The sequence below is a fragment of the Magallana gigas genome, chromosome 4 (genome assembly GCF_963853765.1).
Source record: "Magallana gigas chromosome 4, xbMagGiga1.1, whole genome shotgun sequence".
Taxonomy (NCBI): Eukaryota; Metazoa; Mollusca; class Bivalvia; order Ostreida; family Ostreidae; genus Magallana; species Magallana gigas.
Window position 1 is genome coordinate 40,681,315 of NC_088856.1, and position 72,089 is coordinate 40,753,403.

At 32.9% G+C, this 72,089-nt stretch overlaps 6 protein-coding genes across 7 annotated transcripts; all 6 read left to right on the top strand.

Annotated features, from left to right (window-relative positions):
* The first annotated feature begins 15,757 nt into the window (after nucleotides 1-15,757).
* Nucleotides 15,758-18,713, top strand: LOC117683295 (uncharacterized). Of its 2 annotated transcripts, none has more exons than XM_066082454.1 (9): nucleotides 15,758-15,850; nucleotides 16,046-16,105; nucleotides 16,485-16,858; nucleotides 16,984-17,043; nucleotides 17,254-17,340; nucleotides 17,529-17,579; nucleotides 17,700-17,762; nucleotides 18,032-18,109; nucleotides 18,597-18,713. In XM_066082454.1, the coding sequence occupies exons 3-9, from the start codon at nucleotides 16,490-16,492 to the stop codon at nucleotides 18,654-18,656; spliced, it is 768 nt and encodes a 255-aa protein (XP_065938526.1). In that variant the 5' UTR covers nucleotides 15,758-15,850; nucleotides 16,046-16,105; nucleotides 16,485-16,489; the 3' UTR covers nucleotides 18,657-18,713. The 2 variants fall into 2 exon arrangements, with proteins under 2 accessions (XP_065938526.1, XP_065938527.1); XM_066082455.1 differs by having other exon boundaries at nucleotides 15,796-15,850; nucleotides 16,051-16,105.
* A 2,721-nt stretch (nucleotides 18,714-21,434) lies between these two features.
* LOC117683287 (E3 ubiquitin-protein ligase TRIM71) lies at nucleotides 21,435-23,899 on the top strand. Its single transcript, XM_066083357.1, has 2 exons — nucleotides 21,435-21,574; nucleotides 22,178-23,899. The coding sequence occupies exon 2, from the start codon at nucleotides 22,178-22,180 to the stop codon at nucleotides 23,897-23,899; it is 1,722 nt and encodes a 573-aa protein (XP_065939429.1). The 5' UTR covers nucleotides 21,435-21,574.
* Nucleotides 23,900-30,428: 6,529 nt separating this feature from the next.
* Nucleotides 30,429-38,666, top strand: LOC136274294 (MAM domain-containing glycosylphosphatidylinositol anchor protein 1-like). The gene is made up of 6 exons (XM_066080733.1): nucleotides 30,429-30,775; nucleotides 30,898-30,955; nucleotides 31,207-31,292; nucleotides 36,723-36,866; nucleotides 38,169-38,348; nucleotides 38,441-38,666. Exons 1-6 carry the CDS (start codon nucleotides 30,479-30,481, stop codon nucleotides 38,525-38,527), a joined length of 852 nt encoding a protein of 283 aa, XP_065936805.1. The 5' UTR covers nucleotides 30,429-30,478; the 3' UTR covers nucleotides 38,528-38,666.
* A 2,324-nt stretch (nucleotides 38,667-40,990) lies between these two features.
* Nucleotides 40,991-44,617, top strand: LOC136274295 (MAM domain-containing glycosylphosphatidylinositol anchor protein 1-like). The gene is made up of 6 exons (XM_066080734.1): nucleotides 40,991-41,521; nucleotides 41,719-41,773; nucleotides 42,128-42,213; nucleotides 42,472-42,595; nucleotides 42,754-42,932; nucleotides 43,412-44,617. Exons 1-6 carry the CDS (start codon nucleotides 41,219-41,221, stop codon nucleotides 43,505-43,507), a joined length of 843 nt encoding a protein of 280 aa, XP_065936806.1. The 5' UTR covers nucleotides 40,991-41,218; the 3' UTR covers nucleotides 43,508-44,617.
* Nucleotides 44,618-48,552: 3,935 nt separating this feature from the next.
* On the top strand, nucleotides 48,553-55,168 carry LOC117682975 (MAM domain-containing glycosylphosphatidylinositol anchor protein 1-like). The gene is made up of 6 exons (XM_066082451.1): nucleotides 48,553-49,062; nucleotides 50,962-51,016; nucleotides 51,236-51,321; nucleotides 51,600-51,726; nucleotides 53,090-53,268; nucleotides 54,738-55,168. Exons 1-6 carry the CDS (start codon nucleotides 48,766-48,768, stop codon nucleotides 54,822-54,824), a joined length of 831 nt encoding a protein of 276 aa, XP_065938523.1. The 5' UTR covers nucleotides 48,553-48,765; the 3' UTR covers nucleotides 54,825-55,168.
* Nucleotides 55,169-57,807: 2,639 nt separating this feature from the next.
* On the top strand, nucleotides 57,808-61,663 carry LOC136274296 (thyroid hormone-induced protein B-like). Its single transcript, XM_066080735.1, has 6 exons — nucleotides 57,808-58,143; nucleotides 59,013-59,066; nucleotides 60,257-60,345; nucleotides 60,484-60,610; nucleotides 61,211-61,389; nucleotides 61,540-61,663. Exons 1-6 carry the CDS (start codon nucleotides 58,056-58,058, stop codon nucleotides 61,618-61,620), a joined length of 618 nt encoding a protein of 205 aa, XP_065936807.1. The 5' UTR covers nucleotides 57,808-58,055; the 3' UTR covers nucleotides 61,621-61,663.
* Nucleotides 61,664-72,089: the final 10,426 nt, after the last annotated feature.

A 72,089-nucleotide genomic window follows, 5' to 3' on the forward strand; every position in this document is an offset into this window, starting at 1 on the left:
TGGAATCACCAATTAAGGTTTCATTAAAACGGAAATGTTTGATAACATGTGTTGCTATCATTGCTCTGTTGGTGGGTTCACCAAATCTTTGAATGAAATACAAAACTGTATGCAGACAAATTCACAATTGAATTTTGGTGGAACCACCAGGGCCCTTTGTGAATGAGATATTTAATGCTGTTTACAAAATAGAATCGCCAATATTTTATCATTGGTGGACCCACCAAGTTTATTTGTAAGTGAGATATTCGATGAAATAAGTTGGTGGAGTCACCAATGTTTTGACTGTTATTGTGGAATATGAAGGTTTAAAGGTACTGTAAAATGTGCTTTTGTGTGAAAAAGATGGCGGGTTCACGAATTTATGTTGTGTTCAACAACAAAAATGAATAAAATTCATGTTCATTTCTGTTATTGCATTGCGTTCATTTTTCATTTTGCACTGAAAAAAAGAGGACACGAATAGAAAATCCTCTTTCTTAATAGAAACAGTTTTATGCAAGTCAAATACCATCTGTAAATATAACTAAAGGTGCACGTACATGTAAAATGTATACTAATACCATAGACATGTATAATAGCTGCATATACACACATTAGAGCAAAGACGTCTGAAAATACATTACTTATATATAAATATATTTATGATAATTATAACTAATGTCATTAAGAAAATTGGCCGGAGAAAAAAATATCATATAATATTTTAAACATAATGCAGATATGTGAAATTATAGTGTATTATTAGATATGAACTACTGCTCTGTATGACCAATATGTTTATACAAGAAGATCATGGCTACTTTGAACATTCCCCATAATGTATAATGTATAAGCACTTATGTAATAATTTTGAAGTACAAGAATATTTAACAAAACCAATGCCAACTGTATATGTATAATTTATAAGTAGATACCGTTTATCTTCTCATCAACTTGAGATTGAGCGTGATGTATTGTGAACTCCAGACCTGCATGCGGAACCAAATTTCTTAGTGTGAGCGCTAACCAATCGGTCATTTCGACATCCGGGACAAAAAACAGCAACCTAGCGCGCTTGTCGCTCACCTTACTTTGAGATGGACGTAAAATACAAGTAAGCAAATGAACATTTTCACTACATAATTCAATAAACAAATAATAAATTGTTGTTTACCAAATGGATATACAGTTTCTATGGAATTTTGTAAACAATCCCATCACACGGCTTTTCCGAACGCGGAGGGCGTTGCCGCACGCAGAGCAGACGTAGGTTAGGTCCTTAACTTTCTTTCAAATTCTCTATAGATAGCTAATGAAATTCTAATGTTTTCATAAACATCTTCCAAAGGCGAGGGTTTCTGATCCTCTTTGCTCTACAGAAATCCTTGACGTGGGAAGATGTATTCTAAAGGGATTACACGTATTAGATCTACGAGTTTTTTTTATAATGGTACATTGTTTTAACAAAATTCTGTTAAGTCAAGAATTTTTCCGTTGTTGGTGTTTAAACATAACTGAATTCCCCTCAAGCCTTTTTAATTCAATAAGACTAGAATAAAGGAGAAATTAAAGATTTTTGATTTTGACAGATTTGTGTATTTTTTTTTTTAAATTGCGATGAACGCTCATCACGTGCACACTTATTTCTACATGTAAAATTATTTGTTTACAAAAAAACAACAACCCAAAAACGCACGCACAGGATGAATGACCATCTTTAAGTTCTCCTTAAAGATAGCTTAAAGATGCTTAAAGGTAGCTTAAAGACGATCTTTAAGCCACCTTTAAGCTATATGTTTTGCTTAAAGATGACTTAAAGAAAGCGTAAAGATGGCTTAAAGGCAGCTTAAAGACTATCTTTAAGCCACCTTTAAGCCACCTTTAAGGACAACTTATGGGTCCTTAATGTCCAAACTTCTTTAAGCCACCTTTAAGCTACCATTAAGCCACCTTTTAGCCACCTTTAAGCCATTAAAAATCTTTTAATTCAATATTGTGCTTAATTTACCAACAAAATATATTATCTTTACGATAATGATAGAAAAGGTATTGAAAACGGTTTTTGTTCTAGAAAATAAAATGAAAAAAAAAATAATCAAAACGCCCAAGACGAGGATCAAACCCGGGACCTTTCGCTTACCAGCATCAACTCACTCCCTCTGCGCCACGGCAACTTACAGGTTTTAAATCATATATCTCAGTGGATATTGAATCAATGTATTCAATGTGCATTTTTTACTTGAAAAGATTTTGACTTCCAAATTGTAACAATCAATCATATCTAATTTATAAATTACATGCATGCATATATTTAGAATGAAATACGGAACTTGGTCTTCAGTAAACAAAAAAATGTTTTACCTTAATGGAAACCGTAAGGCTTTTCATTAAATAAATAATTCATAGCTAAATAAAATGCAAGGAAGAAGATGACATAATTTCTTTTATTAAATGCATTGAAACTATTGGGGTATTGGTTCTACGCTATTTTCCCGGTTTTCATGATCACGGCGCCGTTCCAGTATGTTTAAACATTTAATTGTATACATGATTTTTAGACTATCAATTCTATAGTATAACAAACAATATTACCAATTACGGGTGACGTATTGACTGCATGTGGCAATTGCAAATGATGTATACTAATAGTTATACATATAATTGTATGATGTACCAGGCCGGGTATGTGACATATTTACTCTTATACATATATTTAAAAAAATAACCACTATTTATGATCATTGGTACAGGAATTAATTAGCCTCTAGATTTACTCTTACATACATGTATCTTTAATTTGTAGACGTAACATTTTAAAACCCAGAGTTAGGAAACAATAATTTGAAAATGAATTACAAATGTAAATTATAAACTTTTATTCAATAGACTTATCGTATACACGTATATACTAAGATTTCAACGCCTTTAGAAACCCTGACTTGCACCTTGGCACACGACACACCTGTTGTGTATATCTTGTGTATTCTGTGTTAGTTCCAGGGGTTTTCTTTAGTTGGACAAACAATAGACTCTAATTAGATATACACAAACGTGCACCTGGGCACACGACACAACTGTTGTGTATATCTTGTATATTCTGTGTTAGTTCCAGGGGTTTTCTTAAGTTGGACAAACAATAGACTCTAATTAGATATACACAAACGAACAAAACCATGTCTAGACAAACAAAGCAGTAATATCCTGCCCGATATAACAAAGGCAGTTGAGAGTCTTTTCATCTTTAACATGTATCTAGCAGATATAGAATTAGACATAGAAATAAATAAAATTGAAAACAAAATACATACCTTCAACCGATTATTAAATTAAATCATGCAGTTTTGGTTCATTATCTTTATTTTGTTTAATAACCGGATGAACTGAGAGAGAGAGAGAGAGAGAGAGAGAGATTTCATCGATTAATTTATAATAGGAAACAAACATACTTAGATATAATTTCATACCCCTACAATAATTTTGATACAAAATTTTTTTTATAAAGAATTTTATAACGGCAATCTGTGTCCATCGGATCGTTGTTGATGATAGCGACATGTGTTTAATGGAGCGACAATTAAAACCGCCTGGAACACCCCCCCCCTTCCTTGGAAATTATATTCCCCTCCCTATAAAAGAGCTTTTGCATTTAATATATGTTTTAATTGTTCAGTTTGATCAAACTTGACTTAAGGGAACTTAAAGATGGTTTAAAGACAACTTAAAGGGAGCGTAAATGCCACTTAAAGATGCTTAAAGGTAGCTTAAAGATGGCTTAAAGGTGACTTACAGAAGTTTGGACATTAAGGACCTATAAGCTAGGCTTAAAGGCGACTTAAAGGTGGCTTAAAGGTTGTATATCCTTTAAGCTACCTTTACGCCACCTTTAAGCCACCTTTAAGGACTTGCTTAAAGGTTGTTTTTCACCCTGTGACGGGGATCGTGACTAAAATGGATTCTTACAACATGATCCACGCATTTTCCTTACCAGGTCTGTCTTGGTCAGTGTTATACTCGGGGTGGCACAGCTACAATAACTACGCCAAGGCTTACTCCATGTATGAAGTTTGGTATTTTATTGACTAAGTATAACAAGACTAAGTATAACAATTTCAGTTTCAATTTCCTCTCTCAAGTTACTAACAGAATATTACTCAAAATGTATTCCTATCTCATCTTGGTTATTGTCGAATGATGAGAGTTTAGTTTTGTATTTTATTGACATATTCTAGGTATAACAATTTCAATTTACTAATATAAGTTATAGAATATTACTCAAAATGTATTCATATCTCATCTTGGTTATCGTTGTATGATTACAGGTGTCTCGCTTCTCTTTCTCCCAGTGGGTCACTTGGCCAAAAATAGCACTGTCTTAACATTTAGATATGCATAACTTTACTGAAATACAAAACAAGAGGCCCAGGGGCCACATCGCTCACCTGAGCAACAATTGCCTTAATTCTGATCAAATTAGCATTACAGTATCAAAATATCTTGACAACTGAGTACAGTAGATCTTCCTAAAAAAAATTGAAAATCTGCCAATTTTTATCCACCTCTTATTTTTTGGTAAATACCAAGCCCTTTTTGTTGTTGTACCTCTAAGATTTTTCTCTATTCCTATATACCCCCCCCCCTCCCCCCATTTCGTGGCCCCACAATTCTCTAGGGAATCATGGTATCATCAAACTTAAATCTACCTTTAATTCAATAACCTGTGCTTCACACTAAGTACTGAGTTTAAGACCAAAAACTTTCCCAGAATATTTTTAAAGATTTTCTCTATATATATTCCTATGTAAAAATTCAAACCGCCATCACGGTCCCGCCCTACCACTAGGGACTGTGATTTTGCAAACTTGAATTTACACTACCCGAGGATGCCTCTACACAAGTTTAAGCTTTTCTGGCCAAATAATCTTTAAAAAGAAGATTTTGAAAGATTTTCTCTATATATTCCTAAATAAAATTTCATCCCCCATTGTGGCCTCACCCTACCCCTGGACTATTATTTAAACAAACTTGAATCTATATGATCTGGGGATGCCTCCACTCAAATTTGGGCTTTCCTGGCCTAATACTTTTGAGAAGAAGACTTTTAAAGATTTTCTCTATATATAAAAATGTATCCCCCATTGTGGCCCCGCCCTACCCCAAGGGACCATGATTTGAACAAACTTGATTCTACATTATCTGAGGATGGTTACACGCCAATTTGAGATTTCTTGGCCAAATAGATATTAAAATAAAATTTTTTAAAAGATTTTCTCTATATACTCTTATGTAAAAATTGATCCCCCAAGTGTGGCCCCACCCTACCCCCGGGGACTATGATTTGAAGAAATGTGAATCTAAACTACCTGAGGATGCTTCCATTTTAATTTGAGCTGATCTGGCCTAATAGATTTTAAGAATAAGATTTTTAAAAATTTTCTCTATATATATTCCTATGTAAAACTTGATCCCCCAATTGTGGCCCCACCCTACCCCCGGGGATCATGATTTGAACAAACGTAAATTTACACTACCTGAGGATGCTTCCATTTTAATTTGAGCTTTTCTGGCCAAATAGTTTTTGAGAAGAGGATTTTTAAAGATTTTCTCTGTATATTCCTATTTAAAACATGATCCCCCTATTGTGGCCCCACCCTACCCCCGGGGACCATGATTTAAAGAAACTTGAATCTACACTACCTGAGGATGCTTCCACGCAAAGTTGAGCTTTCCTGGCCTAATAGTTTTTGAGAAGAAGATTTTTAAAGATTTTCTCATATATTCCTATGTAAAAATTGATCCCCCAATAGTGGCCCCACCCTACCCCCGGGGACCATGATTTGAACAAACTTAAATCTACACTTCCTGAGCATGCTTCCAATTTAAATTTGAGCTTTTCTGGCCTAATAGTTTTTGAGAAGAAGATTCTTTAAGATTTTCTCTTTATATTCCTATGTAAAACTTGATCCCTCAATTGTGGCCCCACCACACCCCCGGGGACCATGATTTGAACAAACTTGAATCTACACTTCCTGAGGATGCTTCCATTTAAATTTGAGCTTTTCTGGCCTAATAGTTTTTGAGAAGAAGATTTTTAAAGATTGTCTCTATATATTCCTATGTACAACTTGATCCCCCAATTGTGGCCCCACCCTACCCCCGGGAACCATGATTTGAACAAACTTGAATTAACACTACCTGAGGATGCTCCCATTTTAATTTGAGCTTTTCTGGCCTGATAGTTTTTGAGAAGAAGATTTTCAAAGATTTTCTCTAAATATTCCTATGTCAAACTTGATCCCCCTCTTGTGGCCCCTCCCTACCCCCGGGAACCATGATTTGAACAATTTTGAATCTACACTTCTTGAGGATGCTTCTATTTAAATTTGAGCTTTTCTGACCTAATAGTTTTTGAGAAGAAGACTTTAAAAGATTTTCTCTATATATTCCTATGTACAACTTGATCCCCCAATTGTGGCCCCATCCTACCCCCGGGAACCATGATTTGAACAAACTTGAATCTACAGTACCTGAGCATGCTCCCATTTTAATTTGAGCTTTTCTGGCTTGATAGTTTTTGAGAAGATGATTTTCAAAAATGTTCTCTATATATTCCTATGTAAAACTTGATCCCCCTCTTGTGGCCCCTCCCTACCCCCGGGGACCATGATTTGAACAAACGTGAATCTACACTACCTGAGGATGCCTCCACACAAGTTCCGGCTGAATAGTTTTTGAGAAGAAGATTTTTGAAAAATACCAACAAATTTTTAATAATTCTCAACTATCTCCCCTTTAAAAAGGGCGTGGCACCTTATTTGAACAAACTTGAATCCCCTTCATTTAGTGGTGCTTTGTGCCAAATTTGGTTGAAATCTCTCCAGTGGTTCTTAAGAAGAAGATGAAAATGTGAAAAGTTAACAACGACGACAACAACAACGACGACGACAACGACAGACAACGGACAAATTGTGATCAGAAAAGCTCACTTGAGCCTTTGGCTCAGGTGAGCTAAAAAGATATTTGCTAACATATTTAATACATCAACAAGAAACTTGTTGATAAACTGAACATGCTGCAAAACAAAAATCAGTACAAGCAGTCTTTTGATGATTTACTCAACAACCCACACGCTGACGCTGCCTGACTGATGGCTTTAAGAATCAGTGCAGTGAAGAGAGACGCGCGGTATTCCTCATCACACTATGAACTGTCCTCACTCTCAAATTTATGATTCAATTCTGCAATAAAATCAACAACAACCAAAATGTTTTCATACTTGGGGTTTTAGTCAGATTTAGAATATGACAAAAGATAGGTTTAAAGTGAACTGAAGCTAAAAAGCGTTTATTGTTTAATATAACATTGTCTTCAAATTTGAACACATTACCATTAATTAGGTTGATTATAGAGTCCACTGGTATCCTTTTAGTGAGCGAGGTCCCCTCTCTGAGAGGTAACACCACAATAGGCTCCTCAGCTGATCATGAGGTTACTGGATAGGACCTCACTGGCTCCTCCAGAGAAACAGAATCCTTGAGGTCTTAGTTTTGAAACATGAAGCATAGTAATTTGATGTAGGTGAAGGTATGTTCCTAATCGCACCTCAGTGACTCAAAAAACCTTTAAAATGCAATACTGTGGTTTCATTAATATTCAAGGGTATCAATTTTCGTGGATAAAGTAAAAACCACAGTTTCAAGGATACGTAAATTCGTGGCCAATGACCCTTTCAATACAAAATGTTAATAGAAATTGCATTTCAATGAACATTTAATTTCATGGATCAACTCAACAACGAAATCCACGAAAATTGGTATTCAACGAATATTGATGAAACCACAGTATCTATCATTCTGGGAAATTGATTTATGACTAAGCTAGACACATTTGGGTTTTATTTCTACATTAACTTCTATACATGGTTCAATAAATACCTAATGGAATTACATATATGATAATTGGTGTACTGTTGTTTATACTTTACAGAAAACTTAAAATAGTTGATAATGATAATACAAGAGCATTTTCAGTAACTGTAATACATTGTAATACTTGAAAAATATGATTTTACACCATAGACTCTGATCATGAGACCAATATGTTCAGCTTTAGTTTTGTCTACACTAGTAGACTTTTAATAAAAATCATCTTATTGTATTTAATCATTTTCTAAAACATTAACTTAAAAGTGATTCATTGCTATGCGTTTGTCATGACTTCAAGATCTTTTTTTAATAGAGAGAGTGAACAAACTTTCTGAAAACGAAGACAATGGGTAGAACCATAAACCTTAGAATTTACATCTTATAAAACTTTCCCTAAAGGCAGCACATACCTGTGTGTTAGGTCCATACACATATAATATAGCTCTGAATCCATGACAGAGAAGAGGTAGAGTCTGTGCTCCTGTAAGAGATCATGAGCTGCTACGAAAAATCCGTCAAATGTCCACATTTGGCCTGGCATTCCAGCAGACGAACCAAGAACTCGGTCAATGTATCTCTGAGGTATCTGTGTGTGAATAAAATTATACACTGTTTATGGATGAAGTAAACACTGTTTGAAGATGAAATTAAACATTGTTTGAGGCTGAACAGCACATGTACTGTTTTCATTGTTTTCAATTCTACTTATTGTGGAATCATTAATTTTCGTGGGGGCCAATTTTCGTGGATTACTAAAATTTTACAGGTTCGTGGGGACATAATTTCATGTATTCTCTTAAACCTACAGAGAAAAAATGACTTTATTATCCTAATTTATTAATTCGTGGAGGATGTTAATTCGTGGATGAAAGGTTCCAACGAATTCCACGAAAACTGAGCCACCACGAAATCTAATGATTCCACAGTACTGTATACGGGATAAAATTCGCCCTGGTTCGTTTTATTTTCGCCCCATTTGCCAAAGTTGTCAGTGGGCAAATTCAAGACAGGTCAAATTCGAATGTCTCCAATTATATCTCTCCAAGCACAACTGTGTCTGGGCAAATTCAAGACGGAGAGAAATTGTTTGCAAATGAAGAAGGGTGAAAATTACACGGGGCGAAAAAAAAACATGTGAAATAACACTGTATACAATACTTGAGTCTTAATTAAGATTGTTTGACCGACCCTTCTTTGACAAGTGATGTTGGGTTTTTTACTTGATACCTAACTAAATTTACATGTACCTATGAGTTATAACATGCATTTTGATTGGATAAAGCAAGTTACTCTTTCTAACTTTAAATCACTTTACAATGCATGATCAGTCAAACACGTTATGAGCTCTTCTGCAGATCTTAAAAAAATAACTGGAACAATGAGTGATTTTACCTGATCCCCATGTTAATTCTCACAAGGGAAGAATACACATACATGTACATGTACATATTAAAGTGTCCTTGCTCTCACACAAATTCTGTATAATAATTAAAAAATTGGCTTACTTTGATAGCCTGCAGGTTTTGGGCAACTCTTTGAACCAGATGATATCTCCAGTGGCAGATGTCTGATCACCAGATATCACTCCCGGATCTTTATGGAGATGTCTAATGATATTTTTCGTGGTGGACATTGTATAACATGGGATTAGAGTAATAGCTAGGGTGGAGGTATTTTGCGGTAGTCACTATAAGATGTGGTGTGTCTGGCATGGGGGTATATTTTCTATTGGAAGTTACTAAAGGTGTTGGTGGGGGTAAAAGTATTCTTCTAGTGGTGGTCACTCTATTCAGTGTGGGGGTGGTGGATTCGGGGTATTCTTTATGGTAATCACTGTATAGGAAGGATTGAGGGTATTACTGACAGCTTACATGGTATGTTTGTCTCCGCGCCTTTGGAACAGCTAAAATGGAACCTTCCCAGTGGCGGTGTGATAGAGTGTGGCTCCCAGACTCCACAAGTCCACAGAGATGTCAAACTCCTGCGGTCTGAGGCGTTCAATGAAGGCGCCTTGAAGATGTCCGGATGCTGAAATTTTGAATTATTTATCCGTCAATACTGCCACTATAGTACTTATAAAGAAAACGACCGAAAGCATGCATTGATGTACAAGTACTTGTTTATTATAGACACTTTTAAGGGATGGTTCCAATCATTGCTTGTTGTTGTTTATAGAGTACAAGAAAATGGATTTCAAGTGAAAATTGCAGTTTAATTTTTAAATAAAAAATTTAGAGGACTCTATCATAAATGATTGATATACATTTTTTTTTTACCAAGTATTCTTCTGTTCCGACTAAAGACTGGAAGAAATCTCCATCCTTAAGAGGTTTAGCTGTCCCGAAGTCAGAAAGTTTGTAGACATAACTGTTTTTTAAAAAATAATATGAAAATCTCCATACTCTAGCATATTCTAGCATCACCATCAAATAAATCAGAGAGCCATATTTTGTATCCTACCTGCCATCATCTGCTATGCACACAAAGATGTTTCCTGGTTTTATATCACGATGGGAGAATCCATTTTGACGAAGGTGCTTCATGCCAGACACTGCAAGAATATCAACTGATATTTAAAAAAATTATACTGTTATAAGATTTGGAATCATGCAGCATAGAATGAATACCTAATCATTAACTTTTTTGGCCTAATGAACATATACATAAGACATAACACAAACTTTCATATCATTTTGAAATAAAATATATGAAATTTTTAGTGCCATATCTTTGATACAATTATCTACAAAGCTAAACTCAAACACAGATTACTAAATCCTACTCAATATTGAAATATTTTGATACTTTATATTTTTTTTTAATTATCCCTGATGATTTTTGTAACACCTCCATCCAGGGTTGTTTCTAAAAATTGAAGTAGAAGGAAGACTGAAATAAAAAAGTAGAAGGGGGGTCTCGGGGACTTGCTTATAGATACATTGTATTTGAAATGCAATAATAGCCGGATAATTAAGGCATTATTGACAGGTGAATTCCCCGCCCCCTGTCTTAGAGACAACCCTGCCTCCATCCCTACCTTGTGAAATATCTCATGTAAAAGCATTTCTGATCATAGCTCTTACAGGAAGTATAGCTATTTCACAACTGTTATTCTTTTAATATAATACATTTCAATTGCAAAATAATGAGTACATAAACTTACCCTCAACAAAAATATGAACTGTAAAATTTTAAACTGCTTGTTTTACAATTTTCCAAGTGCACTTACCAGTGTATGTAAAGCAGATAATTTGACACCATACACACCTAAATGACTAAAGAATCTAAGGTATTCTTCCTCTGGGAGACCAAAGGCATTACTGGGCTCCCTTAGTACCTCCAGCAGGTTCCCTTTCTCACACAGTTCCATCACTAGGATTGGATTGGCACTTTCCTTCTGTTTTGGAAAAAAAACCCAATGAGTTTGATAAGGATGGGTCTTTGTTTTCAAACAACTAAATGATATTACTGTATAGAAGATCATAGTTACTTAGCGTGTGATGTGGTTTTGACAGTTGCATTTCTAAAGAAGAAACGACAGTGAATAGATTTGACTTTTAGAAGCAATGTTTACAATATTTTGATACAAACATTTACTTTCATCTATTGAGTTGACATCTATCTGCATCAATGAAATGAGAATTATATAGGATTTATCATGTCACATTTTTATTCTTATTAAATTCTATAATCACATCATGTGAAAAGCCACGTTAACTTGAATTTTCAACTGACATTTTTAACTGTTTGAGCATGAAATATAATGCAATGCTTTAAACACATTAATTGCAATAAAAGTGTGCAATATAAATTCACATTAAGTCCATCATAACAGTCTACTTGATCCAGTATATGCCCATGATATATTCTAAGAATACTTTAAGTATATTATATATATATATGTAGGCCCCTTATGTTAGGTACATGAGAATCAGAAGTAAAATGCGAAACCTGCGGCTGTGACTGTTGTGCTGACTTTACACAGTGAAATTGCAAGTTACAGACGGGAGGTAAAATAACACGAAAAGTAGGTGGATGGGACATTGTAAACTATACACCAGTAAGTTTCTGACATGTGATAGTGCAACATGCATGCGGTACGGAAGGTCAACCCTCTGCAGGGATTTAGCTGGGGGAGGTCTAAAAAGCTGAAAAATTAGCAAAATATGAAAGGGTCAAAATCTCATAAAAACCAGTATGTAGAGAATTTTACAGGTTTTGAGTAGTAATTTTCTTCAGAAATTGGTGATTGGCCTTATAAAAAGTGAATTAAAGGTATTTGTGCTGAATGGGAACTGAGGAAATTCTAGTTATAGAGTTCCGAAGACATATTGCATCCCTTGGCTACAATGAATTGTATATAAAAAACTGTCCCCTGCCACCTTCAAGACTACATGGTATTTTCATATTTCTCTTTTATGTGTAATTTTGAGTGGATGTTGTACCATAAGTAATACATTTTGTGAAAATGGATGATTTTCTTGGCTATAGATGTCATGACATGATTTATTAGCTATAATATTCAAGGGGAGTAACTCCCTCTTAAATGTGTAGAATGACCACCACTAGAGTAAATTGGCTAAGAGAGTAGGTATTTCCTATCCTGATGACAATTAATAGGCTTAAATTAATTACTGAGATAAGAATAAATACTTTAAAACAGTTTTTATCAATTAAATCATTAAATTTATGAATTTGCAGTCATTTTGCTGTCTGATTTTATGAAATAACATTAATCCACATGACTTATATCACCCAATTTTTTAAAAACAGCATATTTTTATTTCAAATGAACTTTACATATGTAGACAAATGCAGTTATCAAAGTATACAATATGTCAAAAAACTCAGGTTTTTGCTCCTTCCTATCAAAAAATGGTATTTTAGATGTATTTACAGAATTGAAAAAGCCACCCCCTCTTTCCAATGGACTCCATTATCATTACATGTAGGATATGTAAATGTACATTTGACCTTGAAATAACATCTGCTATGATAATTACTCTTGAAATGAACAAAAAACAACATATTTTTACCCTTTTATTGTATATATGGATCAAAAATGTAGAAAAACATGTAAAATTTGAACATTTTTTGTGGAATTCTCATCCGTCCCCAGGTACCCGGGTGTGTCTGAATTTCATTTTAGTTAAACGCACACATCACACTTGTAGGTCTTACTAATTTAGCAAAGTTATAAGGAGACTATAAACCAGAATATATAAGATATCCACTAAATATGATTATAGGCTTAGTTTTTCATGAAAACAAGAAATCACATGTAGGGCGACATGACTTTTTGTGAATAAAAATGCTACAAATCATCCATTTACCAAAATAGATCAATTTTAAATATCAGTGATGGTTGTTTTCAAATATGTGTAAGAAATGACTCAAGGAAACTGCCACAAGTTTCATAATATTTGGTTAAAGTGTTCAAACTAATGCTTCTTGTGAAAATCAAAAGATAGGGGGAGGGTTTACATGTAAAGGTATTTCTAAGTGATATGATGCTTTTATCATGATAATATCAAGCAGATGTATGTAGTATTGAATAAGGTTTCTTATTTAAGGAGGTTGAACAACAGTTGACCTCTAAAAGATTAGGTAAAGATGCTTTATGTATGGAGAGCCCTGTGAATCTGTGTTAAATAGAGGAAAGTGGAAATGGTGGGTTCACTTAAATGGCCATAATTTTCTTAAACCTCAATGGAATTGGCAAAATGTGATGTACTTTTTTTCAGAATAGCATAAGCATTTTAATTTTAAGACAAGATGACTTTTCAGAGAATGTTAGTGTTTGTTAAAGGTAGCAAGGGACAGTTTCGAATAAAGTACCCGTCAATATTTTTGTAAAATTGAGAGTTGCTGTACTTGAAGGCTTATAAGTGTTGCTAAAATTCATGAAATGATTTTTAATGATCATCATTAGTTATAGGGGTGTCTCATGTTGAAATTGATATGCAATATGTAGGCCCCTTATGTTAGGTACATGAGAATCAGAAGTAAAATGCGAAACCTGCGGCTGTGACTGTTGTGCTGACTTTACACAGTGAAATTGCAAGTTACAGACGGGAGGTAAAATAACACGAAAAGTAGGTGGATGGGACATTGTAAACTATACACCAGTAAGTTTCTGACATGTGATAGTGCAACATGCACGCGGTACGGAAGGTCAACCCTCTGCAGGGATTTAGCTGGGGGAGGTCTAAATAGCTGAAAAATCATGAAAAATTAGCAAAATATGAAAGGGTCAAAATCTCATAAAAACCTGTATGTAGAGAATTTTACAGGTTTTGAGTAGTAATTTTCTTCAGAAATTGGTGATTGGCCTTATAAAGAGTGAATTAAAGGTTTTTGTGCTGAATGGGAACTGAGGAAATTCTAGTTATAGAGTTCCGAAGACATGCATCCCTTGGCTACAATGAATTGTATAAAAAAAACTGTCCCCTGCCACCTATGCATATTCAATTGCCTACATGTACATGTACGTACAATTGTAAGAGCATAATACAAAGGTACATGCCTAATAGCTTATTTTTTTAAATTTCTGGCATGAGAAACTATCAAAGGCTTAATTTTGTTTGATTTATCTATACACTAAACCATGTGCATGTATACAGTGAGCGATTGCTTACATTGTCAATTAAATTGTATTTATTGTATTGTACAGTAGTACATACAATTCTCAAAAAAAAAGTATTCGTTGAAATAGTTGTACAGTTTATAAAAATTAAACAGTGAAGATGCATGTATTTATTCATTTAAAGATAACTGAACAAGGCTAGTATGTAATATGTCTTAAAAACAGAGTTTAACTTAAGTTTCAAGTGAAACTGAAAGTAGAAATATTTAATGTCTGCGTTTACCTTGTGTACACCTTTGTATACATCGCCAGTGGCACCACGCCCGATACATTCGTCTGTTTTATACACATAATTCTCAGTGGCACGATATGTGCTCATTTTTAACAAATATCGCTCACTTTGGAGAGCGTAACTTGTCCTCCATTTTTTCCCTCAAAGATCTTCAAGGGAAATAACTCTCACATCGGTAATGTTTATAAATATAACTGAAAAATCCCCCGAATTTGCATGCGCGGATCTAGAGAGGGGATTGGGGGAGGGGGTACCACTTTCACTCACTAGAAAAATCAGGCGTAGTTAATTCACATTGTAAATTACTGAATGTAGGTCTTGGAAACCCTCTTTTTATTAAAACATGGCATATAGTGATATATACGCATTGTACACATTATTGTATTCATAATTATGTAAAGTCAAGGTTTTCTGCCATAGCGTCTTCGCTAGCTAGATATCAACTGAATAGAGAAACACCGTGGATCTTTACCCTTGGTTGGCGATAACTAAAAAAAAAAAGCTACACTTTTACCAATATAATATACATTCTATAAATAGTTGATTTTTTAAAAAATTAAAATTAGAAAAAATATTTTCACCACCCCGTTGGGAAAATTCAAAGTTAACGTATATTTAGATATCGAAAAAAAAAATTGGGATAGTTAACCCCCCCCCCCCCCCCCCCAAAAAAAAAAAAACCAAAACAAAACAAAAAACAAAACAAAACAAATAATGACCCATCTTGAAAAAATTATGTGATCTGTATAAATACAATATTGTTGTTATATGTACAGTGCGTTGAAGTCCTACGAACAATGTCTGGTGAAAACCTCTCTAAAAGGTACCTGGAAGTTTTGCAGGTTAAAAATCGTTTGATTTTATTCGAATCCAATTATATAACTCCTTCTACATAAGTTATAAAAAGGGGGCGGGGAAAAATCAATATTTAGGAAGGGGAATAATCGATAATAGGTACATGTACATGTAAGAGTTACCGTCCTTGTAATTATGAGACACGTGACGCATCACTAAGCAATGACGTCATAATAGGCATCTAGCTTATTGGTGATTCTTGTTCCATTTGCGGTAGGTATATTTTCTTTATCTTTCACACACAAAAATTGTTTATTAATCTTTGAAGAAATGAAGAGTTAAATCAGTCCCATAATTCAATTCTTAACCAAATTAATATACTTGATTAATAACTGTAAGTGTATTTCATGGTGAAATATTATCCTTTTAGTTTTATTTAACTGTTTTTTTTCTTTGAATATTTAATAGAATAGAGATCAACAATTTCATCAGCAAAGTTGTGAAAGCTTCGGCATATTTTCTGAGCAGGTATGTATATATACAGTTTGTATTTTATCGAATATCTTCCAAAGATCCATAACTTCTATAAAAAAATCTTAATCATATGTCATATATCTCTTTAATATTTATATTACAAGGAATACAGTATTATTAATTAATTGTTACAAGTATGTTCGCATAAATACTTTCATACTTACGATAGTTATTAGTTCTAATTAAATATGTGATACAAAATATAGATGTACAGGTATTACACACAATGTAATAAATAAATGTTTATATGATATGAACAACTGCAACGAAACAATGCCGTGATTATTGTCAAATTCCGTGTCATTTCTATCCATGTCAATTTCAAATGCAATTTATTTTACCAAAAAATCTTTTCATGAAATTTTGTTGACAGTAACAATGGAGATGAACAAAACCGTTGATGACCCACAGGGGTCCACAGAAGCCCTCAGCGAATCCTTGCCTCAGGAGACCCTGCCCACAGGGACCCAGGTCGAGCCCAAAGAGGCACAGCATGTGTCAACAGAGGCACATTCCATGTCCATGGAGGCTCAGCACGTGCCCACAGAGGCACACCACGCACCCACAGAAGAGGGACGGCTCGTGTCCACAGAGGCCCAGCACATGCACACAGGGGCACCTCACCTGTTCCAAGAGCTCAAAACCGAGTCCTTAGGGACACAGGACATGCCCCCGAAAATTGAGGCACTCGGATTAATGCAAACAGAAGAAGCCTGTGAACATTTAGAGAACGATGCCAAACCCAAGGTAATTATAAAGATATCGTTTTGTTGAACTGCCAATTATTGATACGTGGAATTATTGCATTTTTTATATCATTGTTTTTTTTTTTACTCGATTTACTTAAATTCTAATTTTATAAATTTCAACAGACCGGTGATTTGGAGATACCGGGTCCTTCGTTTACATCGACCATACGGAGAGAATCATTGGTATGATTTATTATCAGATCCAAATATTAGTGTACGGCGGTTCTTACATTGAACACACTATTTTGCAAAAATACAGTCTGTTTATTTGAATTGATAGGCCATTAGTTGGACTTTTATGCACAGAGAGAGAGAGAGAGAGAGAGAGAGAGAGAGAGAGAGAGAGAGAGAGACTTAAACTATTTTGGAAAAGTGCTCCTTGTTTTTATGTAGATGAACAAATGTTCGATGATATCGATGATGTTGGACCATGACAGTGATGACGACGAGGAAGCAAACAACAAAGAACTGGACCAGGCGGTATGATCATGATTAATTGTAATCAGATTAATCATATTTTCATCATGTCATTATATAATTCCATATTTAGATTTGGTTAATATTCTCAGCAATCTATACTTGTTATAAATTTCACAACAAATTTGAACACTTAATAATTATCACAACAAATTTAAACACTAAATAATTCATAGTCACGTGGTTTACAGGCCCTGTCCAGACTTTGTGCAGAGTCGGGGGAGATAATTCTTAGAGAAGAGGTACTGCAATCAAGACGTGTCCACCTTTTGTTGAAATATACAATCAAAATTACAGATTAATCGAGTTGTTTTAATTTATATATCTATATATTTCTATATATATACACTTTCTCTCTTTAGGCACGTGCATTGTCAGAGCTGACCATCAAAACAGTTCTGGCTGAGGAGCGAATAACATTAGAGGTGATCATACGTATATGCATATATCAACCGATACATTTCCGAGATAGTTGTCTTATTGTAAACTTCGGATTTGCCAATTGTGAAAAGATACACAATTAACAATATATTAATTTTGCATTTCCTACCACCTGGTTAATTCAAAGTATACAACATGACCTAAATAATGATCGATGAATCGATAAATTAATACCGATGTGTACAGTTGTTATTCATATGAACCATTTTGTTGATTGACAATTGTTCATATGAACATCTATATCTGTTATAAGGCCAGAAGGATGTCCAAGATGGCGATACAGTCTGCCTACTCAGCGGCCGTGGTTACTCCACTAAGGTCCTCTAAGAAGGTAAGAAAGAAATAAACCTCAACACAGGAATAAGTATTCTAATGTTAAAATGTAAATCAAACGTACTACATGTAAAACTCCATATAGCTAATGCTATGGAAAGAAAGGTTCGGATAGTACCAATTTTAGGTCGTCCATCCGAATTTTTTTTTTGCAGACCGGGAGCTAAAGACCAGCTATTTGTAACTATACACGTAATTGTGAAATAATTTGCCCGGCAAAGGTCATCGATATACAAGTATATATATTAGATGGCCGCATATATCAATGAAGCTGAAACGAGAAAGAATAGCATCAAACTTTTAATTATATAACCGTACACGTGCATTGTAATGAGTTTTATAAAGAATCGATAAGTCAACAATAAATGCATGCTTGTTACATTTCAGCTTCTCATATTTTTAAGAAAAGTTTGCTGAAAATAAAATTCTTAATAGCTACACCTCGTGAAAAAATATCCCCATTATGTTTTCGTTTTCTATTTCAGCCGAACATCTTCAGGCGACTTCTAGCTTGCTGTTTTGGGTGCTGCAGGAGGAGAAATTAAACTTATAAATATTTTTAGTTAAATAAAAAAATAAACAACATTCATTGTTTTATTTCTCTTTCCAAGAAAACATTTCATAGCATAAAAGACAAAGTTCATAATACTTTCCAGTTGTCATTTGTACGTGTTCATCTACAAATTAATTAACATGGTCCGATTACAGAGCAATTTTCATTGGCGGATTCAAGGGGGCGGGCGCGCGCGCCCCCTAAAATTGTCAAAATAAAGTTAAATCATACTCGTTCTGGCAAAAATAAAATATACAATTGCGAGTTTTAAATATAAAATCTTTAGAAACTTAAGGGATTTCTCTACATTAGACTAATTTCAACTGTGTAGAACAACATCTGTGTGTTTAATGGTGTAGCGTACAAACTAAAAAGCCTAATTTTGTTACGCTCTTTCAAATGTGACCAGTCGCTAAACTTAAGTATTTGTAATTGGTTATACTACAGGCACGTAGCATCAGGGGGCCACAAAGATTTTTTTTAAATTACATACAAAAAATTGAATTAACATGGAGTTGCCTTCCCCCACACAACACTTTTATGGGACCAATGTAAGAAATTGAAATGAAAAATGAGGGAATAAACTGTGAAATTGAAGTTAAAAGTATACCCCGCCCCCTTTCCCAAGGATTAGGATTTTGGAAAGTAACGTTTTTTTTTTCTTTTTGCTTATCAATATTTTTTTTTGATGAGTCTGCCCCCCCCCCCCCCCTTTGCAAAAACGATTACAAGCTGGTATATGGTTATCTTTTTTCATTTCATTTACATTGTCCCATTGATCTTAATTTACTGATTAATCTACAACCATTAGTAAGAAAATTTTCATATTTCTGCAAGGCAGAGTGTTTTGATGGGATTACTGCAGGTCTAAAATCTACAAAAAAAAAATTTAAAAAATGAAAATAGTTTTATTACTTCTAAGTTTAATCACAATACGACAAAAGTCTTAATTGTAAGACTTCATTTTAACCCTAAACAAATCTGTAGAATCCATGAGCTTCCGGTGGCTTTGCCCCCCTGTGCCCCCATTAAAATAACAGAAATTAATGTTTCTCATACAGGTATTTCTGCAAGGCAGAGGGTTTTGATAGAATTACTGCAGGTCGTAAATCAACAAACATTTAAAGTTTATAAACAATTTCATTACTTTTTTTTTAAGTATAATCACGAGAAGAAATATTACAAAAGTCGACATCTGAAGACTTTATTTGTACCCTACAACATCTCTAGAATCCAGGAGCTCCAGGGGGCTTTACACCCTGGGCCCTCACCAGGGCTTTGCCCAGACCCCCTACCTAAAAATGGCGCCCCTTCAAATCCTGGATCCGCCCCTGAATTTTCACTCTAAACCAACATATTTTTATTGCTTTCGACACATATTTGCGATGTCTGCGGATACTGTGAAATTGTTAAAATTCGCGGCCCGAGATCTAAATTTTCTTGGATTTACAAATATTACATATATAAAAAAAATACCCGACGAATTATGAAACATTATTCATTAGACGCCAAAACGAATATATACGCAATAATATTCCAACGTACCTTTAAAAAAAACTGCATTCCACAAACTTTTGGACCTATCGATTTTAAATAAATGATACCTCAGTATATAACGACTGTCTGTCGCGAATATTGATAATATTTATCGTATGAAGCATCGTAGGCTAAATATAGTTGTTTATTTTGAAATATTAACGGAGCACATTTCAAGCCAATCGACAAAAAGTACCAATTTGAACACTATATATGACATTGGTCTAATTCTTTTCAGCTCTTTCAATATGAACATCTACCGGCTCATTGGAGCAAGTAAACGTTGTATGGGACACCTCCATATTGTGACGTACTTCCTATCGAAAAAAAAAACCCAATAAAATCAAGTATAGTTTCATAAATATTTTAGTCATGTGTTCGAATATCGCTGGGGCTTTTATAGTTTTTACCTTTCCAAAAACCTTTAAAACGTATTTTTTGGTCAAATACTGTAACAATTGAAAATTCTAAACCGGTGAAAGTATTTCGATTATAATATACTTTTATCCACATTTCTATCAACCAGTGCCCCATGCCAACCTCATTAAAAGAAATATAGACAAAACGCAAAAAAAAAAAAATACAAGGATTTTTCTTTATTCACACAGCACACAGCATGGTATGAGCTACGTATAAAAGTTAAAATTTGATAAGCAGGATGTCTTTTGGGAGAAGTATACCTTTAACTTCAATTTCATTGATCACTTCAATTTTTATATGGTTCCATCAAAGTGGGGGAATGACAACTCCATGTTAATTCATTTTTTTGTATGTAAATTTAAGAAAAATCTTTGCGGCTCAAAAAGTGGGGGAGGGGCCCCAATACTACGTGCCTGCTGCGCAAAAAAGTTGGGGGGTGGGGTGGGGCTAATACTACGTGCCTGTGTATAGATTGCCGCGTGGTCGCCGCTATGGCCGCTCACTGCGAGGAGATTGATTCTTCAAGGATGGAGATCAAACCCGACCGGGGCGAGGAAAAGCTTATTCATCAACTTATTTCACATGAATGCATTCTGACAGTGTTTAAACTTCGCAAGCGTTTTAAATAATCTTTTTGCACCGGCTACTTTCTACTTTTCTACTTTCATTTTACCTTGAGTACTTGAGCAATGGTTTTACTAAAAACGCATACTGTAACATTATAATCGTCGTAAATCATAGACTGATCCTAAGTTCATAAGCAATATAAATGTTAGCAGATTGTTCTTATTATCAGTTACACAGTATACGTCTTTGTATACGTGCTTTGAACATCTAGTAGAACACCTGGAGATTTAAATCTAATTTTGGCTCTATAACCAGGAAGTAAATTACACAAGTCTCGTTTTCTCTCGCTCTGATCTCAGGGCGTTACCTTGATTCAGGACTCAAGTGGTAAGTTACATATGTAATAAGAATAGTTTTGTCTAAAATTTTAAATATCTTTTATATCTCATGACGGTACAGCATTTGACATATAATTCATATTCATAATCAAGATGGATAAGTCAACAATGGATAATAATATATATTAAACAGTTAAATGCTTGTCCTTATTATTGAACCGAAAGTAGTGACTATATTTCGAGACACTGTGAAGTTTTCCAATTAATTTATTCCGATCCTTTGGCATCTGTAAAGAAATGTGTCATTCTATAACTGTACCGTTACTGGTGTAAACAAAGCCTAATCGGCCAAAATGTTTGTTTACAAATATTCGTATAGCGTCGAAAGCAAATTGAATGTGTGTGTGGGGGGGGGGGGGGGGGCTGGGGGGGCTAGACTGATCTTTGAATATGGTTATGTATAAATTTGCAAATAAAGGGGGGGGGGTTAACCCCCCCCCCCCCCCCCCCGGTTACGATGCCTATACCTTATACCTATGTTGAGTATCTACACTGTTTCATTGTATTTATAAGTAAAAGATGATTTGTAAATGAAAGCTAATTATAACCTTACTAAATTTGATATACCTCTATTCAAATTTTCTTATTTCAGATGGAAATATCTAAATCCTTAGAACCACCCGACGCCCAGCATTATTTGGTGTGTGGCACTGAAGACTGTGAGAAGAACTGCCAGTTTTACTGCAATGACTGTCACCAAACATTGTGTGAAAAATGCAGAGATGAACATCAGAAGAATAAGAAAACCAAGAACCATGAAGTGGTCCCTTATAAACAACGCAAACGTCAACTTCCTGTGGAAAAATGCAAGATCCACCCTTCAAAAGACATAGATCTTCTCTGTGAGCAATGCCAGATTCCCATTTGTTCTAAATGCACAGCCACAGAAGAACACCGCGGTCATGTGTTTACCGACCTAGAAATTGTCTTTGCTGAAAAATGTTCGCTTTGTCAAGTAGAAATTACCAAAATTCGAAGCTATTTTGAGCCTACTTCTCAAGATTTGAAAAAGGAAATTGTTGGAGATGTCACAGAAATTAAAAAGATCATGAAAGATATAAGAACATCTATGAAGGCTGAAGCTGAGTCTGTGAAAAAGCTAGTAGACACAGTCACATCAGAAAAAATGGAACAAGTCGACAAAATAGAACGGTCATTATTAGAAACTTTAAGCGGTCAAAATAAAAAAATGCATGACTACATTAACTATCTCAATGAACTGATCAAAAAATTTTATGGCTACCTATCTTCCTCGGATATTGACAATTTAACATTTGCTCTCAAATCAGAAAACCTAATGATACAACCCATACCAGAAACATTCAAACCAGTCCCACCCGTATTTAATGCTGGTCAATACAGCAAGGAAGATATTGCCAAACTGCTGGGTAGAATAACTGTTCCTAACACTAAACCAGAGAACAGAAAAATAAAACCCATGGAGACTGCCTCTACAGAATTGAAACTTACAGGGAAACAAGACAGAGAGAAATCTGACGTGAAACAAACACTGTGTCTGTCTTCCTCTGTCACCAAGGTCAGTGAGTTCAAAGTACCAGGTGTTAGTTGTGTATATCATATATCACTGGGAAAATCAGGCAGACTCTGGTTCAGTGATGATGATGGTAACCTTATCCAAACAGATCTACAGGGGAATCAGCTACAGAAGATACAAACCAGTGGTCATAGAAATGAAGGCTACCACACAGTCACGATGGACGGGGATCTGATCTATACAGACAAACACAACAAAGTCATCAATAGGATAACACCGGATAATACAATCACTGAATTCATTAAAACAGGAGACTGGACACCATTCAGTTTACACTCCTCCCACATCAATGGGGACCTACTGGTGGGGATGATGCATGGAGAATGTAAAGTCACCAGGTACAACAAGACAGGGACAGAAATACAGAACATACAGAGAGACAACAAAGGACAGGCACTGTATGGTTACCCACGCTTCATCACAGAAAACATCAATGGTGATGTCTGTGTATCAGACACTATCAATGGTGCTGTAGTGGTGGTGGATAAATCAGGACAACATAGATTCTCCTACACAGGTCAGAGGTCACGGTTTAATCCCCATGGAATATGTACTGATGTACTCGGTCACATCCTGGTGTGTGATAGTATCAGTGAAACAGTCCATCTCCTGGATCAGGACGGTCAGTTCTTATCTCTACTACTTACACCACAACAAGGGGTAGATCGTCCCCGTGGTGTGTGTGTGGATGATGAGAACAATCTCTGGGTGGGACAATACACCACCGACACAGTGACAGTGTACAAGTATCTACAGTGAACATTATATCTCCATACATCAATTAGGTACTGTGTGTGTGTGTTGTGAGACAATGTGACAACAACACGGAGATAGTGTACAATTACTGGTATTTACATGTACAGTGTACGTTAGTACATGCTAGCATTCCTATCACCCTGTGCATGTTTATAAATTTAATTATAATGTATTATATTAATTGCTAAACAATTGATGAATAAAAATGTATGTACAATATGTATTATATTTCTTATTTTAACCATTAGATACTTAATTTCAATTTTTGATTGAATCTTGAAAATAGTTATCAAGAGGACTTGCAGTACATATATAAGATTTTATCTAGCAATGATTAAAGTAATGCGAATGTTTTTCGAAATACAATGATATCAAAACCGTAGAATGTACCTTAAATACTACAGAACAATAGTTAAATTTCATCAATTGATGAATTTGAATAAGATGTACATATTTTACACCTTTCTACATGTATATGTAAATGCATTGACAAAAAAGATTTCTTTGATTCACAGACAATGAAGATTTTAAACTGAATGAAAATATTTCTGCCTGGTATTTTCATCTTAATTTTTTTTTATTAAAAAGAAAAAAAACCAAAAAATCTTAAACTTTTTTCCACTAACTCGCAAACGGTACGCAGAAATTTAAAAAAAAAGGTAAAAGAACAACATTTTATCGAACAAAGGGAGAAAACTCTTGAAACGAAGCTGCCGAAAAGACAATCTTTTCATTAAATCAGGGACGATGGACCTGATATGTTGCACAACTAAAAAAGTGATTGTTACGAACATCGAAATCAAAATATTACGTCACAATTACAAAAACTCAATGAAAAAAAATCGCCTATGACGCAATTTATGACTGCATGTTCAGAGTCATATATCCACACTTTACTTACATGTATGTACATGTAGTGGCTGACTTTGTTGTTATTTTTAACATGCTCAAATATGCTTTTCAACATTACTCAACTAGTATACTCGGCTTTCTTAAAAGGATGTCACAGTACTGTAGTGAGCTCCCGTTATTCTTGACGCGCCAAGCAAAACCCTCCCTTAAACTGTGAAATGAAAGTTTGACAGTTTCAGTTTGATTCTTATATTTATACATCTTATCCTTTTTGTTCTAAAGATATACGACATTACTGATACATGTAGGCCTATTTCTCAGTATAGAGCTGTCGCAAGAGCAAATTAAAATGTAGAAGTATATGCTTTGACCTCAACCGCGCAAATATAGACTACTTATAATTGTTGCTACATGTATATAAATAACTTTACATATTTTAAAAACAGTAAATATATTCGAATTTACTATCTTATTTTGATTTAATGTATTTCAAACAATGAATAAGGTTTGAGATATGGAATGGTATAAAGGATTACATATTTAAAAAAAAAATATACATTAAATCTCTGCATTTTTCTTAAAGATGGTGTAAATACTAAATGTAAATAAAACACGACAATAGCTATTTCATATCTATATATAAGTGTTGTGTTGTGCATGAACTATGCCTACAAAGTAGTCAGATTTTGGTATACAGTGAATAAGCCAGAGGCTTAATGTTCCCTACACAATGTTCGCCGTGCTCTATTTTGACAAAGTTCGTTTACACTACATACATACATGTACTACCGATGTGGAATAGTAGATGAGTTTATTCATCTACATTTTTAAATCATACATGTACATGTATACTGTATATGATTTAAAACAAAAGGATAATTTAATGAAAAAATTGAGTAAAGTCCCGGGGGTCTAGATACTTTGGTTCGGGGATGGAACGCGGGGGGGGGGGGTCCTGTCCGCAAGCATATGTGAAATGTTTTTTTATTTGTAAAATTGCTTTTAATTTTTTGGATAAGAATACAAAAAAAAAATTACGTATTCTGCTGGTCTGTTAGTGCAATACTCATCGGCTACTATACCTGTTTTGGAGAATTATCGTAAGTACCTATTATGCCTTAGTTCTTTAGATAATTAATCTTTACGCGCCGAATCACTTGCCATTTTGTATTGTAACACATAAATACCCCCCCCCCCCCCAAAAAAAAAAATTAAAAAAAATAAAAAACGGTTTATTACTATTTTTATGATTTTCTTTGATTAAAACTAATTCTTGTTTTCAATGTTTTTAAATCCATAACAAAACATGACTGTATCTGGCAAGATCGTAACTATGTGTATGAAGTATGGATTATTTCGAAAAATTGTCAAACAATTTTGATTTGATATTTCTATTTGTTGAAACATGCTATTCTACAACATGTTGCAGAATAAAAGGCAGAATTAAGCTAAGATGATCAATCAGAGAACGACTGCATACAAAGCCCGATTTCATCCTTTCTAAGATTTCTAAACTCATAAACCTGACAGACCATGCATATTTCCAACAAAGAAATCAACTTTTGGCTCTAAACATTAATGATTACATTTGCTAACAAATTGTTAACATTGTATAACCTTGCGATGAAAACAATTTTACTTTCTCAAGAAAGAATACAATAAATTATTTTAAATCTAGTTTAAAATTAAAAACTATGTTTTTTCTATAATACATGTTTAAAATTGTGATGTAGATTGAACATACTTATATTGTATATATATATTCACTTTAAATAGCTCTCTCTCTCTCTCTCTCTCTCTCTCTCTCTCTCTCTCTCTCTCTCTCTCTCTCTCTCTCTCTCTCTCTCTCTCTCTCTCTCTCTCTCTCTCTCTCTGATGTGATGTTTTGCTTTTGCTTTTTTAAATGCTGGATAACATCGCCGAAAGTACGTGGAAACATCAACTGCGTTTTTCAAATTGATTACAGAAAGTCAATAGGAAAAAATACAGACACGGAAAACTTTTTATTACATGTATAACCATGCCTTCAGTTTATCTCCTACGACTGTGAAAGTACAGAACATATCATACAATTTTAAAATCAATTGTTATATTTTTTTTCATGGGTTCCAGTGGGATGAAACAGGAGAATGAAAATGGAGGGTGTTTAAAGGTATAATACAAGGTATTCTCCTCAGTGAAAGGAATGCACAATCCCTTGAATGAATATCGATGAAACATTGGTTTAAGCAATAAAGTCAAAACAATGGGAATATAAATAAATTAGAACAGCTTAATTTACATATGGATTAACATTAGTTTACACAAAAATTAAAAACAATAGGAGTAGAAATAATTAAGAGAAGTTTCTATGCGTGTGCATCTGCCAAGCGGAAGGACAGCACAATATGTTTTCAAGGGGAAATACGTTTTTTTTTCATTATGGAAGGAAATCAATGATACTGAATAGGCGAAATTTTTTTTATAAAGAATTTGATCATAAAATGAACAATTTAACATTATCACAGTTTGAAAAAAGGAGTCAAATTTTTCATACCATGAATACAAGATTTTTTCTAAAAATCGAAATTTGCAATTTTATTCCCGAAATGTGGACTTTTTGTGCAATAAATGACATGTGGTGATAATGAACAGTGTTCAAATTCAAAATCACAAGGAAAGATACAAAACAGGGGCCCGTTTCACAAATCATACTTAAGACTAAGTTATATCTTAGGAAAGATCTTTTTTCCTAAGTTCATTACTTATCCATTTCACTATTCTTGTCTTATCTTGTCAAAGTTCCTAAGTTATGTATTAACTTTAAGATAGGTAATTCGATGTCTTAGGAACAAACTCAATATGGCGACTGTTTATTTTGTATTGAAATGAATTACATGCACATTAAAGTTGAAAAAAAATACAAGAATACACAAATCATTAGGACTTGTCCACTTTACTTCTTTCTTCAATTCACATCTCTCGTATAGACTTTTAATTTTAACATTTTTTTAAATATTATCTGGTCGCACGCGCAGATGGGTAGCGGGTATTTTTAAAGCTAGTGCACTGATGATAATGAAATTAGTCATTCCCGAGAATCACTGATATCTTAAGCAGTTTGATCAAAACAGGAATAAATACTAAGTAAAACTCAATTACAGAATGACTGGGTGATTTGTCATATTTCTCCACCAAATAAGCTTTTCTCTTACGAAAGAAATTTGAGGTGTTTCCTTTGCGGTAGAATGAGGGGTTCTTTATTTCAGTTTTTGTTGGGAGGGGTAGGAGTGACCGGCAAGTGGTTTAGGTATGTCGATGTTAAATCATCCTTGGGATTGCTGTTTCATTAAGAAATTGTTGCCTTCTATCCTCGCTTCCTCTATCAGCCAAGATGCATTTATTTGCAATGTTTCCTTTTGTAAAGAAAAATCATTCTTATATCAACCATTACAAGAAAACACGCATTACATTACACTTAGTTTAAAAGTTCCACATCTTTCCATTCTAAATCTTACTTGTCACTGCATGTGAGTATTGAATTCCATTTTGGAATATACCGTATCCTGCGATCTCTCAAATTAAAAAAAAAATACTGTTTTCAAGGAATATACGGGTATATTACGTTATTTTTATCTACTCGTGTATGCATGAGAAGGTTAGATATTATAGTACATAATTTCAGTACATGCACATAAGCACTACACTATTTACACTCTATAAACACGTTTTAAATTTTTTTTCTAATTGGTTTCTATGTGAATAAGGGAAAGAGTTTTTACGTTTACTTGAAAAGTTTACATCCGTGCCATATGGAAAAGAATTTACATGATCGATTTAAGTTAGTAATTAACGAAATTATTTTAAAAAAAAAGTGGCTTACAATGTATCTTATGAACTTCCCAAGTTATAACTTAGGCATATCTTAAGTTCTATCTTAGGAACATCTTAGGAAATCTTTGTGAAACGGGCCCCTGGAGCAGAGCAAACACGGACCTTTAAAAAAAATCAGAGGTAGGATCAGGTGTTCTGGAGGAGTGGGCATCCTCTGCTGACCGGTCACACCCGCCGTGTGCTCTTTGTCGTAATCGGGAAAACGAAAAGATCCGCGGTAGACGCGATTATATAGGTGATTAAAAAGCATACTGAGTATTTATTGAATGCTTCAGAAAAGATGACTCAGAGATAAATTGTACACCTTATGACTACTTTCTCTACACCGTAACATTACAACACAACTATATGTATTTAATTAAAAAAACACGAACTAAAAATGTTTTTATTTTTCATCTGACAATATGTTTGTTTGTTGGTTAAACGTAAAGCTGCAAAAACTCTTTTGAATTAAAAGTTTTGAATTACATTGTGTTTTCAGATCACAGAAAATGAGACTTGAAAGCGCCCGTTAGTTAGACCGAATCGTTAGTTCATCATCACGTCTACTTAGAAAATAAACATGATTTGAATTGTGATGATTTATCAATAAACATATTTTATCACGTACCAACCAATGTCATATCCCGGTGAACTATTAAAACATTGCTGCAAAATACGTTTAAAAAAGACAAATAGTTCATGAATAAAACCGAGTTGTTTGTTTAGAATGATGTAACTATTAAACAAATAGCGAGTGCAGTTATCACCGTGACATCAATTTCAAATTCAAAATGGAACCGATTACGATTTCAAAATCTCGTAAGGTGCTAGATTTCTCCCAGAATTCTCTGAAAAAGCATAATTAGTTGCAAATCCCGTGAGTTTATATGTCCCTGGATTTATAAATATTTTTTTCAAGAAATTAAAAACAGGAACATCTTTAACAACAGATGAATGTGTTTGCATATCGGATAAATAGGAAAATAGTCGATATGAACGCACAAGTATAAACGAGAAGTCAATTATTTTAGTTATATAAATGTGCTAAAGTTGCGATGGGTATACAAATCGAAATTTTAAAAACAATATTTTAAACTTTTATTTGAAAGCTAACAATTATAAAACTCTTTAAAAAAACATACGGCGGCGTTCTGTTCGAAATTGTCTGAATGTGGTAGTGTGGTGGCGGTTGTGCGACGGCGAGTTATTTGAGAGTACTCGTTTTTGAAGCGCAAGCGGACTTTTGTAATGACCTTATTCAGAGACTATACATTTGAGGCATTTTTTGTTCCTTCATTTATATTCGAAGAAATTCATTTTCATGGATTCACAGTGATGGATATTTTAAACATATAAATCTTCGTAACTAATGATAATATAAACAAAATTATAATATTAGACATAATAATATACTGTATTTCAATGTTTAATGATTATTTGATATCGTGGATAAAATCAACAAATGAATGAATTTCACAGAAATTATTATTTAAAAAATTACATTAATTTTATTAATGAAACTTCAGTACATGTTCACGTAAGAATTAATGAAATGAAAGTGACAGCTAATTTTTTCAAACAGTAATGCAAATAAACAATTGACTTGGTTCTGAATGTGTAATACGACATCGCAATATATTAATTATTATAAATATTGCAATAAATACTATCTACTTTTCGTATGTCTATGACTTGTGTGAGTTAAAAGTATTCTATGAAAACTATTTATTTCTACAGAAGCACCTTGCCTATAAATTATTAATAAGAAAACTAAACTTCTTTGTTTGACCATTTCGACAAGAGAATTAATTCCGATAATATTTAACCGCAGTGCTATCAGCATTCTCTCATACTGTACACAAACTGTGGAGCGGCATGCGCTTCAGAAGAAGTTTAGCCCTGATGGTCAGTTTCATTGAGTTAATCAATGGCTGCATTCAGTTTAAATTCTCACGTGAGGTGTCTTTCTTAGACAATTCTCAAGTGATTGGAACTTATCCAGGATTATCCAAGCAAAGGCTTTTTGGCGTGTGTGCTCCAAGATGTAACAATGACATTCAATGTAACGCTATTGACATCTGCTTTGAAAATTTGAAGTGTAAATTAATCAGTAATTGGACACCTCTGACGCCAGGAAACATCTCTGAAGTAGTGTGTAAACGATTCCAAATGGTAGGAATTTAACCTCTTTTTACTATTTCTTTTTTTTCTCTCTCTCTTTCTGTCTCTTAATACCACCCGCCACCTTTTAAAAGAAACATATGGTTAATTTGTGCGCTCTCTTTCTTTTATAGCAAGGTTGTGCAGATGGATATTTTTTTGACAGAAAAGATAATATTTGCATCGCTCAATGTAAGTCTTATATTAGTGATAACTGTATTTCTTAACAATCGAATTTATATTTCATACGAACACATGCTAAAAATTGTAATTTATTCCACCGAAAGTTGACTAAAAGGTCTGAAGGCGACTCGATGACAATTTTACCTTTAAGTTGTCATGATGACACCCTGTCAGTTTCATCATGTGCAATGTTTCGCCGATTATGTTTAATTTATATCAATGTTATTCGCTTTCCTAATTTAACTAATTTTCCTTTTCAGATTATTGCAACTTTGAGAGTGACCCAGAGTTGACATGTTTTCTTTCCGAAAGTCTTTCTGACGAATTTAACTGGACCATTCATGCGGTTGGTAGTTAACAATATAATTTGTTATACTTTCATGTTAAATACTGAAATTTGATTGGTTAAGACGCAGTTAATAATATTTTCTATTACCCTCAGCGTTAGCAACGCACTTAGCAACGGGTAACATTAAAAATGTTACATGCACGAAAATTATGCGCGTACAGTTCGCTGTAGAATTCACGTTATTCCTATATAAAAGCAGTAAAATTTTCTTAAAAATTAAGACATTCAGTATAACAAAATAAAGAGTGCCTGTTTGGGAGGGTAACAACAGTTGAAATTGACACCCCGAGAAAACCATTGTCAACCTCCGCTTCGCGTCGGTTGACAATGGTTTTCTCGGGGTGTCAATTTCAACTGTTGTTACCCTCCCAAACAGGCACTATTTATATGATATCTTATTCAAGAGGTGATATGTCGGGAGGGGATATTATGTTTATAACTTTATAGAAATAGTTTCATTACCATTAAATCAGCATCTTAAAATGCTTCCCACAAGCCCGACAATTTGTTAAGTATGGTCGTTTTATTATAACACACAGGTCTGTATTTGCTGATGACTATGATCGTTTTGATGGGTGGGATTTATCTACATTTAATGGTCCATGTTTTGATTGAACTTGCATTTCATCTAAAGGGCAAACTATAGATTTGATCACTTTTTGGCCTGTATTGAAATACCAATAACAATGAAGGAATTTCTTCCTCACGTAAATCTTTATTTGTACGTGTTCTCTCTCAAATTCCGCCATTATCAGTTTGTTCGTAAATATCGTTTAAAGCGATCATACGTTTATCATGAACATCGTTTATCCTTTCCTATCGTGTATCAATCCTATCATATCGTGCGTGTATACTCTTCTATCGTGCGTTAATCATTTCCTTTCGTGCGTGTATACTGTTCTATCGTGCGTTAATGCTATCCTATCGTGCGTAAATCCTATCCTATCGTTTATCTTGTAAAAAATAACGTTGCGGGTACTGTATGTTTACATTTTTTCATTTTTCTTTTATTTGGCAATCATTAAACAAATTTAGATAAAAACAATTAAAAATCGTAAATCTCTCTATTTTTATAAAAATACCCTTTTCACATTCTGGGATTATTGATCTATTTTTGTAAATATTTTTTATGATATGTATGTACATAAAATGTGAATGTGAAGGCCAAATACAAGATAACTTAATTTAAAAAAAATCATACATAACATAAACGAATCTATGTTCACAGTATACATTCTTCTACACATAAAACTTAATGATTTAGTAGGTAATGGCATCTTGCATAATCATCGCCTTATGTTCTGATTGCATGATACTTATATAAGCTAATATAAATATGGTTTTGAAATATTAACATAAATTAATAATCATTGCTGGAACATGACGTTTACAATGTACAGAACTATAAAGTCTAACTAAAAATATAAAATGAAGTATGTATGCTGCAATAGTTTGTAATAATAAACCGGAGGAGATTTAGTTAGTCCAAGTCAGCTGGTCAACCTCTTTATTAAAAATTATTGTGAATTAAGTACTGCAAGGGCCACTTGATTTTTTTTCGCCTGTGGTGAATTTATGATCACAATGATATATATCACCTAAACAACAAAAGTCGTCTGACTTAATATATTGATTACTATAAAGATTTATTTTGTTAAATATGATTCATTTGCTTGTCTAAATTTTAATGCGAACACCTACATTATTTATCTAGAAAAAATCTAATTACAAATCAAAAAACTTGCAAAGGAATGTTTACTGCATTATTATTTATATAAAGAGTATTTTCCAATTTCATCCCCCCCCCAAAAAAAAACAAATAAAAAAAAATTAATACGTACAAACATTAATCTTTTATGCCATTATTTTTATTCATTTTCTTCCGGTAAATCATAAATCCCTAACTTTTCGTGCAAGCAGGGTTTTTTTTAAATATGGACCTCCCTATAGTTCCCGCTATCTGTGATAATGTTAATCTTCATTTTATAATAATGTATACTATAAGTTGCTTTTTAAGATTACTTGTCTAAATAAAAAAACAATTACATTTTTTTCTACCTTTTGACCTTTGGTTTATTTTGTTACTAAATAGAAAATGGTGCATACAAAGGTGAATAAATATGCGGTCACCGTGACTGACGATGGAATTTTGCATCCGGTTTTCCATCCAATTTTCACTTTCTCATCCGATTTGCTGTCGACTTAAATCCCACCGTGTGACCACTAAAGTCGAAAGTCCAAAGCAAAGTCTCAAAGTCGATGTAAAATCTGAAATCACGGTAACTTTCCCTCGTAAAATATTAATAATAAATAGATTTAATTAATTACAAATCGATTGTGTTTCGTATTGTGTGACCACCTCAATAATCGACTCAAATGATCTTACCAAAGCAAGTCAATGGAAAATCAAATCGGATGAAAATCGCTTTGTGTGCCCGCTCTTTTAAGACTACATATGTGCAATACAAATGAGAATTTAAAAAAAATTAAGATTATGCAACCCTAAGGTAGTTTCATACTCTTGAAATTCTTTAAAGAGAGTTGAAAATAGAACTGATTTTAACATAAACGGGCTAAAACTTCATCATCATTTTTTACAAATATACATATCATCTTTGGAAGATGTCGAAGATGTCAGATAACATTAACTTGAAAATGATACTTTTCGTTTGTTTAAAGGTGAAATCTAAAAAGGTTGGCACCTGAAATACAAGTATTGTCAGTTATCTAAAACAATTTAGGTATAAAGATGGGGACTTAAATTGTTCCTTAATCTCTTTTGTAACCCCTGTCACATTCTATATTTTATTGAATATGGGGCCCGAAACAGAAATAAGAATTTTTGTGAAATTATTGCTATAAATTATAACACAATTTATAACAATCATAAGTAATGCCATCTTTCCAAAGCATTGCAAACAAATACACATAAATCTAATGTGTCATGTAAAAGAAAAAAAGTAGGGGGTCACATTTCAAACATTTGAGATTTGGTATGAATTAAGTTATTTTTGGCAAAAATTGGGGTTAATCTTTTCTTGACTTTCATGATAAATAAGCTAAACATGCCAATGTGTAGATAGAAATATTAAAATATTGTTTAAATGTGCTTTTTCGGAAAACATGAAATTATCGTAATGCACAAACTTTTTAAAAGTTTGATCTGTACTGAAAATTAAGAAGCTAAAATTAACAGTACTCTTAATCTAGCGAGTTGTGAAAAATGTTCCGCCTAAAAACATAGTCCCTTACTAAACTCTTTAGTTATGTAATTTTATTTTACCTTTTCTGTTCAACATAGTTTATTTGACATAATGAAATACAAAGATACGAGTAGAACTTATACATGTATATTATGCAGATTTTTCATACTAGAGGTAACCCAAAATGGTTACAGAAAAAACCCAGAAGAACGAACCTGTTTAAAATACTCACTACTTTATCTAATTTCATCACAGAAACTGCAGAACATTAGAAAGAAAGTTATTATGCCGTGCAAAGATAGAAATCAAAGAATGTATACAAATGAAAATTAGTGGTAAAAATCTAAATTATCTTGAGCTTTAGTATAATTTTAATTACTTCCGTGTGGTTATATTTGCGGAAAATCAGAGACAGAATTATTTATGTGTGCTAAGATAGAATGTATAGAAAAAAAACCAATTCAGTAAAAGTCAAGCTTAAAAAATATCATGAACTTTACTAAAAATTTAATTTTAATCGCAGAAAATCAGAAACAGAGTTCTTTATGCTCTGCATAAATATAATACATAAAAACTAAAAATATAGGGTAAAAAATCAATCTCAAAGATATCGTGAGCCTTACCGTAATTTTAATTACTTCCATGTGGTAATATTCCCATAAAATATACAAAACTTTTTGGAACATATATTTTTGACAAAAGTATGACATGGTCTTTATTAAAGGGGCATGTTCTATTTTAATTGTTTTCATTGCTTAAGTAATGCATTTTTTATGATCACTTAAAATTTGAGTGTTAGATTTAGAGTTATTAACAAGATGCAGAGCGTTTAATAGTTTGTTAATTAAATAAGAGTCGTGTCTTGTTTTTGTTTATATTAGTTTAATGTACCGGTAAAAGCTCTTCTTCAGCTGATTTTTCTATCTGCTAATTTGTTTTGAACATAAATGAACAGTCTGTTTCTGCTCAATGAACTTTTTAGCGTTTGTTAGATTCATTTTAGGTCTAAATCTGGAATTTTCTTACCAAGATTTATAATGTAAACAGAAACTTTGTTTATATAACATATAATTGTGAGCTCAGTATTTCGCTTATAAATCTACCAATGACAATCAAATTTTGGTTGACTATTAGAAATTCCTAATTGAAGCACTGTAAACATTAAAGGGGCATGGTTACGATTTTGGTCAATTTCTAATGATCAAATTAAATTTGTTAAGAGTAAGATACAGTGCTCACAATAATTGTAATGTAAACAAGGTTCGTGCCCTTTTTTGTTTACATAGGTTCAATATACCAAAAAACCGTTTTAAAGCTAATTTGTCTATTTTCTTATTCATTTTAAGCAAAAATAAACGGTTCCTAACGTTTAATACATTTATTTTAAGCCTATAACTGGAATTTCCACTCCAACATTCAAAATGTAAACAAAGCTAAGAACTGTAAGGTATGTAACTCGCTTATAACTGAACGAATGACACTCCAATTTTGGTTGCTTATTAAGAATGCCTTTCAAAAACATGTAAACATTAAATTAGGAAAAAGGACAAAAATCATGATCATGCCTCTTTAGTTGCATAGCTAAGTTCTCCATATGCCATCGGTTGAAAAGCAAACAGTCAATATGACGTTATGATATGACGTCACCGTCATTTATAAACAGCACTGGCTCAAAAGTTAAATCAAGTAAAAAGAAAGATGTTAATATGTCGAACAATAAAATGATTCAAACGATTTATGAAGATAACGATCATTGCAGATCTACAATGCTACAATTTGTGACATTTTAATGCAAGCATACTACAATCGTGTAAATTTATTCTTAAAAATGTGTTCCCTGCATTAACACTGAGGGAGTTAAATATAGACGTACGTAGGAAAAATGTTTTAAAACTCTTCTAAAAAATCATCATAATAAGGTCATAGTGATCTTCTCTCTCTATAAAAAATTATTTATATTGATTTCCTTTTGACAGTTTTATGAAGGTCAAGTACATGTATAATAAGGGTGCATAAAAAGAAATCTTCTTTTTTGGACATCATAGGATCTAGGGTGCATCCTTTCTTATGTATTATTTGATGCATCTTAGGTCCTAAGATATGATGTCCAAAAAAGGCTTCTTTTAAAGCATTTAAATGTATTGTCAAATATCAGAATATATGAAAATTTTTGTGAGTTTCGAAACCTTTGAGAAGAATTTCATATTCAACATTTTTATTTTAGAATTCTACACCATCCCTCAAGACAGGTCCTACCTCTGCTGTTAATGGATCATACTACAAATACATTGAAACATCAAGAGGAGAAGGTTATCCTACTTTCATATCTGGTCAAAGGGCAATTCTGGAAAGTTTCATCAAATTTTCAGGTGCATCGTCATTATATAACGTTCTTGCATTTAATTAAATAAAACAATTTTTTTTTTTATCAAAAATGACTTTTTATTAATAGTAAGTGAAGAATGGAGATTAGTTCTTAGACTCATTAAACTGCAATTTTCGCCTATATAAAATGTTTCGCCTGTATATCCCACCAAAAGACAAATTTTATCAAATATTGTTTTTAAATATTCAAAGTGATACAGATATTGATTATTGTATTCAAATTGGAAGCAAAAATAATTATGTATAAAATGCACAAATTTGAAAAAAAACCATACTAACTCGAACAAAAAATAACTTAACAAAAAGGAGTACACAAGATATCAACCAAAATGTTCCCATAATTGAATTGTTCTGAAATTCTTAGATTTGTCATATGGAATAAAATCTGAAAATATGTAAAAACATAGTATGAAATTAAGGTATCCAACACCTCAATTGTATCAATATTTTCTCGAGAAGAATATTATTGAAATCTGTAGACAAAACATACTTCAGAAATACATGTACCAACAAAAAAAATAATAAAGATAATGTTCAGTGTTTATAGCTCTCAGTTATGGCGCAATTGATTTTACCCAGTTTGCACAAAAAAATCTTATTTCATTTCGACATTCCGAATGACATTGTTGTCAGTATTTTTGATGAAGCAAAATCGTTATATCGTTAACTACAATATGACTAGGAATAAACGCTTTATGGAAATTAAGAAATTCATACACTTAAACTAGTTTGTCTAGATTTGATATGATATTACATGGAAGTCAACGATGTCGATTTTTATATAAATGGTTTCAAAAGTACTTTAACAAAACGGCTTTAATAAATTCAGATTTGTTCAAAATGTTTGAATTATTTCATACTGAAAGTCAATATTAAACTTTTTAGATTTAATTTTGTAAATATTAAACAGTACATACAAACTGTGTTTCAAACCTAGTACATGTAAATGTTAAAAAAATGTTAATCAAATAAAAAAGTATATTGACATTTTTTAAAATCACTTGATTTTGTCTTTTATTCCCTGAAATACTTATTAAAAAATCCCGTTTTTATTGATTTTTTAAAATAAATTTTCTTTCTGAACGTTGTGTAATAATGATTAAATAATTATTGTATTGATTAAATAACAAAAATCAAACTTATTTTAAATATAATTATCATGTGCGCAATGAACTAAAAACGCGACGGGTGAGATACCTTAACTATACATGTTTTCAATTCCATGCATGAAATTCGTCTCTAAACGTCTTCTTGTATTTGTTAAAAATATAATAATTCCTACATGGATATAACCTACTGCTTTACGATGTACTACCACATGTACGGAAGTTACATTAACACTCTCACTATCAGAACTCAGAGAGGGAACAACACCGCCATAGACCGCTGGAAATTGTCTGGTAACCAAGGTGATGCCTGGCATCATTTGTCTAGGGTCAACCTTCCCTTGGACTCCCAATCAAAAGTAAAGACATTGTTTAAAACTTGTTTACTTTTTGGGAAATATTATATTGGGTGAATCGCTGTTTAAGATCTTTGCTTTTCATCATTTTTTAGATCATCATTGAAGCAACAAAGGGGGCTAACTACGAGGGGGACATTGCAATCGATTCCATTGAGTTGATGCCGTTTGCATGTCCCTAGAAAAAGTAACAGAGTGACCAGACTTATCTCATATGCGCTTTTGATTTATTTTACCAATTTTTATTAATTGATTTGTATAATAAACATTTTAAATTTCGAATAAGCATTAATTTTGTTCTTTTGCGCGTTTGGAGTGAGTTGGCTAAGTAAAGATTTATCTGATATTTCATTGGTTTTTTTGACTTGGTAAGTATTTCGTTAATTTTTTTTTATTTAATAGTAAACGTTCAGTTGGATCATATGTTTCATTGCAATTTAATAATCAATTCATTTACATGTTAGTCATTATTTGATTTCAAGTTTTCTTTACTTCTTTGTATTTTTTGCAGTCAAATGAATATTACATGTACCTTCATATCATAACCGTTGGATCTAATTTGCATATTTAATGTACCTTATAACAAAAACGTTATTTGTAGATAAAATAACGCAACGATGTTACGTTATCTTCACCAGTTGTATATGTTGTAACTTGAATTCAGTAATTTCGATTTGTAGCTTTTTTTCTATCATTTTGAACCTCAAAATAACCATAATACAAATGACCATCTGTCTATCTGCTCTGCTACACTTTACACTCCTCATATGAACAAGCATTCTGAGAGTATCGCATAAGCAATACAAGTCTTCTACCAGGATCCCATATCATTTATGTGCTAAATAGGTTTGGAAAAAAATCGGTTTAAGATTTTTTAAAACGACAAAACCAATTATCAATTACAAAAAAGGTCGTACAAATTATTTGGTTTTTTTTTTGTGTTCTTCTGGGTTCATTTGGGTTAATAGACGATATAATGATATTGGGTTTCAATTGCTGAGTTGAATGGAATAGTGCAGTATGATCTGCACGATAAAATTCAGTACTCGTCTTCCCTTTCCTAATTTTCATTTATTGGAACACTGATCTGTCATAATCCTATTTTTATAGGAGTCTTGCAAAAAGAATATTTCATTATTATTATACATGTATGTCTCAAGTAAAGGAATCGCTCCATTTTCCAGTTAATACGAACAAAATTTAAAATTTCTCACGTGTATTTGTACAGAATTTATGGAGTACATTCTATGAATTTTGGGTTTTTAAGACTAAAGTAGCTGCAGGCCTGTAGCGTAGCTCCCGGTCTCAGATTGAGACAAAAAAATGAATTCGGTTCAAATTTAAAACACAGTGAAGTCTAAGGACAATTTTTGTCCTTTATGAATAAGGTGTGAATAAACAGTTGTTATTTTGACCTCAGTAACAACAGCTCGGTGAACGTTGGCACATTTCTTCAGGCTCAGAATTATTTGCATATGATTTGAAACTTCGCTAGACTGAATTACAATTGATTCCTTAACGCTTTTGCCCACCATAAAAAGTTCAAGGGAAAAATATGAAATGAGGCTGTTTGCCATTTTGATCTTAATAACACCTTTTTGTGAAAGCCAACATATTTCTCCAGACTTAGCAATTTTTTATGTTAAATCGTAGGTTAAACTTGAAACTACAACCACCCTGAAATGTACATGGATTGAATACCGTGAAAGGGGCATGGTTACGATTATGGTCAAATTCTATATTTCTGTTGTTATTATTAACAATGCTATAGGAATGCATTTCTTATAATCAAATGAAATGAGGGTCAGTCGTTGAGTAATAAGCGAGATACAGGGCTCACAATTCCTTGTCGTGTAAACACGGCTTGAGTCCTGTTTCTGTTTACAAAGGTTCAGTATACCAGAAAAAATCCTTCGGAAGCTGATATGTCTGATTGTTTTAAATGCTGCATGCATGATTGACACAGCATGAAGTGTCATTTTCAAACGAAACGTTCTGTATACACTTGTTTTGCTTTCTCATTAGTATGCGGTAAGCCGTTAGTTACTCTCTGAACTGATCTTCGTTGAGTATCTCCAATCACTTTTTTACCTTTTGCCTACACACCGAAATGAAGAAGTTTTAGCGATGAAATAGTGTGACCTTTTAAATGCGTGAATATTATCAATTATAAGTTCGATGTACTTAATATTGCAACAAAATATAGTTTCGTAGAGAAAAAATCTGTTCTTTCGGGAAAAATCCGATTTTATGAAACCAAATACAGAAATATGCATTCCCTGTCGTCTCAATTTTAATGTATATTTCATAAAATGATAGTTTTCTTTCTAATATTTAATAGCTACCTGCAAACGATCACCCAATTTTATCACAAACGAAATAAAAATCAGCTGATCAAAATAGGTATTGTAATACGAAGATAGCATGAGTCGAAGCCCCACTGGTACTGGATTAGATGATCAGATAGAATTCTGTCGTATATGTTGGACCCCCAGAAGACCCCTGATATACACGACACACGAAATAAAGTAGACCTATCGTTTCAGGTAAATAATCCACTGCTATCTAGTTTCCGATTGATGCTTGCAAATGTAGAGAAAATATTCCTTGGATTAGTATAAAACATTTTCAATATCAATCTACAGTCTAAATATCCCGCCCAGTTATCATTGTGTCTGAGCGTTTGCACTAAATAGGAACTATATATTCATCTAGTTGTACAAACTTAAAGAGACAATTAACAATAAATTTAAGTTTAATTCGGACGGAAAATCAGACAAAAACTTGGAGTAGCATAAATGTAAAGTCACTAGTTAACAAAGTACAACCAAGTCCAACTCACCAGAAAGACAATTCGGGAGAACGGAGTTTAAATGTTCTGTACAGTTTTGGTTTTTCTGACCCTCTGGGTCAGTGCAACACGTTGCTCTGGAAGTTGTGTCCAGTTTGAACTCGCACAGGAATTGTCGCCGATTGAGTCCATACAGGTAATATCTAACTACTCGGCCGTTTCCAGAACTGAGCTGTTCGGCGTATGTGCCCCTAGGTGTATGAAGGACATTCGGTGCAATGCTTTTGACATTTGCAATGGCGATCGCGAGTGCCGAATCATCAGAGGATGGCTTCCGATATATAGGGACAGTGGATCTGGGAATCTGTGTGAACGCCATCAAATTGTAAGACCTAGATTTGGGGCACTCTTTTCCTATTCAGGCATCAGGTTCACTCTGAAAAGTGTCAAATTGATTAATCATATTATCATTAATTTGGTTTTTTTTTATCATATTCATAATGTTATGATAAACACCATATTTTAATAGCAGTCCCCTTTGTATAAATTGATACAATTTGAACTTAAATTTTCCTCTTTCAGGACTGTGATGCTGGTTATTATTATGACAGACAAAAAGAGAGATGCGTTCGTCATTGTAAGTGGTGTCTTTCTAGCAGTTCAAAGTTATGACATTGTGTCCATTTTATGAAATGCATTTTGAACCTCACACATATATTTGAACTAATCAATGAATATGTTTGAACTTTTTGTCAAATAGTATATGCCGAAAACTAAAGATTGCAAACATTTAAATTGCAATGTACCATTATTGCAAAATACTAAGTGTTCAGCAAAGTGACACACCAAATTTTGAAAAGAACGAACGACAGTGCTGTTATTTATCAAAATCATTGTCAGTACAAACTGTACACAAATAGATATTTTAACAATGATACATAAAAAAAAGCGGTGATTATTTTATGTTTCATTAGCCTAATTGTTATTGTAGATTACTGTGATTTTGAATTGGTGACTGAAACATCGTGCTTTCTCTCGGAATCACATACAGACAATGCTGATTGGACACGGCGCACGGTTGTACAATGTTGACTTTATTTTTTTCAATTATTATTAAAATATTTGGTTTATTCAGAAAGTTAACAAAACCACAAGATATCATGATCAGATCCGTTTACTTTTTCAGTTGCTTTGTTAATAGCAAAATTGCTCATAGCTAGTCTTTGTTTTGAGAAATGGCATTTTTTAAAAAAATTATTAACATTATAGATGATTATATAGTGCTTACAGATTTTACAAATTGAATGCTTGATGAATTATATTAATGATTCTCAGGGAACAACTCCGTATTCTTATACTGGCCCGTCGTCAGCAAAGTTTGGGAGTTATTACAAGTATCTCCAGTCAGCATATTACGCGGGATACACAGGCATTCTCGAAAGCATCGAACACTTTGAGGGTAAACTGACTGACATAATTTATCAAAGATACGGAAAACTACTTACAATGTATCAATGAAACTTCAATTCTCATATTGAAAACAATAATAATAATACGTATTTGATACTTATGAAATCAAAATTTAATTCCTGGTTTTTGTTTCTCTTTTTTAAACAGATAAAACATACTGCCTTTCGCTTTACTATCATATGTATGGTAGCTATATGTACAGTTTGATTATTTCCACGCAAAATGGAACTGATACCCCTGTGAACCACTGGACCATGACGGGTGACCAAGGAAACTTGTGGTACAGACTGCCGGGTCTAAACCTTCAATTAGATCATAATACAAAGGTTATCTATTGACATCTATTTCCTTCTCTTCTTTATATACATCTACAGACACCAACTTCAAATATTACTCCATAAATACAATTGTTGGCATATAAATATCAACCCCCCCCCCCAAAAAAAAAATAAAAAAATTATAAAAACAAAAACAAACGACTAAACAAATCAAGACAGAAAAAAACAATCAAACAGAAACAAAATACAAAAAAAAAATTACAGGAAAAAACACAAAGCAAAGCAAGAAAGATTAAAAACCAATTTGTTATTAATGAAATCTATGACTTAAAAAGATGTAGATGTTTTTATCTATACATGTACTTATATGTGAACAACATATGAAAGGATGGTAAACTAAAGTTGGAAATATATGGTTTGCTGCTTCCGATTTGAATGCAACACCAATAAAGGGGACCGGAAACACCAAAATCCGTGACTTAAGAGACAATTTGAGAAAAGATAGTACATAATACTTTTCTTTACAGGTTTTAATCACAGGAGAACAAGGGTCTTACTACGCTGGAGATATTGGCATAGATTTCGTAGAGCTTTGGCCGTTTGAGTGCCCAAACAGTGCTTGACATCTTTACCAGTTTTTGATGCGTTTTTTGTTATCTCTATTTGTCTTGAAAATCCTCAGAGATTTGCCTTTACTCCTATAATGATAGAGATGTTCTACTGTATCATAATGCGTAATTCATTTTTAACCCACATTATCCAGATAAAGGCATTAGCTAGAGAGCTTGTTTTTTGTTAGGGTTTGTATACATAAAGGTAGTAATTTTCAGGACTTATATTCTTTTATGCTAAAAGTAAATCCGCGAAATATCCATAGTATTTTCATACTTATATTATTTTGACAAGTATGATAAATCATGAAAGATAATTTTAATGCTTTGCGATAAATAATGTCAACGTTTGAGAGAAATACATGCAATCATATAAAAGTGACATAATCTTGTGTCAAAATTATGTAGGTATTGATTAAAGGGTCATGGTCACGAGTTTGGTTAAATTCTACTATTATGTTTTTATTATTTACAATGCTTTGGTAATGTATTTCTAACGATCAGATTTAATCTGAGAGTCATTCGTAGAGTTATAAGCAAGATTTAGGGCTCAAAATTCTTTGTCATGTAAACGCGGCTCATGCCCTGTTTTTGTTTACATAGGTTCCATATGCATATACCAGTAAAAAATCTTTTTCCAGCTTATTTGTCTGTCTTTTATTTATTTTAATCATAGATATACAATGTAAAGTTTCTAACGTTTAACACATTCGTTTTCTGTTTAAACTGAAATTTTTACTTCAACGTTCAAAATATAAACAAACGCTTTGTTTACATAGCGAAGAATTTCAAGCTCTGTAACTCGCTTATAACTCAACAAATGAGACTCAAATTTCGGTTGCCTATTAAAAATGCCTTTCTGAAGCATTGTAAACATTATAATATTAAAATCGGATTTTTTTTTGATCCAATTCGTGACCATGCCCCTTTAACATATAATGGAAAAGATAAATTTAAAAGAAATGTGTCTTTTTCAACTTTTGTTTTTGCATTGCAATGAATTCGGGGAGACTCTCTGCTAGAGAAGAGTTAAACCTTAAACCTTATACGATGATTTGAGTACATTTAGACAAAATATGTTTTTTGCTGATTTAATACTCTTTATTTTATGTAAAAATAATATAGTTCTCATTAATATCCGTAAAAGAGTTAAATATTAATCGATTTTTTGTGTACATTTAGACAAACAAAATCTTTTTTGGTGATTTAATACGCAATATTTGATGTAAAAATAATCTCTTTTTTATTTATATCCGTGTTCAAACTTTGTAAAATCTGACGAGTCTCTCAACGAGTTTTAAAGTTAAAGACGTACATACATAAATATTATTTGTTTTCATTTTTATAACAACATACCTAATATAAAAATAAAACAGGTTTTACTTAACCACATATCTTTCCGTGATTTCCTGCTGGACTAAAACTCTGGAGAGAAATTTGATAAATATGTTAGATTATCTGCATACAGGTATATGAATACATTGTGGTCAAATACTACATAAATACATGTAATTAATGTATGTAGTATGTTAAACGATAATTCAATTTCCCGTCATTACTTTCTGACATATGCTTTTAATAGTTTCTGTTGTAATTATTCTACATGTGCAATGTATCTCACAAACTATTACTGCTTAAAAAAAATGCATAAACACATCACACAAAGTGTGAAAAATATTTGTCTGTTGCCTAATTCCGACCGAGATATAAAGTAATGAAATCTAAAGTGTTTTGTGTCGATTTTTCCTGCTACCTTGGGCGACCTCTTTCTTTTGAATAAATATTTGAATTGCATTACTAAGCTAAAGCATTTTAAAAACAGTAAATATTGGAAAAAACAAGTTTTCGGCTAATGCCTCATTCAGAGTTACCATTGCAATTTATTCACACAGTATATTTTTAGATTTACATGCATTGCCAGTTGAAATACACATTAGATTCTATATAGAACAATTGTATCTCTTTAATTTTATCAAGTCTAATTTGTGCATAAAAGTTAAAAGGGATTTATTTTCTCCGTTTAAACTATCCACCCGTTTGAAACTTCTGCTCGGTCTTCTAAAAACACAAATATTAGGTAAGGCACGTTTTGTCTTCATTCATCTGAATTTATTAACGTTGAAAATGTTGTTTACTCCAAAACAACAACCATGACAATTGCGTCGTTAGATTTTCAAAGAAAATATGGAAGATTATTTCTCACATTTCTGGTTTATCCCGCTTCACAGTTTCATTGTGTGTAAAGCCATCTAAACTTAACAACTGTGTACGTACTACCTACATTTACATGTAATAGGAGTCATAACTGATCAATGCAACATGTTCTTACTCTAGGGATTTAAATAGAGTTAACATTTTATTCCACACAATAAATGCTTTATTTATTGTATAAACTTAATGTAGATGTCCCGTTCAGATATTATCTCAATTATTGATATTTAATATAAAACAGAAAATACGTGAAAAGTAAGCGCGTTAAATAGAATATGCTCGCAAATATTGATTTTGTATCATAGTTCTCCGGGTAATTGTACAAGAAAACAACGTTGCATTGATGAACAAAACACTCAATTTTTATTCTGTATTTAGTTATTTTGTCAAAAATTTGAATCTCGATCATTTGTTATAGTGTTGGAATGATGTGTCAATATTTTGTATCATTGATTAAAATCATACGCAACTAGACATCTGATTAATGGATTAGTGGTATGTGTTTAATTACGATGAATGTCTCGCAAATGAGAACGTCATCAACCTCGGTATTGTAGCATTTGAATGTTTGTCTCTTATATTTTTGAGTGCATATTTATTCCTCCTAAGTAAATGTGTATATTTTCTATATTAATTTCAATATCTAATGTTTTCACGAATAAGTAATTGTAAAAAATGGCATTTATTTTAACTTTAAAAAAATATCTTTGCGCGTGTTATCATTAAAAAAGTGCAGAATAATTTCAACAAGTATACCTCATTTTTTTAAACAGAGAAAGAGGGACACATGTTTTTTATACATGTAGAACGTACGTATGTGCATGAATATTTATTATTTTTTCATAATATCTATCCTACTTAGGATTCATAGAAATATCAAGTAAAAAACTTGCATTTTAAAAAAAGATTCATACGCTTTGGATCACAAAAGGAAAAATACAATCTCTATAATGAATGAATCATTACTTTTATATCAATGATGGTGCTAATAAATATTTTTAAATATAATATGACGCTAGTTCTCATCAGTAACCGCCATCTAACTTTACCCTTCATTACCGCACACCTGACCAGTTAATAAAAAAATATTAAATTATCAATAATAAAAAAGAAAATTGTTCTGATAATAATTATAAAAATGCTTCTATGTTTTAGCATCTTCCTTCTTTATATTATAAAAGTTCCGGTTGATAATAAGTTCAAAACCTTATTTTGTTAAATATAACGGAACCTAATAAAAAAGAAAATGTATTTTTTTGTTAACCATCAATACTAATACTTATGAATAAAAAGTTTCTCAGACATGGATATGATTACCTGCGGTATCATATAGAAAATAAATGCTATGGAATCATTAAAATTCGTTGGGGTAAATTTTCGATGATTGTGGTTTTTTGTTTATTTGTGGGGATTGAATTTCGTGCATGCGTCGGTTTTCAGTTTTAGTTAGAAAACAAGCTTTTCAAAATTTGTTTTCGTCGAGAATGTAAATTCGTTAGGTAGGGCTACCCATGAATACTACGAAAATTGAGCCGCCAGGAGTTAAGATATAGAGATAAAAACTAGTATTTATACAAGTGATTTGTTAAACAATCATGATACAAAGCTTGTTTCTAACAATATTAATGGTGCCTTATATACCAGATTGCAAAGCCTTGTTCACTCGTTTAATCAAACACCATCTGAGCCAAGGCACATTTACTTATATGCCATCAGTGTGTTTAACATTGTCAAATAAATCTGATATGGTATTCTTTTTAAAAGTTGATCCATATCCAAAAGTGTTGCAAGATATTGTAATATATAATTCATTTTGTCTGCTTTTCTGCTGATCCTGTGGGGGCATTTTAAAGATTAAACATATTCTGTACAGATTGATATCTCCCTAAAGACGCAACTAACCTATACAGTATTAATGTAAAATGAACTTTTTTATAGCGTATACTCGACTGAAGAATCGCTTAATCATCTGTGTGGTTTAACCGTTCAATGTAAGTCAATCAACACTTCATGTTATATACAGCCCACACTTTCTCAACAATGCATACACTGAAGCAGAATGAAATTGTAAAGAGCTTTGCCGACGATGGTCGGTTTCGTTGAGTTAATACATGGCTGTATTCAGTTTGACCTCTCACGTGAGGTGTCTTTCTTTGACAGTGCTCAAGTGATTGGCACATACCGAGTAACCTTAAGTTCTATCCTGCAACCACCACACAAATTTACCCTTAAGAACCGTACACTTAAACACTTTTTAAAAAGCAAACATCAAATAATCAATATTAAAACAAACATTTAATTGATCTGATTTTACTTTTTAAAATGCCTTGAGGAATTCATCAAGGACTAAGATCGATTTTACATCTGCGTTCGTCATGTAAAAGTTTTGTTCAATATACATTTCATAGATTTAATTTGTTTAATATAACATACAAAACGAAAACTATTTTATTATCTACAATCAATACGAATACTGAAGAAAAGAGTCTAAGATATAAATGTGATAACATGCTGTACAGTGTATCATTAAAAAAATAATTTTAAAAAGACAAATACTTGTGCTATTCTAAGTGATTTCATTACAAGCAATTATGAAAGAAAGTTTGTTCCTTTTCATATTAAGTGTTGCCTTATATGCCGGATTGTAAAGCCTTACGATTATTGGTATCATCATGCAACGTACGTAAATCTGGACCAAGCCACCGTCACATATATCATCAATGTGTTTGACGAATAAATCTGGCGTAATATAATTTTTTTAAGTTGATCCGTATCATAAAGTGATGCAAGATATTGTAATATATAATTCATTCTGTCTGCTTTTCTGTATATCCTGTGGGGGCATTTTAAAGATCAAGCATGTTGTATACAAAATAATATCTCCCTAAAGACGCACCTAACCTATACAGTATTAATGTACAATGAACCTTTTTAATAGCGTATCCTCAACCGGAGAATCGCTTAATCATCTGTGTGGTTTAACCGTACACTGTAGGTCAATCAACACTATTTGTTATATGCAGCCCACAACATCTCAACATCTCATATACTGAAGCAGAATGAAATTTCTAAGAGTTTTGCCGATGATGGTCGGTTTCGTTGAGTTAATCTATGGCTGTATTCAGTTTGACTTCTCACGTGAGGTGTCTTTCTTTGACAATGCTCAAGTGATTGGCACATATCCAGGATCCTCCAGAGAAGAATTATTTGGCGTGTGTGCTTCAAGATGTACCAAAGACATTCGATGTAACGCTATTGACATTTGTTCTGAAAATTTGAGGTGCAAATTAATCAGAGGCTGGTCACCACTTACGCCAGGAAACGTATCTGAAGGAGTGTGTCAACGATTTCAAATGGTAAATTCTCATATTCTCTCTCTCTCTTTCTCTCTCTCTCTCATTAAAGAAGGAATAAACAATCACTGAGGCACTTTTATAAGGACTGCTCTGTTAATTAGTATTTGCAATTAAGCTTCAGTATTAATGATACAATACAAGCCGAAAAGATCGGGTGTCGTTAGAAAAGTTCACAGAAACAGTAATTTACGGAAACATCACTGTGTAATAAAAATGATGTACTAGTTTGTTTTATTTAATGATTATCAATTAAAAAGTAAATCTGCAGAAAAATCAGATAATTTTAAATTTTTTTTTTCAAATTATACATCGATATTTTTTGGCATGATTTAAATTTACGGTGCACCATTTCAGGTGACGTCAAACAAACGGAAGGCAAACCTGTCTCTCTTTTCGAAAGTAAACACCTTACAGTTCCACACACTTTTCATGTTTTTTAACCCATTTATAAAATGTATCTTAATACGAAGTTTGTCAATTTTTAAAAAAATAGATAATAATAATTTTTTAATAAAGTATTTTGTAGTATATCGTAGATCATATAGGTCCAGAAATATCTGTTCAAGGAAATTAAGCGAAATCCATAAGTGCAAGATCCGGGCTAAATGGGATTTTGTTCGTTATAAAAAAGATCAGTCTTTCTATCTTTGAACCTTTGATGTCATTTGTAAACCATTTTCCATATTCGGCGATCAAACAGTCAGAAATCATTCAATTAAATTGAAACTTTTGCAAATTGAGGTTTATGAGTTATTGTAATGTCAGATGAATATTGTGCATATCTATGAGTTCGTATTTTTTCTCAAATAGGCAAAATAAAGACTTAATATTATTTGAAAGTTAATTTTAATCCATTATCTGAAGAAAAAAATGTAAATCATACATATCAAACATTCACAGCATAAACACTTGAGGTACAGAGGATTTTGATAATTTCGAAACCTACATTTGAATTCGCGTAAATGTTTTGCAATTTAGTCTTCTATCATTGCAAAAACTCTAACTTGTGTTTCTTTTATAGTAAAGACCTGAAATCTGGTCACAACTATCCTTAGTGTTTGTACTTAATACTAAATAAATTTCAAGGTCATAACAAAAGGTCAAATATGGTGACGTTTTCTCGGATTTTTATCTATTTTTAAGGTTGTCAAATAAACTTAAACCTCAATTGATTTAAAACCAATTGTTAAATTTTAAATATGTTGGTATATTTTAATTACATGGTCATGGCAATCATACTGTTACATGTTATTTAAATTTGAATAATACAATTTCATTTTAGAGACTAATAAGTGATGCAAATTATCGTCTTAAGGAGAATTTACGAACCCAAGTTGTACAATATATTGCATCAGAAGATTTGCAAGCAATAATTTATTTCAAAAACTTTAAGCATTTAAAAGATCTCCTGTATAAAAGGCAGTACAGGCATTTGTAATATCTTGAAAAGTAACTTATTGTCATAGCAAATCACAACGGTCACTATTTTACTTTCTCTCCAATCAACGGAGGTTCAATGGGTAGGTATGGGGCGGTATTGTCAAAAATTGCCAGGGCAGATTTTTTTTTTTTTGATTTGAAATATTTATAGATTTTATTCAAAAAATTTCGGAAAAATTGAATGATAAGATAAAATAATCTTGTCAGTTTTGTGCTACCTTAAACGGCTCAATTACTTATTATAAAAAGAAAAAATGCGTACAAAATATAGTTTAAACAGTTTAAGTTTAAAAATGATTACTTTCACTGGTAACATATTCCGCTCACAATTGAACTTGTCCGCAAAATTTTCTCACAATCCTCGTATATAGTTACTTAAAAATGTTTTTTTTATGATTTTTATTCCAGGGCGACACTTGGATTGTCAAATTAATATTATACAATGTATATTTTTTTTAGATGTGTGAAGATGGATATTTCTATGACAGACAGAACGAATCTTGTCTTCAGCACTGTACGTCTTATATATTAACCAAATTCCTTTATTCATATCTTTACAAACTAAGTTATACTTACTGAATATTCATACTTTGAAGAGAGAAGTATAACAACCGTTATTAATACAAAAGCGCTCAACGATATAAATATCAGTAATTGTTTGCAATTGACTAGAGGCTCAATTTTCTAATAATCTTTGTTTTATATTTCCTATCTTGACTTCTCTTTATTTCAGATTATTGCGACTTTGAGAGTAATCCAGAATCGGCCTGTTTTCTCTCCGAAAGTTCATCAGACGAATTTGATTGGACCATTCTTACGGTGGGTAGTTAACAAAATTTTAAATTATATCGAAGCCTTGTTATCTTACAATCCTGCTTATAAAGGAGTAGGTTGGAGGTGGGTAGGTAATTTGGAAACAAATAACAACGATTGTTTTCTTTATGGGGATACAATATCTGAATGCAACAATTAAGGTTTTTGTTGGATGTGTTCATTATTACAACATTATGATTAATTAGTAACAATCAAATATTTGTGATTGATACAAATGACCAATTTTCAAGTCCTTTCTAATAATAATGATTTATTTAACACAGGGTTCGACAGGATCCGTAGGCACGGGTCCTACCTCAGCGTACCATGGATTGCGTTACAAATACATTGAAACATCCACAATTGTGCTGGGACAAAGAGCAATACTGGAGAGTTCAACGTCATTTCAAGGTACACTGCACTGCTATTCCTTTCCAATGATATTAATAAATCATTTATACACGTAAAACATATCAGTCAGGGTAGTATTCAGTTTGTAAATATATTAAGGAGTCCGACTTTTGTCAATAAAGGTGAAATTAAAAATACTGCTGGTTTTAATTTAATTCTTTTAAAGCACTTTCTAATCTTTTTTTTCTATACAATGGTACAATATAGTATTCCAAATCATAAGTGCTGATTTAAGTTAGAGAGCCTGGTTGAAATATTATGTAAATAACAGAAGAACTACAGTTGTTTTGATTGCCATTTTTGGGGCATTTTTTGCAAATGATCGCCTTAAATTTATTTACTGTAAGACACATTTGCTTTAATGATTTTATCCACAAGTAAAAAAATTATGAACAAACGCTGTATTATTTTTTGTGGGTCTATTACCGATTAAATGATAGTAAAACGTCTTATGATCAATACTAAACAAGCTTTAATGGTGATATATTAATATCACGCACGCAGCATTAGGTGGCGGGTGAACAGGGATCCAGGGGACCTAGCCCCCATTTTTTGCAGCATACATTTGCTTTAAATTAACATAAAAAAATGAACTATCATGAAATCCCATCCCCCCATACTTTTGTGGAAGTATGTTATACATTGAAGTAAAAATTAGGAATTCAACAGTGAATTTGAAGCTACAAGGAATTTACTACGCATCCCCCCCCCCCCAACCCTGAGAATTAAGATTTTTCATGGTTTTGAGAATTTGTTTCTTTTTTATGGTTATCAATTTTTTCGGTTAAGGTTGCCCCCCTCCCCCCCTCTGCCCACTTTAAAAAACGACGCTACGTGCCTGAATATCGTGCATTTATTCACAACAAAGTTTGAACTCTCTTGTGTGTAACTTGTAACCAGAACAGAATTTTAATTTCTCATTCCGATTAAGAATATTTGTTTTATATAATTAAGAGAATATATTGTTTATTGAACAAAGAAATCAGTTACATGTATTGGGAATCTACTTTAACGCTCCATAAATCAAAATTTGCAGCATTCAACTTTCAAGCAGCATTATTGCCTCGGGTTGAAGGTCTTGAAATTTTATCTTTCAAGGGGAATGATGCGTAAATTACTTTTTTATTACATTAATATAACAAAATTAAAATGTATTAGTAATAAATGTAAATACTTCTATATACAGATAGTGTTATGTTTAATATATTTCTTCAAAGAACAAAAAGAAAAACTAATCAAATAAATATATAAATAAATTAACGTTGTTTAAAAGAGAAACTATCTGAATCTTGTCTGCTGATTTTTTGTATCCAATTCAAAATCGCAATAAATGTGCAGTGACTTTATACATCCATTCAATAAGCTAAAACCTACTGCCTGGCGATGTACTACCACATGTATGGGGCCACCATAAACACTCTCACCATCAGAACTAAGAACGGAAACAACGCCGCCATAGACCGCTGGAAATTGTCTGGTAACCAAGGCAACGTCTGGCACCATCTGTATGGGGTCAGCCTTCCATTGGACTCCCAAACAAAAGTAAAATAATTAAAGGCAAAACGTGTTTACAAGAACCAAACTTTTACAACCGCGAAAAAATAACTATCACAGATGTTACTCTCCTTACATGTAATACTATCCTTAATATAATAAGGGGAATATAAGGTCGGCCATTTTATTTATATGTGGACACATTTTTTTATCATTTCTTAAACTGACTTTCTCATACCAAAAACTGATCAGAACTTATATTTAACATTAATATTAAAATAAATATCATATATTTGATATTTTTGTTATCTTTTGACAACAATTTTGATCATACAATCTTTGGCATAAACAGTTAGTTAAAACAATAAACATTATTTTGCCTACAGTACCGATCAGACCCAACCTAACAGAAAGTAAACCCCAACTAAACCCTGGGTTTATTTTCTGGGTTTACTCTGGGTTTATTAGAGTGGACCAAGAGTAAACCCAGAGTAAACCCCAAGTAAACCCAGAGTGGACACAGAGAGTAAACCCCGATTAGAAGAATACCCTGTAAGCAGACGCTTCTTGTGTATTCGGAATATACAAGGGGCAGAAATTACAGGTGGTAGGATGATAAGATAAAATACAGGTCTGCTTCACACTTCAGTGCGTATAGGTGACTCCAAAAACAATTCTCGAGTAAACCCAAAGTAAACCCCGAGTGGACCCACATTTCCAAAAAGTAAACCCTAAGTAAACCCAGAAAGTAAACCGAGGGTTTAGTTGGGGTTTACTCTGGTGTTAGGTTGGGTCTGATCGGTACTGTACATATATGTACATACGAGCGGATATCCCCTTAAGCAAATGCCGAGGTACATTTTTGCATTCGACGAAGCTTTAAGGTATTTAAGTGTTTCGAAAAAAACAACTATGCCATATAATAAACCACTGCATACAACGTTTATAACCACTTTTTGTTTTATATGTGACTCACCTGTAAGATGCGATTGTTTTCTTTTAATAATAAATTTCACAGAAAAATAACGTTTCTGATAGGAAAAACATTCTTTTTTTTCAGAATGTTTCTATTGGAAAAGAATAGAAATTTAACTTCCGATAGCATGTGAACCGACAGGGTTTTTAAAATTTTATACAAAAGTGGATTCCTTGCTCTAAAACTGGATGTTTGAATTAAATTCCTGGAAGAATGCTTTTTTATTTCTTAGGAAATATATTTTTTTTAGAAATCCTTTTTGTTTTCAAAAAAGAAGAAGAATTATTTTCCCGTTATATATTAATTTTCAAAGGTAATTACCTTACCTGTCATGCGAGACACACGAAATAGAAAAGTGGCAATATACTCTGTAGACAATGGTCTATCATTTAGTTATTGTTTATACATATCATTTTTTTTATGAAACTGTATCTTAAGTGGATAAGAAAAATGTCACATTTTTACAAATTATTATCCGGCACAGTATTACTAGATAGTGTCATTGAACTGACAATGAAATGTGTTTTTCTCCCTGATTTAGATTATCATCGAGGCCACTAAAGGATCCGATTTCACTGGCGATACTGCGATCGATTACGTTGAACTTTGGCCATTTGCATGCCCGTAGAAAATGACTTCATGAATGTCTAGTGCACTGTCAATCAAAGTTAACAACTTGATGATAGTTCACCAAACGCAGAAGACGTAAACAAGAAACGTTTTTATATTGTTTAGAAGGAGTTTGATGCCAAAGAGGGAAACATCCTGGAAAATGTTGTACTATCCAAAAAAGCTTGATAGTACTTTATGGCTATTTTATATTTCGATATATATAATTTAGTGGTTATTTCTTTTTTTTATGTTGCTCTCTAAATATTTTTTATCATCAAAATGGTACATCGGGCTCATTTCAATGTTTATTACTTGTTAATTCATCTTCGCTAACGTTCAAATAAAAACATGGATTGCGGTTCCTAGCCTTCATACCTATTCACGACAAAAAAAAACATTTAAAATGTAAAGTTCTTTTAAAATAATTTAAAAAAAAATAAAACTTCAAATGTACCATTTAAAAGATAAAAACAACAGACAAAACTGACAAACGGAAATTTTAAAGTGCGATAAATGTTACTTTGATGACACAAATAATTTAAATTTCTGATACAGAAGCTCAAAATTCAAACTTGAACATAAAATATAATTAGAAACTTTCATGGCTTGATATTTGAACGAAACAGAAATTCTTTTTTTTTAAATTGAATAAAGAATTGCTCCAAAATATACTAAGTCTTGCATATAACTGAGAGGTACATGTACCAATGTAAAATATATAGTTTGAAGAAGCATTAACAAAAAAAAAATGAAATTCATATTACAATTTGTGCGTTGTATTTATGATAATCAGACATGATATTGTATTGAATGATGTAACAACAAAAAATAGTTAATTTTGCCAGTACCAATTTATTTTAAAAGGGTATGGACACAATTTTGGTAAAAATTATTTTTTTCCGATTTTAATGCTTACAATGTTTCAAAAATTCATTTTTAATGGTAAATAAAAATTGTATTGGCATTCGTTGAGTTATCAGAAAATTACAGAGCTTACAGTTCTTTGCTATGTAAACAAAGCTTTTGTTTACATTTCGAATGATGAAGTGAAAATTTAAGTTTCAGACCTAAATTGAATGTGTTAACTGTTTATTTTCATTTAAAATGAATAAAAAGATTCACAAATCTGCTTAAACATATTTCTACCGGTATATTAAACCTATGTATACAAAACAGGGCAAGAGCCCTGTTAAATGACAGAGAAAAAAATGTGAGCCCTGTATTTTGCTCATAATTCTGACTCTCTAATTTCATTTGATCATTAGAAATGCATTCATAAAAAAATTGTTAATAACCTTTTGTTTTCAAATCAAACGTATTAGACATAAACATCAAACATTTTCTGATAGAAGCTTCACATTCATACTTTTATTTACTTTTCGTGTTTATGAAATATAATATCATTTACAAATGATTCAGACAGATAATTGATTGTCGTGTATACAATAAAATAAGTGCAATTTTATATTCCTATTTGTAAAATAAGGTCATAATTGATTTTCATGTATACAATTAAGTAAGTGCAGTTTTATATTGAATGTCCTATTTGTAAAATAAAGTTTTCGCTTAAATATTTGAGTTCTGGTAAAGAATGATAACTTTTCGATGGGTTTTTTTTCTTAAAGCTATTTTTTAAAATAAAGATGATGACCAAAGTTTTACTTCGTTACGTATTATTTATCATCATTGTAAATTCAAGACCATCTTTGCTCGTATGTGGGTCACGTAGCTAGAACTTTCTCGATCTTTTTAAGTAATCAAAATTTTGATTTTCAGGTGGTACAATGTATAAGCAAAACTAGAAATATTTTTATAGACATTTATAAAGAGGCTGGGTTTTTTGTTTTTGTTTAGGTATTTATTGATCAGCATTCCCTTACATTGTATCGGTAAAATGTATTTCTCCAGATATTCATTAAATATTCTCCGAGTAAATTGGGATATTTAACTTGTCAATAACCCCATACAAAGAATAGTTTGAAGCCGATATGGTGATCAATCAAGAGCTTTAAAGATCAATTTTTACAGTAAATATACTATTTTCTCGCATCATTACCGGTGTGAGATCGGTTTTTATAAGTGTGAGACAGCAGTGTAATATTTTTTTCTGTCTTACACCGTGTATTACTACGCCGCTCTTTAACGTAAACAAACCCTCTCTGCCGTAGGGAAATGCAAAATGATGAATTGAGATTATTCCTAACATGAAAATAATTGTTTTGCTTAATGAATTTACCATATTTATATTGAAAACAAAAAAACTGTCGTAAACTCTGCTCTCATTTTGACTTGCTCTATTTGAAGAACGCGAAGGGATAAACCTAGAATAATCTTTTAAACGTCATTACAGAAAGTAGTCAGAAATCTTTTCTTTTTTTAATAAAAAATAAAGCGATAAAAGTTAATTCATTATATACTCGTGTGGGATTAATCCACCTCAGAGCCAAGATTCCCGGTCTAGGACTCGGCAAAGCCAAATCCTGCCAAACCCTAGAACATGAATCTTGTCCCCTGAAAGGAATTTCACTATCCCACTCTCGTAATGATGAGTAATCTCAAGTATACCGATATGCGTTTAAAAAAAATATAGAAAAAATTAAGATGGTTTTAGCTTCCGATGTATTTTCCTCTTTTCATATAAAATTGTAATTTCTGGTAGAACCCCAGCCAACAGTAAGTGCATACATATTCTTCTGCTTGGTGCTGACACAATGTTGTGAAAGGCTTTCATCCCATACATTTTTCAGGGCAATACAATTGAGAATAAATCAATAAATCATAAAGTCGTGATTAAAAATCGTGGCTTTGGAAAGCGAGCTTTAGTGTGACATTGATACCAAGATTTGAATTTAACCCTGACGTCATCCGAACATGGAGACACGTGTATCAAGTATCCAGATCTATCGTGAAGCAAGAAGATAACTTGTGTCATATTTCGAGATAGATTACATAGTCGTCATCATCAACTTGTAAATTATTCATCATACACGTGCCTATTAATTATCGATCCAAAAAATCTCTTATAACGATAAGTTAGTTTGTTAACCATGGCGCGGGAAGTTATACTGGTATTGTTCTCCATATTTTACGGAACAGGACAATGTGAGAATTTCAGGTATACGAAAGACGTTTCTGCTCCGAATGCCAATCAAATCATCTCCAATGTATCTACAGAGTCCGTGAACTACCTTCGTGGTTCCTGCGTCAGTGAATGTATGTCTAACATTGACTGTAACGCCATAGATGTATGTGGGACGTATTGTCGCCTAATTCGAGGCTGGGACTCCTTATACACGGAACAGAACGTGGCAACGACCTGCCAACGATTTCAGATCGTAAGGATATTTTATTTATTAACCGGGATTGGGGGGGGGGGCTTATGTCGTTTATACTAATAGATGTAGAGTTGTATGGCATATTTTAATATTCTATTTAGAGAAGAGAAGAGTTCAGTCGTTCATGGAGAATAGATGGCTTTTGTATTTGTACTACTACTAGGTTTTTTGAGAAAATAACATGTATTATTGTTTTTTTTATTTTCTTTTACTCTTTTTTATTGCAACCGTAATATCTGGTCTGATTTTTGACTTATCAACATTTCAAAAGTATATTCGATTTAAGGTCCATAATATCAAGTTGTAAGGAAACTAAATGAGCGTACCCCCCCCCCTTTTTTTTTTTACAATAGTTGTTATTGTTATAACTTGTATAAAAACAGGAATCAAAAGTTACAATCTAAAAAGGACTTTATTTTTTGCGGAACAAAGGCCTAAATAAACAAGAAAAAATAGTTCTTGTAATTAAGGATAACTGAAGACTTTTTAACGTGATTCTCATTTAAAAAAAAAAAAAAAACAACAACAACAATGCATTGTATTTAGCTTAAGATAACTTATATATAGAGACTTACTTTTCAAAGCGTATTTAGAATACGATTTTTCAAACAATTACAAATTTTATTATTTTCATTTGTTCCATCAATTAAAAAATAAGTGGGAAGAATGATAAACCCGGATTTTTCAAACTTATTCAATTATCAATACATTAGCTTTTCTATTTATTAAGTCTTCATAATACACATGTCCAGATTAGAAATTATATAACAATATTGGAAACAGGAAAATGATCAAAATACCTTAGCAATTTAATAAAATTAGAAGAAAATTTGCTCGAACCTGGAAAATAAATGTTTATTTTGCTTTAGGAATGTGCAGCGGGGCAGTTTTACGACGTGCATTGGAGAGATGCGTTGCTCACGGTATGTAGCATATTTACTTTTATCACATGTTTAGCTCAATATACGATGGATTTTTGATGTAACACTGTGATGATGATGTGATGATGATACATGTGTATTTCTGTTACAATCATGTTTGAAGTTTTGCATTTTTGTAACCAACAAACTGATTGGCTAATACATCCAATGATTAAATAGTGGTTTATAAAACAACTGTTCCAACATATTTTATGTACAATCATGTACAAGTATAACTTTAGTAGCCATTGACTTCATATTTTATAATTTAATTTTTTGCTATCAGTTGTGGTCATTAGACCTTTAAAATAAGTTAAGATTTTATATGTTACTCAAAATAATTTTGAATACTTTCTGTTGGTTTTATCGCACTTTTTCATTTAGATAATCGTGTGGCACGCACTATAAAAATATTTTAAAATGCTTAAAACGATAGAACGCACCATATCTCAAAATTTTGATCACTGACATCATATAAATTTAATGCCAGCAGAGTAAGGTGAATATGATTAGTTAAATACTATAAACTATTTAGTATTATCATCATTCAGTATTTTTTTTAAATCAAATGAGATTTAAAAACTGATAGAGGATATTCGGACAGGAATATTTATAAAAATTGTGAATGAAAACTTGATGCTTTGTATAATTTTGTGTCACTATCATTCATAAACTGAATTTTTTTATTAAAAAAAATGTAGCAATTTGTATTATTTTCACAATTAAGAAAATCTAAATCATAGTGTAAAATTTTTAGGGATTTTACTGAAGTTTTCAAAAAAAAAAAATGGCCATTAAATCCAAAAGTAGGTCATTGACCTACTTTTTTGAAAGTGAAAAATAGCACTACCATGATAGGTCTATAACACACAAAATTTTTTTTTTTCATAGTAAACGTATACCTTGAATTATTTTCCGATAAAATAGTAATTAACACATTAAACATGATTAGAACATGATTAGAACATGTGATTAAAATAATCTCTCGTGGTTTGTGATTTCTATTTGGAACGTACGTGATAGTTATCGTAAAAATGCAAAAAAAAAAAAACAAGACCATAATTGCTAAATTTACCAGACATGCAGCATATGTCGTATTCAAAAGTCGCCAATATTTACCCCCGTCTAAATCTTATTACTTATCATTTTTACAACACACTCAAATCTAATGTTACACAATTTCTGTAATGAAGATTACTGTGACTTTGAGGCTGACCCCGAGGTGTCGTGTTTTCTGACGGAGGATCTAGCAGATGATGATGGTGACTGGATACGAAACACGGTAAACATTATAAAACATGTTTTAGAGTTGCAACTCTTTTTGTACATGGTACTGTAACCTTTCAACTGAGAATTTTTAGTCAACAAATTGTTTTGTTGGGAGGAAATACATTTTAATTCATAAATATGACTTTTACAGGGCCCGACAAACACTGGCACTACCGGACCAAATGGAGCCAGATTTGGTAGTTTCTACAAATACATGGACTCTGCTGCAATGAAGCGTAACGAAGTGGTAACACTGATTAGTTCCAAAGTCTTCACAGGTTTGTTCTCTGCATGCAGTGAAAAGAAGGGGGGGGGGGGTCAAATATGAGTTTCTTGTATGACTTTATTACGTGAACAATTTTCTTTTAATATTGATCCTCCTCTAGGTTTTCAAGGATTGTAATGTACATGATTACTTTCTGTGTTCCACGTTCTATTGACTTGTTCGATAACAATTATGAAATAGAATCATATATATGCGTCATGTTTTATTTATAAGTACATGTATAAGTTTCAAACAAACTTTGTACATAAAAATTCTAATATTGCATTGCAACGAACAACACCATTTATTTTCATTTGTTTTTTAATCCAAGGTTTATACTAGATAATAGTATTTTGATAAATTACTAATTCAGTTTGTACTATTATACATGTACATGTAATTCATTCCTTCAAACCCAAATTAAAACATATTTTATCGACAATAAATAAATGTAGTATTAAGAAGTTTGCTGAAGGCTTCGATCGATTGATAAACTGGTGTCGTACAAATGGATCTTGTATATTTTAGTTTCAATAGAGCTGTGAAGCACGATTGGTTTTCTTAAGAAATAGAGAAAATATTCTATAGATGTACATTTGAAAATATCTTGCAGCACGATCATATTGCCTGACATTCTATTATCACATGTCCGGGAGTCAAATGGGGGATCTGACGGTTTTCACAAAGAACGGAACCCAGTCAGTGGTAACTAAGTGGACCGAGAACACAGACCAGGGCGACGTCTGGATACAAGTTCCTGGAATTGATCTCAAACTTGATTCTCAAACTAAGGTACAGAGAGAGAGAGAGAGAGAGAGAGAGAGAGAGAGAGAGAGAGAGAGAGAGAGAGAGAGAGAGAGAGAGAAGCCTTTCGTGTTTCTGAATTTCCTCCGATATGGAACTAATGAGTTTTTTAAGTTGCTACGTATTTTTGGATTTCAGATTTTGATCACGGCTAAGAGAGATGGAAATGCGGCCGACATTGCGGTAGATCTGTTTGAGCTGTGGCCATATCCCTGTTAACAGAGGTGCATTGACTGAATATCGTTAAATTGGTACATGATAACAATTAATGTTCGTAATACTACAGGGAATCATACGTACTAAGTCTTGATGGATTTAAATACCCGCAACGTTATTTTTTACAAGATAAACGAAGGATAGGATTCACGCACGATAGGATAGGATTAACGCACGATATAACAGTAAACACGCACGATAGGATAGGATTAACGCACGATAGAACAGTATACACGCACAATAGGGTAGGATTAACGCACTATAGAACAGTATACATAGGCGATAGGATAGGATTGTTAAACGATAGGAAAGAATAAACGATGTTAATGATAAACGTATCATCGCTTTAAACAATCTTCCCGAATAATCTGATCATGGCAGAATTTGAGAAAGAACACGTACAAATAAAGATTTACGTAGAATTTCTTTTCAGTAACAATTGCCGAGTTGTTAACCATTGTTGCATCATTTATAAAATGTATTAAACTAAAATTATGAGCTTAAATAATCAATAAATTTTCTGTATTGTTAACATTGTTTGTAATTACCAAACACTCTAGCCGATCACTGCGAATATTTCAGCCTGATATCAAATCACACGAAAAATAGCGGGTTCAATTATAAAAATCCAACTCTTGTTTAAAGAAAATATAAAATCTATCATGAAAGTTTAATACATTCTTTCTGTATAAGATAATGATGCATTAAAAATGAATTATATTACATAGAAATTAAATAAATATTTACGCAGATACATATTCCACGTACGATTTTTTAACAATCTTTTCATTACCACACACCCTGGCCGATTGCCGAGAACATTTCAGCCCGAAACAAATATAACACGGAAAATAACATGTTCAATTAAAACTCAACTCAGTTTGAATTATATATAGATAATATCCTAAATACGTTTGTTATCGTAAAAATATGATGCATAAAAAAAACAAATTATACTGCATAAAAGTTAATGTTTACGCAGGTATAAAAATAAACGATAAACCTGATAGGATTAACGCACGATAGGACAGAATTAACGCACGATAGAACAGTATACACGCACGATACGATAGGATAGGATTGTAAAAATAAGGTTGCGGGGACTATAATGTAAGGAAGTAATATATGAAATGGGAAAATACTGATTTTTTTTATTTTTTCATTTTTTTATTTATTAATTTTTCTTTTTTTTTTTGGTATTTTCCGATTAAACCAAAATAAGTTTAACCATCTTATTCGCCTATTTTAATTAGAATTTCAACGTTTTTATAAAACATGTACATTACTTGCATGATAGTAAGGGAGGTAAGGAGATTCGCATATCTCCAGAAATTGTTTGATATGCCAAAGGAGAAGTAGTAATATAGAAAACATCGTCTTATTGTTTATCAACTCTCGTAAAGCTACATAAATTATCCTGAATGTTTACCGGTTTCTTTCTATGTTAGTTTTTTTCAATTTGCAGTAACACGTAATACATGTAATACGTTTTTTAAATATAAAAACGATTAAAGGTTTGACATAAATCGATTTAAAAATAATATTTTGGTTAACTAATAATTAAGCTCCTCCTCGGAATTTTTCATACGATTGAAAATTCACCTGGTTTCCAAAACGGTGAGATGCACGTGTGGGGTGAAATGAAAAATATGACGATGACAGGGGAATTAGAAGTTGGATTGCCCTGACACGTGATTGTTTAGAACAAAATCAACTATTTACTCTGAAGCTTCATATGAAAAGAAACTGCTATTAAGTGTGAGTTTTGTAAACTATATTGATTAATAAATGATTAACAAATTATTACAATATTTTTTAAGGCTGTGCTAAGTTTATACATAGTTGGGCTAAATTGTTGATTCTTTTATCCAAAAAAAAGAAAAACTTATTGTTGTTTCTTCCATGCATAATGATTTTTTTTTCTTTTATTACATTATGCCATGTTTGTAAGATATATCGATTTGGATTTGGATTTTAAGAGCACTCTGATAAAAGATGAAGAAACAATTATACAATGAGGTATACATGTATATACATTTACCTGAATAGGAATACCTGGCTCATTCGATCTTTAAGTTACCAACAGTTATAATTAATATTTTTCAATATACATGTGTATTATTATACATATATGTAATTATCTCTGCACTGCAGTCATGTTGTAAGCCTTCCGTCTTACGGATCCAATTGAGGGTCAGCTCAAACTTAGTGATGACAAGTCCAGTATTTCTTTCTCAAGCGGTTTTATTAAGCGTGATCGTATAGTTACAATTACATCAGCTAATAGCAGCCCACATCAGGAGTCTCAGAATCTATCTCTATAAGCGGAATCTCTAAATCTGTTCAACATCATTTTACATGGGTATATATAACATTTTACTTATGATGGACAGTTCTGACTAGTTCGGCCCATATACGACGATCATGAGTGAACATTTAGTGTTCAAAATTAAGATTAATAGTTTATTCCTAAATAAAGTAACAGAACCGTCAAAACTGCCAATCAAAGAGTCTGGATGCAGGATTTGAGTCTCCGAGTCCTGGGTCTCGGAGTCCCCCACCTAGTATGAGACATCACTTACTCATAATACGTTCATTCATACACGGCATAAAAGGTTACAAAGGTTAATATATAGAATACACAATACATGAGTCAATATAGAGTACTAGAGCTATCATTGCAGACAAAGAATCGCCAAATATGTCACTTGTTGTTAAACTCTCAATTTGGATATTATTATGCCCGCATTATGCACCTGGTTTCATAACATCATTTAGGAATACTCCGCATTGCTACAAGAGTCACAGAGTTCATTCTGTTAATTATCATTAATACCATTCAGTGCGCAGTATTTAGGTTCACATGAATATCATAGTGACCATTATGTAATACTAGCAATTCAAGGTCATAGCATGGCTATTTGTTTACATACGTCCCCCAAACAAAAGAAATATCCCGAAGGGAGATTTCTCATGCCTGGCGCCCGGAATAGGAAAGCGTCCTTGATCTACCCTTGATCAGACGAACTTCCTAGTGACATACCAGTCAAAACATGTATGTTAAGGTTCCTCGACACACCGAAATTTTATTTTATGGATCGATAGAGAATCTTTTTTGAAACATGATTCCACAAAACAGAGATCAATATCGGCTTTCAGTTATTTTATACGAATTTTTTTGTATTTTTTCAGTGAAATAGGAAGAACTGTTTTGCAGACAAACAGAATATATTAGAGCTTAAAACTTGTTGTCAGTTAATGTGTAATATAATTATAAATAAATTCATGCCAAAGATCGTTTGGTCAAGTGTTTAATTTTTTAATTAAAAAAATATTTCTGAAAATCAAAATTGTAATTCTTTAATATCTTTTTAATCTATGGATAAAATTTTAAAAATAACATATAGTCACATAAACTATTTACTAAACAATGATATTTTACAAAGAAATTGAAATGAAAATGCGAAATTTTGGAAAAATTGCTATTTATCAAATTTGAACCGATCCCGATTAAAAAAAAACTGATCCCGATCAGAATTATTTTAAAATTGAAATTTTACAAATAAACTGCAGTTTTTTTCTAAGTAATTGATATGAATTATAAAGTTAGTAAATGAAACCATTTTACAGCTAAACAACCTGAAATTTTTGCAAAATTCTGATTCATTCTTACTTTATGTGATTTCGTTCGGGGTCAGTTTAATTACAATCGGGATCGGTTCGATTTTAAAATTTTCCATTTATACTTTAATTTCACTATTTGGTTTCAATTTCTTGTTGAAATATGATTGTACAGCAATTGTTAAATGCTAGTAACAGTTTATATGCAGTTTTTATCCATAGATTTAAAAAATATCTACAATCCTTTTTTTTCATTTTCATAAATATTTTTTTTACAAAAATATTTCAAAGTTTATCTGGCCGTTTTTGATATGTATTTATAGATAATTGTATTGTGCATTAATTGATAACAAATTTCTAGCTCTAATAAATCTTGTTCGCAGCTAAAATGATGTTTCCGGTTTCTATAAAAAATACAAAAAAATTCATATAAAATAATCAGAGGCCGATATAGGTGTCATTTTTGAATAATCATTTCTCAAAGAGAATTCTTCATCGATCCATCAAATAATGCATTGGTGTGTCGAGCCACCTTAAGAGATAGTAACAAGTGACATGTTTCCACCTCCGGCTTGGAACATCATTCATCTATAAAAACAAATCTATAACCAGGATGTATACATGTTCATAAAATCATATAGCTTGATTATATCGCATTACAATCATGAAAACAATAATGAATAAAGTATAATAATAATGACCAAGATGAAATAACCATAGTTGAATATAATCGTAATTCATCATCAAAGTAATACTAAGGATGGTTAAGCTTGATGTCACATATATATACAAAGTCAGTGCATGCTTGTAAGTTCACAAAATATCTCTTCCTTCTTCGGGGCGAGGTTAGCGTCATAGGTTCGGAGTCCATCGGTTTCTTCTTGAAGTTCTCCAGAGTGAATCACCAAATACAAGATTTATATTAGCACAAGATAACGCACATTTCTACTTTAACACATTTTACACAATTCACATTTTTAATTTTCACTAACTTGCACAATTCATTTATAAGGAATACACAACTTCTTCACGGCTGCAAATTTATTATTCATCCATCATCGGCACCCGTGGATAGAGGGTCGGCGCGAATGGTGAGGCGACTTCTCGCGGAGCGTCTCCTGCGTTCCTCTGTAGCGTAGACATCGCGGCCTTCTCTTCCAGGTATTTACGTGCCAGCTCTGGGTCCGGTCGATAGTATTTGGTCCATGGAAATTCTTCATTTTTCCCCTCTCCAAGTAATTGTTGTGCTAGTTTGGTCGAAATTGTCCCCGTGTTACTGGTCAATTTGCGAGTTTCGAGTCTTCCGCTCCGTCGGGGTTTCTATTGGATCCTAGTGACTTTGGGATTGGTTCAAGTTCAATAATGTCACTAGAGGTCCTTTTCTCTGGATTCTCACAACAAAATACAGTGTCTTTGGAAGAACCTTTCTTATCTCCGTCACTACCCCTTTTTCGACAACCTGTCCAGCAACCACTACAGCATATACCACCCCACTTTTTAATAGTTTTACGTTTCTTAATACAAAGTCCTATCGTTATTGTTACTGCCAAAGTTAAACACACATAAAACCAGGGGCTTCCCATCCAAGACGAGGATTACATGGGTTGCAAATTAGTTACTGGCAATTCCGCCATAAGTGAATTCATAGGGAAAACTTTAATATGTTTTAGTCTTAGGACATTGAACCATGAAAACCTGAGCAACCTTGTCCCATACTTAAGATGTTGATCGCAAAATTTGATTGATTTTACCAACTATCTTAGATTACTTACAAAAATTAGTCTTACAGTTTCTTAACTTAGTCGCTGTCTCATGTATTTCGTATATTTGTTAAATCTATTCAACTCTGCATATACATACACATAACCGAGGTGCTTAGTCCGCGTTTGCTAGTCGGCGTATCTCAATGCATGTTTTAATTAATGTCACAGGGGGTCATCCTGTCATACCTTTTTAAAAGCGTGCAATATATACAAAGCTAAGCTCATTCAAGATTATTTACATCTACATTCTACGATAATATAACTTATTTAATTTATTATTTTGGCTAATTCCTTCATAATAGCCAAAGCATACTCTTGTTTGTTATTTTCTCTACAGGGCTTAGGGATTGATTTACGCGGTTTAGGGATTGGTTTGAAGCCTAGACCTACTTTAGGGACTATTTCATCTATTTCCATATTTTCATCTAAGGGTACATTTGGGTTATCTAAGGGTATTTCATAGTCTTGACCACTATTTTCATCACGTTGTTCTGACTCATGGGTCTCATCCGATTCTGAATCTACGGTCTGATCGTTCTCGTGTTTATACTGCTGATCATCCATGATCTTCTTAGCTCTTATACGTCTTTGAAGTTCTGTTAGGGGAATATCCTCTTCGTCTGAAGATCCTTCTCTTTCCCATTGTTTGGACTGTATAGCTCTTTCCAATGGTTCTGGTTGCATGTCTTCATTTTCTGACGACGATTCATCTTCTGGTGGCACCACATAGTTAGTTTTTCTTAGAGTTCTTACACCATCTTCAGTAGTTGATGAAAGGGGCCAGTGCGAAATGTCTGCCAGTCTTAATTGTCGTGCATGGCATTTGGTGGTTAATCCAGTCAATTGGTCTCTCACCACGAAACTAACTGGTCCTTTCTGCTCAATGATTCGATAATATGGTAGCCACTTTTTATCTAATTTATTTTGTCTCCTGTTGTTCTTAAGGTAGACAGGGTCACCTACCTGAAAATTTTCGTCTTTGCTTTTTTATCGGCCTGAGCTCTCTGTTTTTTCTTGGCTTCCTTCATATTACGATGTACCAGCAGGAAAGCTTTATGTTGTTCTTGTAGGGCGATCTTGTGTTGATCTTCTCCTTTATATCACCTTCGAGGTTTCATCAACGTATCAAGAGGTAATACGACATCTCTGTTGTACATAACGTAATATGGAGAAAACTTTGACGAATCGTTAGGATGGAAACGAATGGCTGCCAACGTCTGATTAAGATGAATATCCCATGTTTGGGCGTTGTCTGTTGTTTTCTTAGCCATCACGTCATGTAGAGTTCTATGAAATCGTTCTACTTTACCATTACCTTGAGGGCTGTAATAAGATGTTTTGATATGGTTGATATTCAATTCTTTTAAAGTTTCTTCCACTTTCTTATTCACATTTTCTGTTCCGTTGTCTGTGAGGATTTGAAGAGGACACCCATATCTTGGATATATTTCTTCTAAGATAAGATGTACTATGTTGTCAGCTGACTTATCAGGAACGGGAAAAGCTTCTGGCCAACCAGAGTAAATGTCAATAAAAGAAACTATGTACTTGTTTCCCGACAAGGATGTTTGATATGGTCCTGATAGATCAAGTCCTACTTTAGCAATTGGAAAGGGTGGTATATCTGTCTCTTGAAGTGGGGGTTAATTTTTCTCATTGCTCCTCGTTTGGCATACTACACATCCTTGTATATAAGAGTATAACCTTTCGTACAAATTTGGTATGTAGTACTTTTGTCTGATTACGTCATATGTTTTGTCCACTCCCATATGTCCAAGTCCGTCATTATATTGCTGCACTACTAAAAGTTCTAACCCACGTGGTACATACAGGCGAAGTTTTGGGCCTTCTGAGTCTCCATCTGAAAGATAGTACATTAAACCATCAATTTCCAGGAACTTTTTTTCTTCGGTTGCTGTTGCTGTTCCTTTATTAAACCGATTCTTCAGTTTCTTGATCTGCTCATCGTGTTGTTGACTTTCTTTGATGTTGATTTCTTCTGGTAGATCAATAAAGGGTTTGACCAATTCGTCGTGTTGCTTAACTTCACATCTGGCCAATCTCTTAGGCGAAAAAGCATTGGAGTTAAGTACGTTCACTTCAAAGAAATTGTCCTTAACATCTGGTTCATCATGCTCTGATTGTTCTTCCTCTTCACACTCCAGGTTGACTGTTGGTAATCTGGATAAGAGATCTGCACAGCAGTTAAATCTTCCTTCTATGTACTCTACCTTACAGTTATATCCTGCAATACTTAATGCCCATAGTTGAATTTTCTTATTTTGCATTGGAGATTCTAAGATATACTTGAGCGGCTTATGGTCTGTTCTTATAGTAAACTGAGCACCGTGTAAATAATGGTCTAACTTCTGAAGGGCATAATGGATTGCAAATGCCTCCTTTTCTATGGTTGACCACTTTTCTTGAGTTTTACTCAGCTTGTGGGATAAGTAATATATTGGCTTATCCTCTCCCTCATCTGTCTTTTGAGTAAGGCACGCTCCAATACAATTGTCGCTGGCATCGGTGTACAGGATGTACGGCTTATTAGTATCTGGATATGCTAGTAAAGGCACTACCGTTAAACTTTCTTTAATAAAGTCAAACGCTTTTTGGCAACATGGTGTCCATTTGAACCTTGCATACTTTCTGGTTAAGTCAATCAATGGTTCTGCAATCTTAGAGAAGTTCGGTATAAATCTCCTGTAATAACTACACATACCTAAAAGCCACGAACTTCTCGGACTGTAGTGGGCGCTGGTAACTTTCTTATAGCTTCGACTTTCTTTGGATCAGGTGTAACGCCATGTTCATCAATGATGAAACCAATATATTCTGTCTGTTCCTTGAAGAAACTACATTTCTTTAGCTTCATTTTACGTCCATGCTTCCTTAGGCGGTTGAAAACGTCTTGAATATGACGAAGTTGATCTTCCGGTGTCTCTGAGAATATAAGGATGTCATCCAGGTATGCGATGGCAAACTCCTCTTGTCCTTGAAGAACTATGTTCATCAGCTCTTGAAAGACTGCCGGTGCATTACTCAACCCAAATGGCATCCGGTTGAATTGAAATAGTCCTTTGTGACATGCAAAGGCCGTTTTTTCTTTACTTGAATCTTCTAATTCCACTTGCCAATATCCACTCTTTAAGTCTAGTGCAGTGAAATATTTTGCCTTACCTAGTAAACATAGGATGTCATCAATCAACGGTAGCGGGAATGATACGGGTTTCACTATCTTATTCAAGCTTCTAAAGTCAACACACATCCGGTCTGATCCGTCCTTTTTCTTCACCACTACTAAGGGAAATGACCAAGGCGATTGTGTTCTCTCAATAATCTTTGCGTCCATCATTTCCAGTATGGCCTTGTCAATTATCTGTCTTTTATTTAAGGGTACACGGTAGGGTCTGTTCTTTATTGGGTGGTGATCTCCAGTTTCTATCTTCATTTTAACAGTATCAGTCACTCCAAGATCACTGTCTTTCTTTGCAAATAAATCATTGTTTTTGCTCACAAGTCTTTTGATTGAGTGTTCAAATCTTTTAGGTACATCAATTTCATCTTTTGTGTCTTGAGTAGTCTGTATTTCTGAGATTTCCTTCTGTTTTAATGCGGTAATTCGTTCTACTATGTAGCCTCTTGGAATTTTATAATTTTTGTTAGTTTGGTTAACGAAGATCATTGGAATTTTCTTATCTTTTCTAACTATACAAACGGCGTCTTTTAAATATAGTCCTGGGTCTTCCATAATGCAGTTATTGTCTATGCTGTTCACTTCAACCAAGTCACTTTTTTCCAGAGGAAAATTGTTATTTATTTTTCCATAGAATACAGTCACCGTGTTTGGTCTCATAATAAGTTTCTTAGGAGTTCTTACAATAGTTGAGATGTGTAAATCTTCGTTAAGTTCCGCGTATACTTTGCCATCAATACGCATGAGTCCAAGATCAAAGTATAAACGAACATTGTTTTTCTTGAGCCAATCACGACCGAGAATCATGTTTCGGTTGAGTCCCTTTGTCACATAAAGTTTGTGGTCTAAAGTTAACCCTGAAATCTTAAAGGAAATATTTACATACCCTATCGCAATTAAAGAATTGCCATTTGCTGCTTGTAAAGAGGGGATGTCATTATTAAACAACTTGGGGCGGGGAAATAGATTATCATACATTTTCTTACTAATTAGAGATACGGCTGCACCTGTATCTACCAAAGCTCTAAATTTATTTTTACCTACTTTTAATAAACAGCTACTGGGGTTGTTAGTAAAATTAATTTCATATGTAGGTCTTTGTTTAAAGTTGTTTCTTTAGGCTTCAACGAAGGAAGAACGTCTTAGTTTTCCTGTTTTTGTTTGTCAAAATAAGAGCGCGATTTGAAATTTTGAGACGATCCCCTATTTACTTGGTCGCTAGATTTATATGTTCGGCCCTGACGATATGAATGTCTGCCCCGATTTTGCTGCGCTCTTTGATACATATGCGAGCCCCAACAATCTGCACGCACATGACCTACTTTACCACAATGCCAACATTCCACAGGTGAACGGGGTTTCTGCTCTATATTATGGACGGGTTTGTTTTGACTGGCTCGTTTATTTATTTGAGGACGAGACCTGACTTGGGGTTTATTTTGAGTACAAAATCGAGCCCTATGACCCGCCTGTTTACATTTAAAACACCTACTATAACGCGTATGGTCAATTTCCATTGGTTCTACATGCCTTGTTTCTACTGAGGTAAGATTATCTGATCTATCCTTTAATAAGGGAAGAGTAGTATCAACATTTGAGAGAGTTCGTCTGTTGTCATTACTTTGTACAATTTCTGTCATATTTGACCCTCTTATCGCTAGCCTCTGTCTCAGATTTTGTTCTCGCATTGCTATTTGAATTGCGGATTCTAAGTCTTCAGGGTTTTCTCGCAAAATTTTCATTCTGAGGTAGTCGAATGTCAACCCGTCACAAAAGATATCTACTAACTGTTGTTGTATCAAAGGATCTTTTAGTCTGTCATTACTGTAGGCGTCTTCCGCGATTTGCAATAGTCTCTCGGCGAACAACTGAACACTTTCATTTGAATTTTG

Excerpts from the sequence above, each read along its gene's own strand:
- LOC117683295 (XM_066082454.1), top strand. The coding sequence starts at position 16,490 with ATGGAGATGAACAAAACCGTTGATGACCCACAGGGGTCCACAGAAGCC. Across the intron at positions 17,763-18,031 it reads AGGAGCGAATAACATTAGAG|GCCAGAAGGATGTCCAAGAT; the intron begins GTGATCATACGT and ends ATCTGTTATAAG. Across the intron at positions 18,110-18,596 it reads CACTAAGGTCCTCTAAGAAG|CCGAACATCTTCAGGCGACT; the intron begins GTAAGAAAGAAA and ends TTTCTATTTCAG.
- LOC117683287 (XM_066083357.1), top strand. The coding sequence starts at position 22,178 with ATGGAAATATCTAAATCCTTAGAACCACCCGACGCCCAGCATTATTTG.
- LOC136274294 (XM_066080733.1), top strand. The coding sequence starts at position 30,479 with ATGCGCTTCAGAAGAAGTTTAGCCCTGATGGTCAGTTTCATTGAGTTA. Across the intron at positions 36,867-38,168 it reads AAAGTTTCATCAAATTTTCA|GATATAACCTACTGCTTTAC; the intron begins GGTGCATCGTCA and ends AATTCCTACATG. Across the intron at positions 38,349-38,440 it reads CCTTGGACTCCCAATCAAAA|ATCATCATTGAAGCAACAAA; the intron begins GTAAAGACATTG and ends ATCATTTTTTAG.
- LOC136274295 (XM_066080734.1), top strand. The coding sequence starts at position 41,219 with ATGTTCTGTACAGTTTTGGTTTTTCTGACCCTCTGGGTCAGTGCAACA. Across the intron at positions 41,522-41,718 it reads TGTGTGAACGCCATCAAATT|GACTGTGATGCTGGTTATTA; the intron begins GTAAGACCTAGA and ends TTCCTCTTTCAG. Across the intron at positions 42,214-42,471 it reads CTGATTGGACACGGCGCACG|GGAACAACTCCGTATTCTTA; the intron begins GTTGTACAATGT and ends AATGATTCTCAG.
- LOC117682975 (XM_066082451.1), top strand. The coding sequence starts at position 48,766 with ATGAAATTTCTAAGAGTTTTGCCGATGATGGTCGGTTTCGTTGAGTTA. Across the intron at positions 49,063-50,961 it reads TGTGTCAACGATTTCAAATG|ATGTGTGAAGATGGATATTT; the intron begins GTAAATTCTCAT and ends TATTTTTTTTAG. Across the intron at positions 51,017-51,235 it reads CGAATCTTGTCTTCAGCACT|ATTATTGCGACTTTGAGAGT; the intron begins GTACGTCTTATA and ends TCTTTATTTCAG.
- LOC136274296 (XM_066080735.1), top strand. The coding sequence starts at position 58,056 with ATGTGGGACGTATTGTCGCCTAATTCGAGGCTGGGACTCCTTATACAC. Across the intron at positions 59,067-60,256 it reads GGAGAGATGCGTTGCTCACG|ATTACTGTGACTTTGAGGCT; the intron begins GTATGTAGCATA and ends TCTGTAATGAAG. Across the intron at positions 60,611-61,210 it reads TAGTTCCAAAGTCTTCACAG|CACGATCATATTGCCTGACA; the intron begins GTTTGTTCTCTG and ends AATATCTTGCAG.